General features: G+C 48.9%; 1 protein-coding gene across 1 annotated transcript; it reads right to left on the reverse strand.

The window, feature by feature from the left end:
* Window positions 1-29,829: 29,829 nt before the first annotated feature.
* col5a1 (procollagen, type V, alpha 1) lies at window positions 29,830-60,333 on the reverse strand. The gene is given in 51 exon segments (XM_062478152.1): window positions 29,830-32,342; window positions 32,610-32,843; window positions 35,693-35,761; window positions 37,728-37,840; window positions 38,254-38,425; window positions 38,427-38,522; window positions 38,657-38,710; window positions 38,810-38,845; window positions 38,962-39,015; window positions 39,174-39,206; window positions 39,208-39,282; window positions 40,128-40,181; window positions 40,381-40,434; window positions 40,673-40,708; window positions 40,710-40,781; window positions 41,052-41,105; window positions 41,257-41,310; window positions 41,516-41,569; window positions 41,681-41,734; window positions 42,076-42,190; window positions 42,327-42,373; window positions 44,161-44,211; window positions 44,213-44,269; window positions 44,703-44,763; window positions 44,829-44,838; window positions 44,883-44,973; window positions 45,125-45,178; window positions 45,736-45,789; window positions 47,025-47,132; window positions 47,433-47,540; window positions 47,837-47,845; window positions 47,848-47,892; window positions 48,606-48,695; window positions 48,860-48,967; window positions 50,633-50,686; window positions 50,787-50,840; window positions 51,011-51,064; window positions 51,174-51,218; window positions 51,399-51,452; window positions 51,673-51,717; window positions 52,808-52,861; window positions 53,311-53,364; window positions 53,871-53,978; window positions 55,885-55,938; window positions 56,464-56,508; window positions 57,777-57,830; window positions 58,237-58,281; window positions 59,350-59,403; window positions 59,564-59,608; window positions 59,943-59,968; window positions 60,294-60,333. Coding segments are annotated over 51 exon segments (3,408 nt in total). The 3' UTR covers window positions 29,830-32,195.
* Between the last annotated feature and the right edge of the window lie 1,022 nt (window positions 60,334-61,355).

A 61,355-nucleotide genomic window follows, 5' to 3' on the forward strand; every position in this document is an offset into this window, starting at 1 on the left:
CCCACCCCCCACCCAAAGTAATCTGTCTGTCAATTGGAAGGCCACAAAGCTTTAAAGAGACTCCATGGCTGCCGGGCCTGGATCTCGTCCGACTTGTATCGCAGACTAATAGCTCGGAGTCATGCAGCCTCAGTATCCACACACCTCTCTTCGTGCCCTGCTTACAGACGAGGCTCGGAACCCCCCCCCCCAACCCCCCCCCCCCAACCCCCCCCCCCCACTGTCATTTATACACTCTCATTTATTCCCAGACATAGAGACGGCTATTGTAAAGCATTTGGGTCTAAAACTTGTTCTGGTCGGGGTGACGAAGGCAGGTCACCGTTCTGTTTAAGCCCCCCGCTCCCGCGGTCAGGGGGGTTTCGCGGAGGAGGGAAGACAACGCCATGTGGACACACACTCACACACACACACTCACGCCGTTAGTGGGGGTTAGGGTGATACGTAGACTGGGTGTTTTCGAGGTGCCTTAGCTGCTTCATTAAAGGGCTCTCAGTGCAACACTCTGGTTATTCGATACTTCTATAGACTGAGGATGTGTGGCAGCTTCAGTGGTGCTTGGGCATTATAAAACAGAAACCACAAGCGTTGTGTCTATTGTCTGTGTGTGTGTGTCCATAGACTCTTACCTTTGTTGCTAACTGAGTTTCCATGCACTTGACGATAATTTGATCATGAGACAGGGAAACTGACCTGTGAGTAATGGAGGCTAAATGAGTCTGTTTTTCAGAGCTCTGCCATTCTCTGAGGCCACCCCTGAACTGAGGTCTGTCTTTCTGCTATGTAGGCCAACGTTAAAAACAGTGTGGGTCTACATTAATAATAGCCACGGTTCCCTACATCGTTTAAGGTGCTTTTCTGCTGTCTGGTGATGGATTCATTATGGACTAGTAAAGCCACAGTGAAGAGAAGACGTACAGTGCAAGTTTTTGTGTCTGTGTGTGTTTGTGTGTGAGTGTGTGTTTGTGTGACATGGTAAATATTAAGAGCACAGCAGCAGGTCTAGAGAGACTAATTAGGACACAGTGGTGTGGATCCTGTTTTATATTGAGCCTCCGGTTCAAAAACAACTGTTCTGACTGTGGTGATGATTATCAATGACCTAAATGACAGTACTAACCTGAGACCTGCTAGTCTGGTCAGTTTGCATGGCATTGGCAGCGATGAAGATGGGACGAAGATAACAGAACAAGATGATTGTGATGATGATGATAACGATGGTGATGGTGATGATGGTGACGAGGATAATGACAATGGTGATGAATCTGAAAGGGGACACAGTCAAATGTCCATTTAAACAACGCCAAATACCTAGGGAGTATTACTTTATGAAGATAAGGTCGGAGGCTGTTCACATTATAGGTTGTATAAACCATTCCGGAAAAAGTTCAGTATGTGTAGTGAATGTTAATACTGTTTTGGTTCTGTCTGCCGAGCTCTATGAACAGCAGGACGTTTCCTGTCCTCGGTTGACTCACAGAGTTTATGTTCTTGACCTTTGAACTATGACTATTAGAGCTGTTTTTCATCTCACAAATGAACTGCCACGGTGGACACGCATGTTAGTTATCTCTTTCTGTCTCTATTTGTCTCTCGCCCAAACACTCGCACTAGGTCTCTCTCTGTAACACAGACACACACAGTGTACGGTATAATTTACTTTACTTCTGTAAAGGTGAATGAGGTGAGTCTGTACTCTCTCTTATTCATGCTGTTTCTCAGTTTAACTCTAGCGGGATGAATATTAGAACGTTGGGAACTTGTAAACAAATGTTCATATTATTTATTTAGTAAACATATTTTTTGGCCTTGTCCAGCTTTATTTACAGACATTTGGAGTGAGACAGGAAAGTAGAAAGAGGGCATGAGACATGCATGGAATGATCTGAGCCGTTATGAAACCCGGGCGCCTGCATCAAGGCCTCAGCCTTAGTGGTATGTGCTCTGCATGCGGAACCGCTCCATGCAAACTTTTCTTAAAGAGTAGATTTGCTCAAACTTACAAATATTCAATAGCTGATACTTGGCCTGATACATCAATTAAAATCGCCCTCTGGTACTTTATTGGGACAATGTATCATCTCCAATCGAGTTGCTTGGGAGAATGTCTGGGAGAAAGAACTTACATTTACATTACATTTAGTCATTTAGCAGACGCTCTTATCCAGAGCGACTTACAGTAAGTACAGGGACATTCCCCCGAGGCAAGTAGGGTGAAGTGCCTTGCCCAAGGACACAACGTCAGTTGGCATGACCGGGAATCGAACTGGCAACCTTCGGATTACTAGCCCGATTCCCTCACCGCTCAGCCACCTGACTCCACTTGAGAAAGAGCTAGAACAAGAGGAGGGAGAAGGATATGGTGAGAGGGAGAGATAGCAGATAGAGAGAGAGAGAGGGATGGAAAGGCAGAAAAAAGAGAGAGAGACACAGAGAGCAGAGAGAAAGAAAGTGAAGAATGATGGCAAGGCAACGAGAGAGAGGACAGAGAGAGAGAAAGGAGAGAGAGAGAGCGAGCGAGCGAAAGAAAGAAGTAGAGAAAGCGAGAGAACGAAATACTTTACATGTGGGACCTAATTGAATTTACATCTCTCCTTTCCAGCGGTCCCCCATTACCAAGTCCATCCATCATCCTCTTCTTCCACAGCTCCCGGCAGAGGCAGCACACGCACACGCTTCGAAAATATGAGCCTCACCTCTCTTTCACGTGCCGGCAGGTGTCCCCATCTGTTGAGCCATGGGGCTCTTCACCACCATGGCCCCGGGTTCCAGGGGGGGCGGTCCGTGGATTGGAGTCGTGATCAATCTAGTCCTGGCAGAGCGAGGTCCATAAAAGGCTGATTTAGCGGGCCTGTTTGGCCCGGAGAGTGGAGCAGCATCTCCTGAGTCAGTGCTAATGGCCTGGCTAATCACTCTCGCTGTGTCTGGGCCTCAAGACTGCAGGGAAAGAGAGAGAGAGAGAGAGAGAGAGAGGGATGAAGTTGGGTAGGGAGGGGGGAATGAACAAAGGGAGAAATGGAGGGCTGAGGTAAGGGAGGGACGGACAGAGGGATGTGAAGGGAGGGAGGAGAGGCAGAGGGGGGGAAGGGAGGGAGGGAGGGAGGGAGGAGAGGAGGAATGAAGTGGCAAAGGGCTGAACGGAGGGAACAGAGGAAGGAAAGGGGGGATGGGAAGGAGGAGAGGAGGGTGCACAGGAGGGAAGAGAAGGGGACAAACTACTGATGAGACTGAATACATATTTGTAGGGCTTTTCCTACAGTTGTGGTATTAGGAGGATGAGAATATGGCTGTGCCGCTGTCAGACAAAGCACATCAAGTTCAGAGCAACATGAATTTCATTTCTCTCATCATCACAAGATGCTCATCTAATGCTCTGTGCTTTAGGCTGAATCCTTCTGTTCCAACGGAGGAAACCAAATGTGCGAGCTACTGATTGGTGGTTTCATCTCTCTCCATTTCTCCTTCAACTTCTATTTTTCTCTCTATCTCTCCCCAGTCGCACAGACACACCAAGAAACACACACCAACACACAACACAAGCTGCAACTTCAGGTGTGTACAAGCATGTTGACGGCGGTGCTGTTTTGTGTGAGACCGAGGAGGAGGAGGTGTGAAGCCGACTAGCGCTGGGTCCTTCCTTGAGTATCCCATCATCCAAACCTGCCCTCAGGCTAAGTCGTTAATTCACTAACCACTCTGATTTTACATAGTGTCCACACATTTGCTCTTGCAAGCACCCACACAAACACACCACACACAAATGCTGCTCCGCCCCCCCCCCACCCTCACCCACCCCCACACACACACACAAACACACACATAAAAAGTCACGGAAGAGGGCTCATGAGTGAAGACGATCATACCCTTGGCAACCATACGCCGAAGGTGTATGGTTGCCACTGTGATAAGTAAACACACAAATACACAGGCACGCAGAAAGCCTTGCACAGATGGGCTCATAAATACAATCATCGCTCACGCACACACCTACGCACGCACACGCACGCACACACTGTTAAGGAAAAAACTCACTCAGATCTCTCCACAGACGCCATCCGAATGCTGTTATCCGTCTCCAAGATGCTTAACGGGTTTCTTAGTTGTATTTCCGCTCATGCCACTTGAGACCCTACTTCCATCCATAAACATCCATCCAACCAAATTGGCCCCTTTCCCCACCCCCACCCCCCCCCAAGTCTGTATCGGATCTAAGTGGCCCGTGTTTGTGTGTACAGTCTGTCAGCCCAGCTTTGTCTACACGGCTGCTCTATTTGTGTTCACAGGCTGTCTGTGTGTGCCTCTGAATAGGCTGGATGTGCATGTAAGATTTAGCTGGAGGGCCTGTGTCAATAAGGAAAGGACTTGTGTGTGTAGGCACAGCTTGCGAGTGTGCGGATGTACGTGCGCGCGCGTTCGCGTGTGTGGAAGCGTGTGTTTGAGGGCGAACGCCCAACTTGTGTGTGTGTGTGTGTGTGATTGTGAGCGTGTACGTCTGTGTGTGATGGCACAGCTCGCGTGCGTATGCATGCGCGCGTGTGTGTGTTTACCAGCAGGATGAGTGGTCAGAGGAGATCCCTCCCATACAGATCAGATGCATTATCATTGACTACATGCAATATTGATGAGCAGGGGGGTATGTAGGTCATCCGGGGAAGGTTCTGGAAACACAGAGTCTGACGGAGAGAAACACACAACGAGAGAAACACGGGGGTAGGGGAGCGGGAGAAACAAAGACCCAAACACGGCGAGGAGAAAGAGAAAGTGAGTGACAGACAGAAAGAGGGAGAGACTGACAGCGAGAAACGGAGACGGACAGAACACAGAGACCGCGAAAGAGACTGACAGGAAGAGAGGAGTGTGGATGGGATTGGCGGGAGCGAGGGGGACGGGGGAAGGAAGCTGACATGAGATAACAGACAGAAGACATGCAAAGACAGAGAGACAGACGGATGAAGACGGAGAGAAACAAAGGGGGAAGCGCTGGTTGCAACAAACATGTCTAATACATGAATCAAAGAAAACACACATATTTGGAACGATGGAAACAGCACCCAGCAAACCGAAGCTGCTTCGATTACTATCAGTTCCCAAGACAAAGGATGTAAACTGTCCGACTACCTCTTCTCTGTCACATGATAAACTGACAGATCAGAGCTAACCAATTGACAACATACATTTTTACTGTGAGGAGTGTGTGCACGTGTTTGTCATTAAAGTACATGTCGAGATGGGGCGTTGACACGGAGACCCCTTCCGCCTTTATTTTGAAAGGTATTCCTTTCCAAATGACACCAACAGTTAATGAAGTAATTTAATGGCTTTCAAGAGTGTAGAAATATTATGAATAGAAGGAAGGAGGGGAACACCCTCTTTAATAGACCCATATATCATTGCTGGACAGAATCGTAGAGATGCCAGGTTTTTACAGTGAGTAATTATAATTACACACCAGAGTGGAATATCTTAGTCTTGTTCTGTGTTAGGTTTATCTATCAAGTCATTTATTTTATTAAAGGTTAATTGTAATGTTCTCCTTGTTTGATTGGTTTCAAAATGCTTATTCAATAGAATTTGTCTCATTTTGAAATGTTACTGGTAATACGTACAAAAGTCATGCCAAAAAAGCTGTTTGAATTTAGAGAGACATCGAGAGAGAAAGAGAGAGAGAGATTTTCAGGAATAACCCTTTGCTCAGCAATTCTCTCACTGTAGGTTTGACTTGAGGTTTGTAATTGTTTTGTGTATTCAATGTGTTTTTGTGTGTGTGCATGTGTTCCTTTCATTTGTACATAATGTGTGTGTGTGTGTGTGTGTGTTTGAAAGATATCCAGAGCCTTCACCAGAGAAAGAGAGGCAGCTGCCAAGTGGCCTCAGCCCCTGCTGAGTTGCCAGGTTGGCACATTTTTTAATTACGCCCCAGAAGCTCAGAGCACAGCCCCTCTCACCGCATTCCCCGAACCCAACGGGTTGCCAGATCTCAGATCTCTTAATTGTTTACTTCTTAAAGGGGTAGCACCTTCCTAAACACAAGTATGCTTTTGTTTTCTTCACAAACCTCAGTGGCCACTACTGGTTAAATCCTGATCATATTCTGCATTATGTACCACAGCTGGCTGAAAACCTTTGTTTTTAGTTAACAGCAAAGCCATTACATGAGCAATCACAAAACACTCCCAATAACAGTGTGTTCTCTGTGCAGTCGGGTTGCCAGGTTCTGACAGAGAGCCCATATGGGCCCTCCAGAGGAGTGGCTGTTCTGGGCAAGACTTGACGCCTCTCTGGCTCCTTCAGTATGCAAAACCCCCAACACAACAAGAAACACGAGCGAAACAACCTCGTCTACAAATCACTCGACGTTTCAATGCTCATCTGTGTGTGTAGGTGTGTGTGGTAAAATTGGCCTTGTTAGGCTAGTATTTCTCCACAGTCGCGTGCATACATCACACAATGACATATAACGATTTGAAAAGGCGCACTTAGGAAAGGAAGGGGGGGGGGGGGGGCGCATGTCGATGCCATCAGACACCCAGCTTAGTATTCAAACTTGGTGGCGTGAAACTTTCAGCTGCTTTCCGATGATTTATGAGGGCGAATGTGTGTGATAGGTTCCTCCGGGGTAAAATTGCCTCCCCGGTTAGGCAGTGATTTGAATGCAGCTTGTGATTCCGGCGCCAGCATTACACCCGCTCTTTGGAGTTCAGTTCAGCAGTAATTCAAAGCACATCAAAGTGAGTACTCAGTTTATCCTGATTTATACCCGTACCCAAAGATGGCAGAGAGGGAGAGTGTTTGTGTGTGTGTGTATATGAATGTGTATGTGGTGTGTGTGTGTGTGTGTGTGTGTGTGCACCCAGGCATCAAGCTACTGTAATGATCATGCGCTATAGCATCACACTGCACAAAAGAGGCTCCCATTCAGCATGTTTAAGCTGTATATGAGTTTTAATATATTCATTGTAGAATATTTTGAAATATTCTACCGCTATTCCCAAACGAAATTGCAGTCTAATGTCTTCTAGTTACAGTATGTTAAAACAAACACAACAGTCTATCCTCTACAGTAGCTCATGGCTGTCTTGCTTTTGAGTGTTATGCATGTGTACAGTAATTAGACATTTCCTCAATGTACTGTACATTCACCATCTTTCCCCCTAAACCCCACTCGCTTTCTGTCTCTTTGCCACGTCTCTCTCTCTCTCTCATTAGCTCTCTCTCCCCCCTCCCCACCCTTTCTCTCCATCTCTCTCTCTCTCTCTCTCTCTCTCTCTCTCTCTCTCTCTCTCTCCATCTCTCTCTCTCTCTCTCTCCATCTCTCTCTCTCTCTCTCTCTCCATCTCTCTCTCTCTCTCCTCTCTCTCTCTCTCTCTCTCTCTCTCTCTCTCTCTCTCTCTCTCTCTCTCTCTCTCTCTCTCTCTCTCTCTGTCTCTCTCTCTGCCAGCCTGTGTCATGGTTCTGCTGTGTCTGGAGGGAAGCCAGATGGATGAATTCATCACCCTAATACACCGTGTAGGCTCTCTTGTTAGAGCCGCTGTTCAGCAGCTTCATTATGATTAGAATATCACCACTGCTTTTGCCACAGGCAGCGTGCGCAGCCAGTCAAAAGAGCATGTCGGAGAAGCATGAAATCAAGGCTGGTGGACATCTAAGGGTGAGAAGGTAGGAGACAGGAAGTGGGAGGCAGGAAGTGAGGAGTTTCGAAGGCGGGAGAACGGTGGTAAGCAGCAGGAAGACTGACTTGCAGGTCCATGAGAGTGCCCGGGACTGGATGCTTAAGGCCCTTGCACACTGAGTGCGAAATTTTTGAATGCGTTTTTTGCAATCGTCAGCCTCAAAATTCGGTGGCTCATCAAAATGCTGGCTATGGATGCAAAAAACGCAATTTGAATCCGATCCAAACTTTTTTGGGACGGACGAAAGTTTCGGAGGCAGTGTGTAAGCGCGATTGACATAACGGGAGGTCGTATTTATATTTTAACGTGCAAACATTTCAGACACAAATTTCGGACTCAGTGTGCAAGGGCCTTTGATGTTCAGTAAACACAAACACATACAAATTGACTATACAGTACATGTGCACACATAGTGTTTATGTACTGCATAGCCAAACCAGGTCTGAAGGCAATTCATTAAGGGGCATTTTCCATCTTGCAAAACATGTAAAGAAAATCATGCACACAAGCAACGAAAATGATTGAAAGAAAATTGCTCCCGATCGCGACAGCACTCCACACACACACACAGCCACACACACACATATTTTTTCAAGCATCATACACACTTGGGAGCAATAGGTCTCTCCAGAGAGACAAACACCTACATATGCATGCGGAACTGGACCAACTGAGTAAAACTGTTGTACCTCATTCCATCTATCTTTCTGGTGGCCCCTTTAAATGCACACAAACACACATTGGCTGAAGCCCCGATTCTACAACTCTGTCTGTGTAGCTCTTCATCTTCAGACGCGAGCACACTGAGATCCACACGTTCAAACACGGTTGATTTTGCCAGCCGGACGAGCGTGTAGATGAGAACTACACAGCATAGTTCTGGCCATTTGTTGTAAGGGACACCCCGGGCTATGCTCTCCCCCTGGCCTGCGAGAGAGACCGTCACCATAGCTCTCTTTGCCGAGGGCACAGTAAATGTCACAAAGGCGAGGACGCGACCCACTTCCAACCCCCGCCATGTGGCAGTCTGACAATCCCCTCAACGCCTTGATGACTATAATCACACCAGGCGCACATCAGGAGCGCACACGGCGACCTTTCCTTTGAACTTTGAACGATGACCCCCACCCCCCTCCCCCTCCCCAACCGCCGTTGGCAGTTCTCCTCTGATTGAGTCATATTTCTTCCAAGGCCGCTGTGGGTGGAATGTTTTTTTTACTGTCATCAGTGTTTCACGCCCTGAGGAGAGATCATTTATCCAGCACTGTGGTGATTAATTCTGTATTGGCCCTACATCACCAACCTATAAAAGAAGATATACCCAGCGCAGTGGGGTTACATGTGTTGGTTATGGGACTAAAAACAAATGTGCAATATACTCAGGATAAGGTACAGAAGCACTCTACGATACTGGTCTGTGTTCATGTGTGCGTGTGTGTACTCCATTCAGTCCATTATGAAGGAGCTGAGGGATCAGAGTTGATCACGTGTCCAAACCCTCCTGATGACTGTAAAGGTAAAATCGATAATCCCCCCCCCCCCCCGCTCCCCCTCATCTCTGCTCTGTCGCGCCGGCCTCCCAGCTGGTGGCCTCCTGCGGCGGGGAGATCAATGGCCATGCCGGAGGCGACGGCAGGATCCAATTACACCTGTGGCTGCGGACAGCATCCATCTCTGGCGGCACACACACACACACACACACACATGCATACACACATACACACAAGTGGATGCACACATGGATGCACACGCACGCACCCGCATGCACGACGACAAGCGCACAGCGTCTTGCACAGCACAGGGGAAGGGACAGTGAAGGGCGAGAGAGAGGCCGAGAGAGAGAGAGAGAGAGAGAGAGAGAGAGAGAGAGAGAGAGAGAGAGAGCGGGCGGGCGAGAGAGACAGAAAAAAAATTGTGAGATTGTTGGAGTAGGACACTGAAAGCCACCCACACACTCCCACAATGTGTCCAATCACACAGTCCCATCGCACAGTCGGTACATCGGGGTGATATGTCCCAGGACCACAGCGGCCTGTGACATCACTGTCTTTGAATTCTTTCAGACGGTTGACGAAAGCACATTGACACCAGGCCGGCGAGTCTCATTTGAACGTCAACAGAACAGAACAACAGAACGTCACGAAGCGATGACTCGGCCATCCTCAGGTGACGGGACACAGGCGGAGACGTGGACACACTCTGGCCGTGGGGCGGCGGGCGCATCATGGCGCTGCACGCCAAGAAGACGTATTCGACTCGAAATCCTCTCAGGGGTCAGGTCTGATCGACAGCACGTGAGTGCATCGGAATGGGTTTGTCCTGCAATTCGAAAGATCTTCCTGAGCTAGTCGACCAGGAAACCTAGACGTCCTCCACATGTTTTGCGGTGGGGAAGGGTGTGGTGTTGGAAGAAGTGGAGGAGGCCTGGGGGGGAGGGCCGAGAATGGATTCTCGGAGGAGGAGGCCAAGATGGCACGCAGGAACCCAAGCATGATGCCTAAACCCTGTCAAGTATTCAAATCCTCTCAGCAGCTCCTCTGGAGGTTCCGTCACGGCAGACGCAGCCAAACTGCCCAAGGAACCCCTCAGGAGGCAAATACGCCGACGTGGCGGGCAAGCAGGGGAAGCATCTCCCCCTCGGTTTCGGGTGGAATCGGAATGTGAGATGTGAAATGCCGTTCCTTTCTTCCCCGCTTACGCTTTCGAGGCGATGGTCTCGGCAAAGACATTTGGTATTTGTGGATGAATTGGGTGCCTAATGTAGGATTGGAAATCCAATTCAAACAGCATTAGGTCTGAAACCTCCGATCCACATTTCCCGAAGGGGGCTGTTGTGTGTGAGGTGAATGACTCATTTGCATGACTTTGGCGGTCATCAGCTGTGCTCGCAAATCTTCTTCTGGTTCGACCGATGCTTAAGCCTCAGACTGTGGAGGATTGCGCCAAAAATAACTGTGGCCGGTCGTAGGAAGGAGAAAGTCACAATGACGTCAATGCCCAATCAGAGCGCTTTTTGTCCTCTCCAAAGCTATAATTAGGCTCTGACTGTTTCATCACAATCTTGTCTCCGAGTGTCACTCCAGACAATGACTCACATGCAGGCACAATCATAATACACACACACGCCCCCCCCCCCCCCCCCCCCCCCCCCGGGTATTGTTACACCATCGCAGGCCACACACATCAAGATAACTATACATATGGTTGATTGAACTATACATACACAGTTGATAGTTTATGAACACTGACAAGGGCACCTATTTGTATGCACATATTTTTACAAACACATGCACACACAGCTGTGGTTCCTCTCCTCTCCTCTTCCCCTACCCTCACCTCTCCTATCCCAGGTTGTTCAACTATACGGTCAGTGTAGCAGCGAGTGTTCTTCTAGCTAGGTACGTTACAGGTGAGCGGGAGAGAGAGAAGGACAGAGAAGATGAAAGAAAAAATATATATATATATACGAATGAGATATGACAGTAAAAATACAAACATCAGCCTAGCATGTCTACACACACCCCAGAGTAATTCACAGATTGATCTGTCAGCAGAGTCGTTTGTTTCCTCAACCATCCTGCTAACTCCAGCTGTCGAAGACGGGGACGCCCCCTCTCTCTCCCTGCTTTCTCACATCCTGTCTCTCTCTCCCTCTCTCCCTCTCTCTCTCCCTCTCTCTCTCTCTCTCTCTCTCTCTCTCTCTCTCTCTCTCTCTCTCTCTCTCTCTCTCTCTCTCTCTCTCTCTCTCTCTCTCTCTCTCTCTCTCTCCCTCTTTCTTTCTTTCTTTCTCTCTCTCTCTCTCTCTCTCTCTCTCTCTCTCTCTCTCTCTCTTTCTCTCTCTCTCCCTCTCTCCCTTTGTCTCTCTCTCTCTCCGAGGCGTGAGGACAGATTGAGCTACGACAACTGCCGCATGGAGGAGAGGAGAGCCTACTGTGCCCATGGTGCCTATACCTTGCTGCCTGGGTGCTATCTGGCTCAACAGCTGTTTCAACAACATCATCCACAACATCAACAGAAAACCCACCTGTCCTCTCAACTTGTATGAATAGTGTTCTGATGACTGAATACATCTCCATGAATCTGAATGACACTCGACAAAATAGATTCAATTGCAATAGAAAAACACTGATGTACATAAATACACAATACTCATACATTGCAATATCAACATCAGGTGCATCAGATGCAAGTGAAATTGTCGTTGATTTTCTTCACACTGGTAAGGTGATACTGAAATGGTACACCTGCCAGACAATCTGTCCCACTTGTTTAGTTAGACCTGGAATCACAGTTATCCAGGAAGTCTTGATGGTATTGAGTTTGATCGTGACACATGGGTGTCGAAGAGGGGGTTGGAGAAGACGTCGGAGAGAGGCCCCGACGGAGGGCAGGAACAAAGCCAAACCCCACCACATCTGAGACCTGCGCTCTCCAACAGAGCATGCGTGAAAGTCCAACAAAAGGCCAACCTTTTTAGACTTTGCAGTGACCGCGAGTGGATCGTTACTCAGTCACACCCGGCTATTTATGTTCCCCTGTCGTCCATTTCGATGCTCAGTGGTCAAGTCTGTTTTGAAAACAGTGGTAGGCAATCAAACTCACATCGAAACCTGCGTGGTGTATGTAGAGCGTGGGTCGGCGTGTTCGCACGGATCAGTGGGTGTGCGAAACTAGACACCGGTGTCTAGTTTGTGCGAATGTATGGACATGTGCGTGTGTTGGTGTGTGTGAGAGCATGCTCTTATGTGGATGTGTGTGGGTGCTTGTGTGTGTCTGTCCTGGCTCTCTCCCCCTGATGTTCCTGATGTGCCGCCCTCTTCTGCTCTGACACCACAGGCAGGCAGCTCGTTACAGCATCGTTAGCGAGTGACTGCCCCGACCCGGCTGTGCGAGCAGGGATGCAGGGACTTCCTGCCTTCTCATTTACCCAGAATGCCAAGGGAGGACGACGACGACCCCGATCGGGGGGGGGGGGGGGGTTGAGGCGGAACGAGGCGGAGGGAACGAAGGACAGAGCGGAGGAGGGACGGAGAGCAGGTGACGAGTGGAGCGACGTGAAGAGAAGGGGGGGGGACAGACACTAATTGAGTGCAGTGAGAGGAGGCCAAGTGGAGACAAGTAGCAGGCGAGAACCACGGGGACAGAGTGTGGGCGGACAGGGGGGGACGGGACGCGTGTGTGAGAGAGGGGGGGGTGTTCGGGCGGTGGGGCAAACAGAGCGAGGGAGCTAGTGGGAGAGGAGAAAAAAAGAGGTGGAGAGAAGAGTCAGAGGGAAATGAGGGAGAAAGAGGCGGGGGGGAAGGGGGTCGAGCGGGGGTGACGAGCGGGGGAGGTGTGAATGACGGGAGGTGACGACGACGGCGGGGGGGAGCGGAAGCGCGGGCGGCATGCCTGACGCTCCTTCTCCCCTTCGCTCTTCTTCTCTTTCTCCCACCTTTCTCTCTCTTTCCCCCTCACCTCGGTGGAATAGCCTGTGTCACCATGAGGAACCCGGAGGAGGAGGGGGAGGGAAGAGGAGACGTAGTTCGTCTGTCGTCGTGGATGTAAAGCAAATGACAGACGAACTAATCAAATGTGTGTCCCCTCTCCAGTTCAACTGCTGTTTGGGCGACGGTATGCACACACATACACACACACACACACAGACAGCACACACTTGAACGGGAACACGGCCCACAGAATTCCCCTTCCAAACAACAAACAATCCTCCACACACCAACGTGTCTGGAGCAGCAGCGTTCTCCCTCCCTCGCAGTTTCTTTCTGCTCGTCTCGACAGAAACTTTAATTAGACAGGGGACTAGATCGGAAGAATTAATGTGTGTCATCACTGCTGTCTGGCTGGCTTTTATTAGCCCTGCTGCGGGACTCGGCACTGAGCACTGACCGATTAAGCCTCTAGGCTGGGATATGGAGGTTGATGGTGTTTGTGGACCTTGATTGCTTTTAATGAGACTTTTGTAAAGCTACGTGGAGACACACCAGTGGAACCGGAGAAGGCTGAGCTGCATGGGAATATTGGTTGGCGGGGTGAGAGCTCCGAGCCCAAATCAATCAACCAGCCAACCAGCCAGTCAGCTAGGCAGTCAACAAGCCAGACAGACAATCGACCCACCAGCATGCAAGTCAGTTAACCAGTCAGCCAGCCAGTTAACCAGCCAGGAAGGTATCCAGCCAGTAAACCAGTCAGCCAGCCTGCCAATTATCCAGTCTGCGAGCCAGTCAGTCAGCCAGCTGCTCATTGGAGATGTTGTCTGGAGACAGCAGCCATGATGCTTAAGGGAGTCAGCTCAGGCTCCCTGGCAGCTGCTCACGCACACTTCCTGTCTCATATAAGGATGCTTGCTGCTGTTCCCCCACAAGTGCTGGAGGAAGACTTTAATCCTGGAGGAACAATCTGTCTAATACTGGCGTCAAATAACACTGGGGTGGCTGTGCGTATGTGTGTGTGCTTGTGTGAATGCCGTCGTGTTCCAGAAATGCGGAAGACCTGCCATTTGTGTGTTTGGGCATCAGGTGTAGAATGTCGTGTTATGTAATTCCCTCCCCAATCACAGTTCGGTAGACAGAGAGGCCAGATAATGACACACCTAGCCAAATCAATTGACAAGGCCATGCTTGGTGAATCTGGAGGTTCAATATGTTGACAGAGAACAGAGAAGGTGTGGATGTTGCCTTGGCTGCGTGTTCTAATACAGTATAAGAAATATGGAGAGAGGGAGAGTAGGATGATGAATGGATCGAAAAAAAGAAGGAAGGATATAGATAGACAGACAGAGATAGATAGACAGAAGAAGTATGTGTAGGTATGTGAAGTATGAGGTGGGTAGGTAGGTAGGTAGGTAGGTAGGTAGGTAGGTAGGTAGGAAGGAGAGGTAGGTAGGTAGGAGAGGTAGGTAGGTAGGTAGGTAGGAGAGGTAGGTTGGTAGGTAGGAGAGGTAGGTAGGTAGGTAGGTAGGAGAGGTAGGTTGGTAGGTAGGAGAGGTAGGTAGGTAGGTAGGTAGGTAGGAGAGGTAGGTAGGTAGGAGAGGTAGGTAGGAGAGGTAGGTTGGTAGGTAGGAGAGGTAGGTAGGTAGGTAGGTAGGAGAGGTAGGTTGGTAGGAGAGGTAGGTAGGTAGGTAGGAGAGGTAGGTTGGTAGGTAGGAGAGGTATGTTGGTAGGTAGGAGAGGTAGGTTGGTAGGTAGGAGAGGTATGTTGGTAGGTAGGAGAGGTAGGTAGGTAGGTAGGAGAGGTAGGTTGGTAGGTAGGAGAGGTAGGTAGGTAGGTAGGTAGGTAGGAGAGGTAGGTAGGTAGGTATGTAGGAGAGGTAGGTTGGTAGGTAGGTAGGTAGGTAGGAGAGGTAGGTTGGTAGGTAGGAGAGGTAGGTAGGTAGGTAGGTAGGTAGGAGAGGTAGGTAGGTAGGTAGGTAGGAGAGGTAGGTAGGTAGGTAGGTAGGAGAGGTAGGTAGGTAGGGGAGGTAGGTAGGTAGGGGAGGTAGGTAGGTAGGTAGGTAGGAGAGGTAGGTACGAGAGGTAGGTAGGTAGGTAGGTAGGTAGGTAGGAGAGGTAGGTACGAGAGGTAGGTAGGTAGGAGAGGTAGGTAGGAGAGGTAAGTAGGTAGGGGAGGTAGGTAGGTAGGTAGGTAGGAGAGGTAGGTAGAAGAGGTAGGTAGAAGAGGTAGGTAGGTAGGTAGGAGAGGTAGGGGAGGTAGGTAGGTAGGTAGGTAGGAGAGGTAGGTAGGAGAGGTAGGTAGGTAGGTAGGAGAGGTAGGTACGAGAGGTAGGTAGGTAGGTAGGAGAGGTAGGTAGGTAGGGGAGGTAGGTAGGTAGGTAGGAGAGGTAGGGGAGGTAGGTAGGTGGAGAGGTAGGTAGGTAGGTAGGTAGGACTGTATGGTGGTAGATACCATGTAGATACCCATGTAGACGGGCTGGCAATTTAGATCCTACATGTTTAAACAACTCATGACATAATTCATGAGCAGCTCTCAGAATAAACATTAGAGCTATTAGCACAGCTCCAAAAGTAATGGATTTTCATCTAATGAAGGGACTTGTGGGGGGATGTGTAGGGATGTGAGCAGAATAGCAGTCATCAGACTGAAAGCTACACTACAGGGACCCAAACACCCGTTTACTCACCAAATTATTGAGGATGCTATCACATTTGGCACAGCGATGAGAGTGAAAGGTTGTTGTGTAATGAAAAGATAATGAGAAGCTCAGAGCCAAATGGGATTATGTCCATTTTTGACTTCCTCCTTCTTCTCTCCCTGTGGTAGATACTCCAGAGTGCTTCTCCCCATCGCTGCTCTTGCCTTGATAGTTATCAATAATGCACACATCCAGGACTGAGCTGGGAAAGGCCACACTCGTAATTTCTACATTTGTTTTGTTTTTCAGAGCGGAGCGACGAGCATGAGAAGCAAGGCGTCTCAGACGACTCGAACCAAGCAAGATGGAGCAACAGAAGTAGGAAGGTTTCAAACCATCACTACCCGAGATTCAAAACTCACAGTTGTACTCGTGAGTAGAGAGTCATTCTGAATGACTTTGTCAACCCTAATGCCAACATGTTAGCTAAGTTAGCGGATGGCCGTGGAATGCTAATCTCCCTTAACACCTAAAGGATATTGCTAGATGGCCATTGTGCTTGTCATGCGTTGTTATGTAACCAACAACACTAAACCAATCAACATTCAAACCCCTCCGTGTGCCATTTAGCTCTTTCTCTTACAAACATTTGGTGAGTTACGGCTGTGGAATCCCCTATGTAACAGAGGGTGCTGTGCTAATGGTGGCTATCTTCCATTAACAACCCTGTCAGGTTTTTATAGCTGTGCTTCCCAGAGCTTCATTCAGAGATATTTGGCAAGGCCACAGCACACAGATAAACAGCATCAGGTAGCCTAGACATACCAGGGCTCTCAAGTTTGATCAAAAGTTTGGCGTGAGATTACCATACCTGTCAACCAGGGCTATGAAATTTGATCAAAAGTTTGGCGTGAGATTACCCTGTCAACGTTTGTGTACTAGGGGGTGGGGGGTTCTGATTGGCTGGTAGGTGGCACACATTCACACATCTACAGCTAGACAACTACAGAGCTATTAGATGGCCAGCTTCAAAGCTAAATATCTAATTACTGCTGCATAGCTAATTAGCTGAACAGTCAAACACAGCTAAGCCTAGGTACAAAACTACAGCTACACAGGTAAGTTGGTGAACAGCTACACAGCTAAGTTGGTGAACAGCTACATAGCTAAGCTGGTGAACAGCTACATAGCTAAGTTGGTGAACAGCTACATAGCTAAGTTGGTGAACAGCTACACAGCTAAGTTGGTGAACAGCTACATAGCTATAAGGATACTATCTTTCTTCCCACACAATCTTTGCTGTCAGATTAAATCTAAGCATGCATTATGTGTCACTCTCTGAGATATCTCTGCCTCTCTCTGTATGTTCTCTGTTGTAGATCTTTCTGTCAGTCTCTCACCCCCCCCCCCCCTCTCTCTCCTTCCCCACACACCATATTACTTTCTCTCTCTCTTTCTCCTCCCTCCATTCTCTGTGTGGTAGCCCCCGCCCCCGGTGTCTGACTGTAGTGAAGACTAATTCCCACAGTCTTGTGCAAATCACCTCACCCCTCCGTCCTCGCGTTGACTTTGGAGTTAATGCCTCTGTGCCTCAGCAGGGACTGCGGGAGCCGCCTGGTGTACGGGGAGAATGAGAGATGGTTAGAGAAGGGAAGAGGTGTAAGAAGAGAGCAAATGAGGCTTATGAAAAGAAATGGGAGGGGAAATGAAATAAAAGAGGGGTGAGCGAGAAAAGGCCGGGGAAGGTCAGCTGAAATAAATACACAGAGAGAGAGAGAGAGAGAGTTGGGGGTGAGGGGAATGAAACCGTTCTCATGCCTGTCTATGTTCAGCTTGCCAGTCTCTGCATCAGCTCCATTATGTAGTCAAGTAGCAAGGAGCTGTCAGTCGGTAATAGCCTAAAACACTATTTAATTATGTGAGTCACAACTATTGGCTAACTGTGACCTTCACTCATGGATTTGGATGTGTTTTAGGGAAGGACGACGTCACACACGCTTTCTATCTCTGTCTCATTCACGCCCGTTTTCGGTCATGCTAGTGTGAAGCGAGTAACATCCTATCAAAGCCTCTGGAAATCTTCTGTCCTCTGCACCTTTGGTGTGTCTCAGTAGTTGAAATCCCGCGGGGTGACCTGAGAGCGGGTGGTGAGAGCGGGTGGTGAGAGCGGGTGCGCGTTCAACGTGACGCACCTCGGGGGGGTATAGCGTGAGAGCCTGGCTGCAGATTCCCATGGTCAGAACCATCGCTCTGTCAGCACAGCGCCCGTTATGAGGATCACACACGGTCAGCACTTTCTCGTCTTGCGGGGAGCGTGTGGGAGGGATGTCTGCTGTACGAGACTAGCATAACACAACGGTACCGGCAAGGAAGCGGTCTCTGGTTGGCTCGCCGCGCCTGGCTGCCGTCATGCGATCTACATCAGGAGACTTCTGTTGTTTGTAAACAAGCCATGCAACAATCATGCTTACTGGACACCAATCCAGTTTTCTGATGTCTGCAACAAACAAAAAAAGCATGTTGTTTCAATATTCATATATGGACTGTAATGGTGTCTCATAACACTGTAGATGTTCCCTCTACTGAACCAGTGTGAGATTAGTATTAATTTTAGACCAGTCATGTCTTATTGGTCCCTTCGAGACTGGCTGTCTCCTTCTACGGCACTGTACCTCCATAATTTTCTCGTTCACTCAATGATTTTCTTATATAATTGCCTTTTGGAATCGTTTTCTGGTAATCAGCACTCTAATTGCACCAAGGACCTTTCCTCTCCTTCACTGTGGTGTGGGTGTCGGTGTGTGTGTGTGTGTGTGCGTGGGGGGCGTACTGTGGGTGTGTATGAAATATCCAAAGATCTCCCTCCCTGTGCATGATAAAAGGTACAAGAAGTCCACCTGTGACTGGATGAGGTGGCCCACCTCTCTCTACATTGCTAGAACAGAACCGGCGAGATCCGAACCAAAGGCGCCTGGCTTGTGTCGACAGCCCACCGGTTTGTGACAAATGACTGACTGAATGGATTTGTAATTGCATGTTCCGAACCTGTAATTAGGTAAAGATGAGCACATGGTGTGGAGGTCTTTAGGCTGTTCTGCATCTGGGGGGAAAGAGGGGGATGGATAAGGTGAGAGAGGAAGAGAGACTGGATGAGTGAACGGGAGAGAGACTGAGAAAGAGAGAGAGACATGTTTTTTTAACATGAACTCTCACGTCGAACTGCAATTAAACGCAGAAGATGGCCTTGCTGTGTAAACGTAGGGTGTGTGAGTGTATGTGTGTGTGTGAGAGAAAGAGAGAGAGAGAGAGAGAGAGAGAGAGAGAGAGAGAGAGAGAGAGAGAGAGAGAGAGAGAGAGAGAAAGCGAGAGAGGGCGAACGAGAGGGGGAATGAGAGGCGAAGAAAACCATTCAGTGGAAAAGGAGACAGACCTTAATTAATTGGCTTAAAATTAAAAGCTTAGTACTTAGATTAATTCAAGTTCAAGGAATGGGCTGAAAGAGAAAGGACATTTTTTATCCCTGATCAATAGACTGTGGAGGAGGCAATTACAATTGCCTGCTGAGGGGGTCACTCTCTCTTTCTCCGTCTATCTCTGTCTGTCTCTCACTAGACACTATTCACACAAGACAGTACTCTCCCTATCTCTCTTTCGCTCTCTCTAACGTCCAGCCAGGAGCTACTGGTCGACCTCCAACAATCCAAGCCCGATTGGAGGTTAATGTGCGTCCGACTGTCCTTTGGTCAGGGTCACCCAGGTGTTACACTTGGAGTCAGGTGAAAACTCAGGGCGTGAGAGGTGGATTTGGACCCTGACTGATCTTCTGGCTTTTGATGATGAAACGCCATCTTTGTAAATGTAATCATGGGCGCGCGCCCGAGTCTCTCGTTTTGCGCCCGCGTCCACCAGCCACGCTAACCGTGATTGGCACCTTTGCCCGCGGCGGACGGCGAGACAAGGCGGGTCATTATGGAGAAGCAGCTTTGATGGGATGACGAGAGATCAGAGCAGCGCCATGGAGGGACCTCTCCTCCAGGAGCCTCCCCGAGGAAGGGACCTCTCCTCCAGGAGCCTCCCCGAGGAAGGGACCTCTCCTCCAGGAGCCTCCCCGAGGAAGGGACCTCTCCTCCAGCAGCCTCCCCGAGGAAGGGACCTCTCCTCCAGGAGCCTCCCCGAGGAAGGGACCTCTCCTCCAGGAGCCTCCCCGAGGAAGGGACCTCTCCTCCAGGAGCCTCCCCGAGGAAGGGACCTCTCCTCCAGGAGCCTCCCCGAGGAAGGGACCTCTCCTCCAGGAGCCTCCCCGAGGAAGGGACCTCTCCTCCAGCAGCCTCCCCGAGGAAGGGACCTCTCCTCCAGCAGCCTCCCCGAGGAAGGGACCTCTCCTCCAGGAGCCTCCCCGAGGAAGGGACCCCCACCCCTCTCCGTGTCTCGATCTCTTTTCGTTTACAGTTCCTCTGTGTGTACGGACGTCCTTTTCTCACTCCTCTTTTTCTCCACATCTCTGTCACAGTACAACATTCAAAACGACCCTCTTTTACTCGATACCGTGTCTTTTTTTTGTTGATGTTGTCTTGTTGTAATGTAATGACAACTGCTCAACCCATCATGAAAAAAATCGATGTTGAATCTCAATGAGCCCTTCCTGGTTAAATAAAGGTCAAATTCAATAAACGAATCTCTGTATCTGTCTCTACTCTCCGTCTCTTTCTCTCTCTTGACACATTCACACAGACAGAGCCTGTGACAGATAATGACATGGAGACCCGCTCACCACGTCGGGAGAACAGACAGGGCTAGGATTGCATCGTGCAGGGAGAGGAGGAGAGGGAGGGGGGTCTTGCGGTGAGAGCCGATCCTCCTCCTTGTCTTTGCAGCGGAGGCTGCTACTCACTCCTGGAGGGGCTGGAGGACATGAAGAGAAAGAGGGAGGGAGGGAGAGGAGGGGCCGAGAGAGAGAGAGAGAGAGAGAGAGAGAGAGAGAGAGAGAGAGAGAGAGAGAGAGAGAGAGAGAGAGAGAGAGAGAGAGAGAGAGAGAGAGAGAGGATGAAAGAGAAAGAGTAGTGATGACAGGAGTGAGTGGTGTCAGCTCACTGTTATTATATGAATTATTCTCCTGTCACTCCTGCAGCCAACCGGAACTGACGTCTATGAGAGGCCGTATAGGCCATAATTCATACTTGGTCTCACATACATGCCATGACCTCACATATATACCATTATACTCTCACATATATACCATTATACTCTCACGTATATACCATTATACTCTCACATATACACCATTATACTCTCACATACACGCCATGACCTCACATACATACCATTATACTTTCACATATATACCATTATTCTCTCACATATACACCATTATACTCTCACATATATACCATTATACTCTCACATATATACCATTATACTCTCACATACATACCATTATACTCTCACATATACACTATTATACACTCACATATACACCATTATACTCTCACATATACACCATTATACTCTCACATATACACCATTATACTCTCACATATACACCATTATACTCTCACATATACACCATTATACTCTTGCACATAAACTGGCATACTCTCTTACACACACAAAAATACCGTCTTATATGCACCATCATAATAAAGTATGACCATATATGTAAGAGACAAATAGTATGTGTGAAACAGAAAGTTATTATATGTAAGAGAGTAACAGGATGTGTAAGAGAGACTACTTATCTATGTGAGAGAGAATACTTGTCTATGTGAGAGAGAATACTTGTGTATGTGAGAGAGAATACTTGTCTATGTGAGAGAGAATACTTGTCTATATAAGAGAGAATACTTGTCTATGTGAGAGAGAATACTTGTCTATATGAGAGAGAATACTTGTCTATGTGAGAGAGTTTGATTGAAACGGAAGGCAGTTTGATTGAAAAGGAAGTAGTACTGAATTCTCAGTTCCTGATTGGCTTACACATGAAGAAGGATTTGGGGTAGATGTAGCTAACGCCCACCTTCCCTATCAAGACGAGACTGAGTGACATGATAAGATGGCAGAGAGTGGGCGGCTTAATGAAGCCATTGGACTCATTAATAACATTTTATTAACATTTTATTAACATTTTATACTCCAAATGCTGCGGCGTTATTGTAGGGAGGACGTTCCTGAATTACGTTTTTACAGTTATTCCTGGGGAAATTATGGAATTAAATTACATATTAACTATACTAAAATACTTGTGCACAATAATATTTGCTAAATGTAGACGTTTTTAAAGGTTTTTAATTTGACCTCGAAGCCTTTTGTGAAAATGAGGCTAGTTTCACGACAGCGACTTTGGATGTATACTAGGCTACTTTAACATGTTAGCTGATTAGCCAGTACGAGTGAGATATGTATACAGTCACATTAACAAACCTCTTCTTTGTAAACTTAAATACGATGGGAACACATCACATTAACAATTCCAAAACGCACCACACGCCAAACAATTTTTTTTGTCAAGCGTCTCTAAACTCAGATTCCGAGTCGGATCCATGAAGCTTTCGTTGCAGTGAATGGGTGCGGGCACTCATCGGGCATAGGGGCCTACACTCAAATAGGATCTTAAAAGTCCCAACTGGAAAATGTTGTGAACAGATTGACATCAAGTTCAGTTTGTGGCATTGACGTTTAGGTTAATAGCCAAGGGTGTAAAGACCACTCGGCTAATTAAAGACGTCAACGGTTAAAACCCCAGTGCCACGGGACGGTATTCACACAGGCATTGGCTTTAATTTAAATGATAGTTTGTTTCATCAATTGAAAAACTGATCTAGGACTTTTGACTCAAGTAGTGGGGGTCGGTATAGCTTCCTAAACAACTATGGAATTCTACATTTGAGTTTTTTGTGGATTTGCTTGAATCGTTGTCAGAAATGTTGGAATCAAAGACGACAGCCATCCACAGTGGCTATTTCTAACGCTAACGATGAAATGCGCCGGCTCTTCAGACCTGGATCAGGTGCATCAAGGAGCGGCAGCAGCACTCCGCTCCGTGATGCACCTGATCCAGGTCTGAAGAGCCGGCGCATTTCATTGTCAACGTTAGTGTTAGAAACAGCCCCCGCGTATGGCTGTCGTCCTTGATACAACATTTCTGACAATGACGCCTTAGGATTTGGAGTATGCAAAATGTTATTGATGAATCCATCTTGTCATGTCACTCAGTCTCGTCTTGATAGGGAAGGTGGGCGTTAGCTACATCTACCCCAAATCCTTCTTCATGTGTAAGCCAATCAGGAACTGATAATTCAGTACTACTTCCTTTTCAATCAAACTGCCTTCCGTTTCAATCAAACTCTCTCACATAGACAAGTATTCTCTCTCATATAGACAAGTATTCTCTCTCACATAGACAAGTATTCTCTCTCACATAGACAAGTATTCTCTCTCACATAGACAAGTATTCTCTCTCACATAAACAAGTATTCTCTCTCACATAGACAAGTATTCTCTCTCACATAGACAAGTATTCTCTCTCACATAGACAAGTATTCTCTCTCACATAGACAAGTATTCTCTCTCACATAGACAAGTATTCTCTCTCACATAGACAAGTATTCTCTCTCACATAGACAAGTATTCTCTCTCACATAAACAAGTATTCTCTCTCACATAGACAAGTATTCTCTCTCACATAGATAAGTATTCTCTCTTACACATCCTGTTATTCTCTTGCATATAGTAACATTCTGTTTCACACATACTATTTGTCTCTTACATATATTGTCATACTTTAGTATGATGGTGCATATAAGACGGTATTTTTGTGTGTGTAAGAGAGTATGCCAGTTTATGTGCAAGAGTATAATGGTGTATATGTGAGAGTATAATGATGTATATGTGAGAGTATAATGGTGTATATGTGAGAGTATAATGGTGTATATGTGAGAGTATAATGGTATATATGTGAGAGTATAATGGTATATATGTGAGAGTATAATGGTATATATGTGAGAGTATAATGGTGTATATGTGAGAGTATAATGGTATATATGTGAAAGTATAATGGTATATACGTGAGAGTATAATGGTATATATGTGAGAGTATAATGGTATATATGTGAGGTCATGGCGTGTATGTGAGAGTATAATGGTGTATATGTGAGAGTATAATGGTATATACGTGAGAGTATAATGGTATATATGTGAGAGTATGATGGTATATATGTGAGGTCATGGCGTGTATGTGAGATCAAGTATGAATTAAGGCCTATACGGCCTCTCATAGACGTCCTTACACACACGCACACACACACTTTCACCCACACACACCCATACACAAACCCATACATACACACACCCTGCAGCCCTGCCAGGTCTGATCACAAGAAGTACAGGACTGCGCACAGAAGCGCAGACCACAAACCAGAGTTCGAACTGAAGGATTCTAAGGGCCATTCGAGGACTTTGTGGATCAGCCTTTGCGACCGGCAGGGGAGTGTGCCCTATCCTTGGCATCTCCCAGTGCCATCGAAACTGTCCCTTTAATCAGACCAAGCTTTTGACCCACCGCTGGGAGCGTTGACGTTCAGGTGACAGTGATGAATTACGGCAACAGACTCCGACCCTCAGCCGTGCCATAAACACGCTTGTAATTACATTTGTTTCTTTTTTTCTTTCTTTTTTTTTTTTGGACAGGATGCAACGGATTGGGAAAGGTGTCTTAGATCAATAGTGAAGCAAGGGCAGGTTTGGCCTTCTCTCTCTCTCTCTCTCTCTCTCTCTCTCTCTCTCTCTCTCTCTCTCTCTCTCTCTCTCTCTCTCTCTCTCTCTCTCTCTCTCTCTCTCTCTCACTCTCTTTCTCTCTCTCTCTCTCTCTCTCTCTCTCTCTCTCTCTCTCTGTGTCTCTGACTCTCCGTCAAATGCAAGAATGCTGCATCCAAACAAAGTGCAAGTCTTCAAAGTGGGACTCCTCCCTTCCAAAGTGTCAAGGTTTCGACTAAAAATAGCCCAAGTGAGAAGTTATTTTAGCGCGGGTGTGAAAGGAGAGAATAATACCAAGCATGAACATTCCCAAACTGTCAATCCACACAGGCAGACTGGCACCGGGAGGAAGAAAACAAATCAGTTAAATGTCTCTCAGGAGGAGGTTCAAGGTACGAGGGGTGACAGACAGGTGCATTGTGGTCCATGAAAGTCAAGGCCTCCTTCTGGAAAGAGCCCAACCTTGAGCATGAATGGCTCTCATCCCGATAAATGGGACCTTACCCTCTCTCTGTGAGATTTATGTGCGTGCGTGCGAATTGAAACAAAAGTTCTTGTTCTCTGGAAGTTTCTCTATGTCCTATAGTGTGTATGATGCCGGGGGGAGTGTATAAATGTAATTTAAAGCTCGCATGCCAGTTTATTTATCAGCTACAGCTCTCTAATAGCAAATAAAAGCAAAGTTGGGGAAGTAAAATGCCCTGGCAGGCAGCTAAGCCAACATCATGAAATATTCAGTTAAGTGCGCAAACACTGAAATGGTTTTATCACCTGGTGTGGCTGATTTGCCCTGAGCCAGAGAGCTGTGAGCTCTGGTATTGCACGAATGCCCGAAAGGAAGAAATCGATTACAGATTCATAGTTTCATTCGTGTGTTCATTTCTCAGATTACTGTCATGCCCCTGACAGAGTTGAAAAGAAATATAATTAAATTTGATCAAAGTAATGATATCTGTGCTAGGACTTGGACTTGGTGGTGTTCAGTTCACATCGTGCTTTGTACCTTTAATCTGTCAATTTCTGTTTTGGACCTGTTCTGGTCTAGATGTATGAATTACTACATTTATAGTAAAAACCAAGCTGTTTCATGGCCTCATGATGTGGGATTCAATAAGGAACTGAAATATTGAATACAAAATATGAGTTCAATAATTCCGCACACATTTCCTGGCTCTGCTTGACAAACAAAATCAATATTCTTTCATTTCATATTCAAAACAACCGAACAGTAGTTCATGGCAATCAGTGGTACAGTACAGTAACGTTGCGTTCGTACCTAAGGTTCCTAATACTATCCGGGTTGTGTGTGTGTGTGTGTGGACTTGTGCATGTTAACCGGACTGACAGTGTTATGGCATCTGCAGCAAACACGGACCCCGCTGCTCTCTGCCTCATTAAATGCTTCCCCTCTCTCCGCCACCTTGGGTGAGTTAATTTATGCAGAACAGTCCAGCCAGATGGACAACTACCATCTGCCGTGGAGAGGCGACGAGAGGAAAGGGGACAGGAAGGGAAGGGCAAAGAGGAGAGATGAGAGGAGTCGAGGAGAGCATTTGCTCCGAAGCGATACACACGTACGCTCGTTCACTTGGACAATATTGGTCTTTGTCAGCTTATCGACATGGGAGGCTCACTGCGTGAAGTTAGTTGTTATTCCAGCCTCGCTAACACGGAGCGAGACAGTTGGAGGGAGAGAGAGAGAAAACAAGGAAGAGTTGGAAAGGAAAGAGATGGTCAAAAGGGTAATCTGACACTATCCCTTTAGTCAGAGCTGCGGTCTGTACTTGTTATCGTGGAACTCGGCCAAGTGAAAGAGTGCTTGTGTTTGAAAGGTTAATCTTCTCTGGCCAGTGCCTGGCCGTTAAGTGGTTAATGATAGCTGCACTGTGGTTTTATAGGGCAGCAGCACTTAAACTTTAAGACCACTCTGTTGATGGATAGATTTCTGCTCTGACTGACACGGGAGGGAGGGACCAAAAGAGATTGAGACAAATTGAGAGCGATAAAGTGAGGAGGACATGAAACAAAGAGAGAGAAATGGAGATATGACTTCAGTTTGTACCCAGTTTAATGGAGAAAAAAGGATAGAGAGATGAGGGGAGGATAAAACAGATGGAAGTAAGATAAGTGTTTGCAGGTTTTGCTTTGAAAACAAAAAACAACTCTTCAAAGCTAAGTCAATGATATTTGGAGCCGGGGTGAATTATTTGCCGTCAAAACCAACGATTTATTGGTCAGGGCATCTTTGGGGCAGATTAAACCAATCAGGGAGCTTAAGTGCTCAAGAAAAAAACAATTTAAAGTCCCTTTGGTCAATGTTAAAAGGTTGGCCAATGACGGTCGAAGAGCCCATCACTAACAGCTGTGGATGAACCGTCGCTTCTGTCCGTGAACCAACTCCGAGCTCCCAAACCTGTCTTTCTGTCACAACAACTGCGGAGCATATCTGCAGAGGAGAGGAGATCCTTGGGAGAAGGTAGGACGGCAGAGGGCGTGGCAGGAGAGCGGAGAAGGACGAGGGGAGGAGGGGGAGGAGAGGAGCCGCAAAGAGGAGAGGATGAGGGAAGGAGGTGGACGGGAGCGCCGAGGGAAGAGAGGAGGCTCAAGGGAGGAAGGAGAAGGGTGGGAACGGAGAGAGGGGATGGAGTTGAGGGAGGGAGGGAGGGAGGGAGGGAGGGAGGAGAGTATGGGCAGACGAGTAAGAGGAATGAGAGGACGCATGTCTGAGCAGGTGTGGTTGGTAGTTCCAGCGGTTCGACTGTGAATAAAGAGCGGAGCAGGTTGGAGAGGCAGAAGAACGAAAGGAAAAAAAAGGGAAGGGAAAAAAAAGCTCGACCCATATGCTCATCCTTCTGGATGTGAAACAAGATCATTGAATTAAATCAGCGGCTCAGGTCTGAATGCAGAGAAGGGAGGAGCGGACCGTGAGAGATGCAGAAGGAGAGTGGGGAGCCAAACGGGATGGATCATTGATCTTTATCTTCCTGAAATGTGTTTCACAAACGGGCGCAGTATTACAGAATAGGTACATCGATGTGGGCAAACCTTTTCTTGCCTTCACTTCTTAAGAACTGTTTTTCCATCGCCACGTCCCGCTGGATGTGGCGGTTTGAGGACATGGACATTAACAAACACAAAGGTAGCAGAGAGGAGGTTGACAGAAACATGCCAACTCCTTCCTCGAAAATGCTAACAGCACCTGCTGCCATCATTTGAATAACGTTCTAAAAATGACCCAACCTCATGTGTAATTCACCTGCTTTTCTATAGGGAAAAGATCACAGGCGACAGGGCACATTTACACATCAAACACACACCCTCGCTTCGCCCCCCCCCCCAGTTCCCCTTCCTCTCCGCTTCTCTCCTTTCCTCTCCTTTCTGATCTTATCTCTTCCTCTCTCCTAACCTCCACTCTAATCTCATGTCCTCTCCTTTATTCTCCTCTCCCCTTACCCCTCTCTGTTGGGAGATACTGTCACTCTCAGTGCACTCAGAGAGACAGATGGTTACGATGATAATCACAGGCCATATCGTAAACAATGCACCATGGAACTGTAAACACGTCCTGCCCCCCCTCAATGGGACTCCTCTCTTGACAGAGTGCAGGTTTGAAACGAACGTGTTTTATATGAATATGATGCCTTCTTGGCACAATAATCCTTTCTATGGGCATTACCGTCCAACTCCTAGCACACACGTACACACACTTTGGGCATTTTTGCTGAGCTCACTTTAAAGCTTTAGTGTATAGCCATCGACAACACACCTTAGAAGACAAACACTCACCCTTCAACACTCCTAATATGAATATCCTAATACTAGCACGTTGAACTTCCCTGTATAACTGCCTTCCCCCCCTTCCACCCCCCCCACCCCCCCCCCCCCCTCTCCCTCTCTTATCTGATTCATATGGAAGTAGGTCGGTAACATCGGGGGCTCGGGAACGAACGCACCGAAGATCCTCTGGCTCAGAGCAATTACATGTCTTCACAGGCCACTTCCGCCTTCATTTCCTGCCTTCGTCTGGCACACTTGACCCTCCAGGACCTCTTCAACTCGGCCCACGAGAGCCCCTCCACCCTCCCTCCCTCCCACCCACCCACACACCCACCCCCAACCCCATCACTACACACCACCCCTATAATTAAGCTAATGCCTCTCCCTTGGCAGTTTCCATCCAAAAATAGCATTTCCACAAAATGGTAGCACCTCCATGAAATTAGAGAAGCCGTTCCTAGACCTCGGAGAGGATACTGTAGGGGTGGGGCAGCACAGAGATGTGAGCTGTGAGGAGATGGATTTATGGCTGACATTGATGGGCCCCAAAATGAACAGTGTACAACAAGCCCTGGATTCTCAGTAACGATAATTGCAAGAATGGGCTGCACAGAGATGAGAGGCTGCGTGTTAACCTGCTGTTTCGATTCACACCCACACACCCACTCATAAACATGCACACGCACAAAAACATGGGTACATTACCACTGTAAAGATGACAGGAAATATTCATTCAGCAACACATTTTCACATGATTTACCAGGCTGTCAGTGCTAACTCTGTGTGAATGTGTATACTGCACACATTCATTTTAATGAGGGGTTGTTTTGGTCCAGCCAACAACACGGATTCTTCTTCTTGGGGGAGGCTGGTGAAGAGTTTTAATTTCCAGGACAATCAAAGGTTGAAATTGAATTATTTTCCATTTCCAACAGACGTAAAAGGTATGTCCCTATCCACTATAATAGAGAAAATATGAAATGCACTCACCATGTTGCTACTTCCTTTATCCCCGAAGACAAACCTTAAGTGAGTCACAGTACGTAACACCTCCTCACAAGGACATTTCCGACGACCAAATTGGCGACCATCCACACCTTATTCTGAGATACACAGCAAACGTGTTTTTGCGAGGCGGAGCCTTGTACCAGAGTGGGTATGATCTTTGACCCTCGAGAGATGTTCCAGTATTGGTGAGGAGAATTGAAAATAGTTTGTTCTATATTATTCCAGTGGAGTTTCATGAACATGAGATTAATTCATTTAAGAGTTTGGTGTGACCATCCCAGACCATTTGCAGGATGAGCTATTCTTATAAAAAGTGTCATACTGTATTGACTGACTATGGTATCAATTAATATTTATTTTTAAATAATACAATAAATATTCTTAAAACGAACATTTTGGCAGAGAGTTACAATATCACCATTCTCTCTCCATTTCACAATTATGGACATGACCGTTTGTATCATTCTTAGCAATCAAAAATGTATTGTTTTTTTGTAATAGAAACGTGGATTGTAGATCATGTCATTTTTAAGTATAACAAGAGAAAAAACTTTACAATTTCATGCATACAGATAGGTTTTAATGCTTCAAAAGACATACAAGAGTGGGTGGCCACAGTAAACTTGAATTTATTGACATAAAAACCAAATATATCTTCTATCCTCTCTTACACAGGTTTGACAAGACAACAAACAACAGACAAACGTAAAACAACAAAACAAAAACGAAACAAAAACTTTATTGGCAGCGTCACTGCTGGTTCTGAAAATTTACAATAATGTGTTGTCCTTTTATTGAGAGTGAAGTGTTAAATTTGGCGTGCTGCATCACAACTGAACATAAAAACCAAAGATCTACAAGTGTTTTTGGAGTCACCTTAACAGAAATGGTTCAAGTCACATATCTATATGTAAAAAAAAGAAACGTATATCAAGCTACTTAAAGAGGACAGTAAAGATCTGTGGTAGATGCTGTAGTGGTCAAAAGCATAAAGAGTGCATAGTTTGTACAAAGGGAATAACAAGGCGCAAAAAGAGAATAAACTAACAGATAAATCAGAAGACCCAAACAATTACAAAAAGCTTTTAATCTGGCTTCTCTTCCAGCGGGTGAACAATCTATCATTAAAATATATATTTAACTTTTTACTATTTTACCTAAGAACACAGAATGTCTCAATAGTGGATTTAACCAATACAATTCATCAGGGTTTTCAGTTTCTTTCAAGGGATAAAGAACATTTCTATGAGGAAATAAACTTTGGTTGAAGGAGAGTTAAGTGTCCAAGAACTTTGGATAAGCAGAAAGGGGCCTATTGCCTCTTGTGAACAAACTCCATAAAGATGACCATGGCACAAAAATACCACAAAAGATCCATTCACACGATGTATTGTGTTAAACGCTATGATATGCAAACACAATGCAGTACCATTCCTTTGTGTGTTTTTTTTACAGACATCTACAGTTCGAGTGGATTGATAAGCATCACATTCAACAACCGACTACAATCTCATATCTCCATCAGCACATGCTGGGAATTGCTGTAAGTTCAGACACGTGTTGGGCCTTGCTGGAAGGAATATAAAGAAACAATGTACTGGGCTATAAACGGGACACGGCATGCATTAAAAGACCCCTGAACATAAATAAGGATGTAGCAAAGATCTTCCAGGGTCAAAGGTCATGGCTACAGGGGAGTTGGGGCAGGGGTAACCATGGTGATGGATGAAGATGGAAATCATACTACTGTCATAGAAATAACAAACACTAGAAAAACACATAGCACCACGGAGGAGAGAAGAAAAAAAAATAGCACCTTAGTTTAAATTTCTTTGTTTTTCACGTTGTGATGTCGACTCCCGTTGCATATATAGTTTGAAAGAGGAAAAATAGGAAAGTACTAGTAAAACAAATATGATAGAAGCTGTTTATTAAGTTACTAAATCTCCAACTGCCACCAAAACAGGCATTTTATAAGATAAAAAAAGGAGGAATGTTTTGTTTTTTTATGCAAATCAACTCTCACATAGAACAGAGCTTGTTTCTGTCTTTTATTGTTATTTCATTCTTTTGTTCTTAAATTACAACAAGGTGTGCTCCACACCTGCAACAAGACAGCTCTCCCCATCAAATGTGTTCCTTTTTGTTTTTTGTTCAATTTACAAGTCAAACGTCTTCTTCTTGTGGGTGTGTGTAATTTGACTGATTTCCAATGCCCGTCGTCTCCTGCCTCACAGTTGAGAAGGTCACATGCACGTTTTGAAGCCAGAATCAATAAAACATTACCAGGAAAAATATACAGAACATACTTACAAACATACAAAAAATATTTATATATATTTATATATATAAGCTCCATTCAAGAGAATGGGGAGACAATTATGCACAAAACAAAGTGATTCCAAAATGAACGGGCGAACCAATGAATAAAGTGAAGAAAGGAGGGAGAGGAGAAAAAACAGAGATCCAAACGTAAAGAAAACCAAGAGCCAAATCAGATGGTGCTCCACTGCAAATATTCCGACCCACTGAAACGAGTCCAGTTTCAGAGAAGGCCTTGGGTGTGTGGGACAGCAGACCTGTGTCTGCGTCAAGTGCGCTGGAGATTGGCAGAGGTCACGGATTAGGATTAGAGGGCAGAGTCAAAGGGGCTTGATAGTATCTGATCTATCCAGTTTCAAAACTTGCATGTGATGGAGAAGGCACATTGAGGTTACAAGGTTGCTGTTTTTGTATTATTCTTATCAATTCCTGTTGAATTATATTGTATTCTTGTTTAGAAAGTGTTTTACTCATACTTGTTGCTTTTTGGAAACAGAATGATTTTACAAATAGAAAGTGTCCGATTCATTGCATGTATTTTGTTTCTGAGAAAACAAAAACATATTTTTTTTTTTTGCTCTCCAAAAGTTCACTTAACAGTCTTAGCCGAGGAAACAAACAGGGCCCACTTCGAATCCAAACTTCTGTGCGGCTCCACCGAAATCGTTGAACATAATGTCAACAACTGGCACCTGCTCCACCTTGGGTGTGTTGATCTCAAGAACTGTCTTTTCATAACCCTTTTTCAACTGTAGAGGGGGGAGAGCGAGAGAGAGAGAGAGGGGAACCGTGTAAGCCATGAGGGCCATTGAATAATGGCTAAGATCTCATCTTCCTTTACGCCGTGCCGTGTACAAAACATACACCAGGACCTCAGACGAAAGGCTCAAATCAATGTTACAAGGATGCCGGTTTTCAAAAACGCACACAATTCTAGTCTCCAACGTTCCTCCGTCTCTGTATAGGCACACACACACACACACACAACACCTCGCTCCCCTCACGGTTGTACTCACCGCACAGCCATCCACCACGGCTCGGATGAAGGGATTGTTGTCGTATGACATCTCCTCATCGTTGGAGCCCAGGAAGCGGATCGCTTTGTCGTACGAGTCCTGGTCCTGGTCGTGCCAGGCCACGGACTGGTAGCAGTTATAGGTCACGTTCTGTCGGGCCGCCGCACTCAGCAACCTGAGGAAGGTCATCTGGACCACTCCGATAGGGTTGCCCTCTGCATCCACATACGACAGCTAAACGCACGCACACACGTAGGGAACAAAAAGGGGAGGGTGTCTAGGACTGGAGACGATTCAGCACGTACAGCTCCCGCCGCAGCACAAACATAGACCAACTTTTCAACGTCCTCCTCGCACCTGCCTGTGTTTGTGTGTCTCTGGGGAGTGTGAGGAAGCCTTCCTTTCTCGAGTGTGTGGTTGAGATAACAGCTACCGCGTGCGCACGCACACACAGCAGTCTTTAACGACTTGTGCTGCCAAGTGAAGATGCTTCGGAATAAGTTATGGGATATTGTTCACAAGTGCGTTTGCAGCCCTGCGTGCTGTTGTCGTGTCGTTCATCGCGATTCCTGTGTGCGTGTGCTTTGTGTGTGTGCGCTGTGTGTCTACGTGGGCACTGTGTGTGTGACGGTCTCCAGGGGGAGCATGTCGCACTTCATTACCCATAATTCTTAGCAGGGCTATGTAAGTGGGACACCACTCCCCGCTGGTCTGGCCACAAATAAGACAGATATACCAGAGAGGGCTTCAAGTAGACCCTCTTCCCCCAGAATGGCGTCCTGTATCTGGGCTGACAGCCTCCTAGCCCTAGGCTCTGAGCTCCAGTGAGGTGGAAAGGCTTCTATGAGGGCTCAGTCTGTCTGGATCTGTGACTTGTAACTCCTCTAGACCTCGGGAGCAGCTAGCGTAGCTCTACTGCAGATCTCCAGGAGACTGAGGTAGCAGTGTGGGCTCTAACCCTCAGCCCGGGAACTCCACAAGCAGGGGCCTTTAGACAGGCCTTAAAGATGGGTTTACAGTGCTTGAGAGTTGCTAGTCCCTTGAAATTGTATTGCACATTGGGTGACAGATCAAAAAACGACAAAAGTTCAGGGTTTTCCTAAAGGGCTATGGGATCTCAGACACTGGGAAAAATAAGGATGGTGGTATAATCTGATTTGAGGCTCTGGGGGTAATACACATGCAGTGTAGAAATGTGGGATTGGTCTTGTGACGATTAACTCTTGAAGGGAATGCTCAGTGTAATAGAATGACTAGGCATCTATTATTAAGACATCAAAAGTTGTGCAATGTGATTTAATCATGAGGAAAAAATCTTGCAAAATCAAATTATTCGTCCGGTCGTTTGTCATTGCTAATCGGCTTGGCAACGAGCAGACATAGAGCCTGATCCGCTTCACTGGAGTTCAAAACCAAGATGTGTTCTGTTCCACTGTGCTGACTCTCCTCGTTACTAACGGTGATGGATGGCCAGGCCGGCAGCCCGCTGACATTTGAGAACATCCGTCTTTGGTGTGATGTCACCGTTTCCATACCAACCGGCGGTGTTCCGTCGCCAGGCCCCGCCGTGATCTCTTCTTCTTCTCTCAGACACACACGACTGACCGGAGCAAAGCACATGCCACGCCCATGCCATGCAAGGGGAGCAGGGAGCCACCCCGACTGATGGTGAATGTGCGTGTGCGTGTGTGGTTGTCCACACCTCGTAAATCATCCTCTCTGTCACGCACAAACACACGCGTGCGGATATTGACACGCAATAACTACGTGTAGACAAGGTACCTATACACACGGATACACACACATACACACACACAACACACACTTCTGCAAACTCTCAAACGAGACCATGATGGACAGGTCCAATAATCTATTCGGAATCAGCGACCTAAAGGTCTATTTGAATTAGTGATAACTTGAGTGTGGGAGTGGCTTAACCTCAGTCCATCATGTCCTATCTGAGAGTCTGGTCTCAACAGGTGGCTCTACATGGGAGACAGCTCTCCTCCAGTCCCACAAGATCTGGAGCAGCCCCCCTCTCCTGCTCCCCCCCCCCCACCTCCCCCCCCCCCCCCCCCGAGCCCCGCCCCACCCCAGTGTGTGGAACCAGCCCCACATAGCCATGGAAACGTTACCTCTTTATCACAGCCGCATGTCAACAGTGGCTGACTACCCAGAAGCCCCTGGGAGGTGACTGAGTGACTTTAGGCTGGTAAGCTCGGGGTGACTACAAAGCAGCAGTTCCATCTGTCAACGCCACACCTGAGAGCACAGAGGGTGATTGAGAGACAGCGGAGTCGAGAGGAACAGGCAGGATGGAAGTGTCGAGTTCGACAACAGCGCCTGCTCATCGTCCCCTGAGGAAAGCGGTCGGTGGCAGCTTCCTGGGATGACGGCATCCAGTGCTCTCGTCCTTCCCCTTTCGTCTTTTGTTTGCGTTTGTCAACGCGTTGTTTGATAGAGCTTCCGAATTTCGGAGGTTATTTCCTGCTTGCCAGCGTAACGCAGCACTCAGTCACTTCTAGGTGATGCTCCTCAACTGAACAGGCAGGAAGGTAAGTGGAGCAGGTGTGTCTACAGTCACTGTTTCCCATGGTAACACTTTCCTTCTTTCTTTCTTGTCTTGTTTGGACTCATTTCTCATTCCAAATTACGATGTTGTTTTGCAAGCTGACGTTCACCATGGTAAATACCGTGCCTGTGTACCCTACTGCTCCCCCCCCCCCCCACCTCCCCTCAGTGTAAGAGCCCCTCACCTGCTGCTGCCGTCGTTCTGAGGGATGAGCCGAGCTCAGGCTAGACCATGCAACGCACACAACCACAAGCCAGGTGCCAGAGATACGGGAGGACCCCGTACCAGAGACCAGAGACCATGCAGAGCCTCAGGCCCCAGAGGTGACCCAGCCTGAGCTGGGCCTCTGGAACCTGGGGCCAGGGGGCCACTTACCAGAGAACCTCGCTTGTAGCGACTATACCAAGTGCCCGGGCTGTCTTTGGGCCATTTTGCCATTTTGCTCTGTAAAATATGAACATGGCGTTCAGGGAAGGGAAAGGGATGAGGGGAAGAGGGGAGTGAGGCTTACCAGTTTACCACGTTTGAATTCACTGAACCAGGAGCCGGGAATCTCCTTGCCCCAAGACGTGAGCCTAGCCTGGGGTACGGAGCCCCACGGGAGACAGCAGGAGGACGGAGGACAGAGAATGAGTGTTAAAGGAACAGCCCTGTAAAATAAATAGAGTGTTTTATCCCTCCCTCCCTCCCTCCCACCCGCCCCCTCCCTCTCACTATTCCTCCCATCATCCCTCCATCGCTGTCTGTGTTGCAGAGTCTGCTGCCAAACCTGTGAAAGCACACACCGCACAGAGCGGGAATGCAGAACGCTGAAAGACCCCGGCGAGACAAATATGGCAGTTTGTACAAACACTGTCTGGTGGCTAATTACCAATCGAATATGAGTAAACAATCCTTAAGTAGGCCAGCCCCCCCCCCCCCCCCCCCTCTGTTACTACGAGCAACAGCCGTTTCGATCCCTGACAGGATGTCTCTCTTTTAGGGATGTGTTGGTGCTCCGCGGGGCAGCGGGGCATGGCTGTAATGGACTTATGACTGAGAGGACGGCCCTTTCATCTGGTAGATGAGTCCCAACGAGGGCCTGTCGTCAGGGCCCTCGCACGTTAATGAATGTTCGGCAGGCGACGAGAGGGCGGTGTGTGTGAGAAGGCATACATTAGACACACGCTGCCTTGAAAGTCACCTTCGGATGCTCCGGCACAGAGGGAGCGAGATAGAAGGAGAGGGAGTGTGTGTGTGAGAGAGAGAGAGAGAGAGAGAGAGAGAGAGAGAGAGAGAGAGAGAGAGAGAGAGAGAGAGAGAGAGAGAGAGAGAGAGAGAGAGAGAGAGAGAGAGCAGCAGGGTGCTCCAGTGGGGTAGAGTGAAGGAAAGTGTGAAAAGAATTGAGAAAAGCAAAGAGAGGCCGAGAGAAACAGAGCAAAGGGAGAGAGGGAGACTGAGAACGACCGCGAGAAGGAGAGAGAGAGTCTGAGCCTGTCACTGTACAGAAAAGGGAAAGAGAATAAATCGTGTTCACCTCCATTTTTACCCACAAATGAGAGCAGACCGCACGAAGCGGTCAAGTCCCAGGCTATGTAAAGGCGGCTTCATTATTCCAGGCTTAAGCAAACGTCCGCTCCTCTGGGCTAGAGAGTGGATCGTTAAAACCTTTGTAGCACTGTGGCATTACAGAACTCCCCACCTAACACAGACAAGCTGTCTGCTGTTCTACCCACCCCTGGCCCCCCCTCTGCTCTGCTCTCCTCTCATCTCCATCCCTATCTCCCCTCCTCTCCTTTACGCTCTCCTCTGCTCTCCTCTCATCTCCATCCCTCTCCCCTCCTCTCCTTTACGCTCTCCTCTCCTCTGCTCTGCTCTCATCTCCATCCCTCTCCCCTCCTCTCCTTTTCCGCTGTCCTCTCGAACTTAGCTGATGGTCAGCTGTGTGTCTATGCAAGAGGAAGACCGTTATCTCTACACACTGACTGTGACAGCCACAGACACGAACACTGTTGACACTGTTAGTGAATCTGGACGTGTCTCTGATGGGGCCTGCTGCCCTCTAGGGGACTGGCAGATCCCCTGGATGTCTGCCTCAATCCCCCAAATCCCACTGGCGTGGTGGGGGCTACGCTTCCCGCCAGACCTGCGCGAGGAGTGGACGAGACCCCCAGGGGGTCTGCCGGGAGAGGTGCTGTTGTGGTTTGCACGCCTGACAGTCGAGGAGGAGACGCAATTCCAATCACTTTATCAGCAGCACGCAGTCTGGGCTACTCTGCTGTCGGTCGAGTTCAGAGGACCAAGTACAGTACTGACGACTCTCCTCCCCCCTCCCCCCCCCCTCCCCCCCTCACCGGCCAGAAATGCTCTATTCCACTAACTATAAATATATCCCCTTCTCCCAAACAACCAGAGTGAGAGAAAGAGAGAGAGAGAGAGAGAGAGAGAGAGAGAGAGAGAGAGAGAGAGAGAGAGAGAGAGAGAGAGAGAGAGAGAGAGAGAGAGAGAGAGAGAGAGAGAGAGAGAGAGAGAGAGAGAGAGAGAGCATAAAGGAGGCTAAGACTCACCCCTTCTGACTTCTTATCAGGGTAGATACAGCTCTCTCCTCCCGCTGTGAAGTTGCAGTGGACCTTGAAGGAGTCCCTGGAGCATCCCTGGTTAGGATCAATCCAGTACTCACCTGGATTGAGAGAAAGAGAGAGAGAGAGAGAGAGAGAGAGAGAGAGAGAGAGAGAGAGAGAGAGAGTGAGAGAGAGGGGGGGGGGAGAGAGAAACGGAGGAGAGCGGGAATGAGAGAAAGAGAGGGAGAGCGAGAGGGGACAGAGATATAGACAAGGAGAGTGAACGAGAGGGAAAGAGAGAGGGAGAGCGAAGGAGAGGGAGGGATAGAACGAGCGAGGGTGAAAGATTGGGGGAGGGGAAACGGGACAGCGGGGGAGACGGAGAGAGAAAGGGGGACCAATTAGACACATTCCGTCGGCCTTCTTCCCTCAGGGGGCAGGAAGGCAAACACAGTTCGAAAGTGGCATGCTGCGCTCCATCCATCCAGTCAGGCTGTCATCGACACTGCGCGTGCCCAGACAGGACGCCCACCATCGGGGAAGTCGGGGTGGCAGAGCTGCAGGTCCTTGCAGGTGCGGGCCGGGTTGGCCTGGGTGCCCAGCGGGTGCTTCATCTGCTCGATCTCCAGCTTGAGGGAGTTGAGCGAGCCGAAGATCTCCTCCATGCCGTCGTCGTAGTCCTTGTAGTTGGCGTCCGCCGCCGCCCGCCTCGTCCATCACCTGGCTGGCGTCGATGTTCCTGCGGCTCCTCTTGGGGTTGGCCTGCATGGGCAGCGGGTGGATGACGTCGCCGGGGGGACCCTGGATTGGGGGGGAGAGGGGAGGAGGCGGGAGGGGGAGGCATGGAGGAATTGAACAGAGGTGTCGCATCGCGGTATGGAGGGAAATCGGACAAGTCGGACGAAGACGGAGCAGGATTGAAGGAGCGAGCTTACAGGAAGGCCAGGAGGCCCGGGAACACCAGTCTCTCCCTTAGGACCGGTCTGACCCTGGAGACGGAACACGGGACAGTGTTATACACACACACACACACACAGAGCACAGAGCACACACAAACACACACAGGTTGGTTTTTGAGGAGCACCTACCGATGATCCTTTAGCACCTTTGGGACCAGGGGGGCCCTGGAAACAGAGAGACAGATAGCACAACATCAGGGGGGGGATGGGGCTGGTGGGGGAGGGGGGATGTAAGAGGTAGGGTGGTGGGTTGGGGACAGTTGGTGGGACACTTGTCTTACCGGTAAACCTGGAGGCCCGAGGGGACCGATGGGTCCTGAGGGACCCGCAATACCCTGGGGAGGAGAGGACAGAGAGATGGAGACATGTCCGAATGAGGGAGTTTAGCATTTGGAACGAGACTAATGGCTAGACTAGCAACTGATATCAGCTAGTTACAGGGAGTACATGGCGGTGGAGGAGGTGGTGGTGGGGATGGGGTGACTGGACTCACATTGTCTCCCTTGAGACCCCCTGTTCCCTGGGGGGCCAGGCAGGCCCCTGTCTCCCTTCTCTCCCTGCTCGCCTGGGGGGCCGATGAGACCGATGAGACCAGGATGACCCTGGGGAGAGGAGAGAGAGAGAGAGAGAGAGAGAGAGAGAGAGAGAGAGGAGAGAGAGAGAGAGGAGAGAGAGAGAGAGAGAGAGAGAGAGAGAAATAAGGATAAGGATAAGGAGGGAAGAGAGAGAGAGACAGAGAGAGAGAGAGAGAGAGAGAGAGAGAGAGAGAGAGAGAGAGAGAGAGAGAGGAGAGAGAGAGAGAGAGAGAGGGTGAAATAAGGATAAGGATAAGGAGGAGGGAAGAGAGAGAGAGAGAGAGGAGAGAGAGAGAGAGAGAGAGAGAGAGAGAGAAGAGAGGAGAGAGAGAGAGAGAGAGAGGAGAGAGAGAGAGAGAGAGAGAGGAGAGAGAGAGAGAGAGAGAGAGATGGATAGTATATTAACAGTAGTCGCAGGAGGAAGGAAGAGAGACAGAGAAACCACCGCAAATATGTTCAATACCTTTTATCACACATTCATTTGTATCATTAGAGTAAAGATTTGGTGCTCCCTGGTCCATTCCGCTCATATGATTAATTGGTTGGCGACAGAGCAGTTAGTCATAGTTATTGACTGGAACAAGTGCAGTGTTGTGCACCACTGCTTGAGTTGTAATATGAGTGTTGTGTGTGTGTTGTGCGTTTGTGTACAGTATGCGAGTGTATGAATGAGTGTAAATAGGCCACAAGTTCTCCTTGGGGACTAATAAAGTACCTGCTACAACATGTGTGTGTGTGAGTGTGTGTGTGTGGGGTTGTGTACGTGAGCGTGTACAAATGCAATTGAGTATGCATGACTAGACGGACATGCATACCTACAGCACGGAGATTCCGATCGACAGGTTGGCGTGGCTGAGAAAGTGCTTACTCACCTTTTCCCCCTTGATTCCAGAGTCTCCCTTGAGACCAGGTAAACCTGGAGGACCCTGCGAGGGGGAAGTCGAGAGGGGAGAAGGGGAGAGGTTGAAAGAAGGGCAAAGGAGGACAGAGACAAAGGGGGTAGAGGGGAGCATTGATAGAGGCATAAAGAAGGTTAGAGACATGTTTTCCGTGCATGACCTGAGATGTCATGTGCAGCCCTTGAACTTCAGCCGGGGTCAGGGATTAAGGGTAATCTCTATTTACCATAGGTCCTGGAGGTCCGTCTGGGCCAGGGGAACCAGGCAGTCCTTGTTCTCCCTGGACAAAACAGCACAGACACAGTCAGACACTGGGAACATGTCTAGAGTCGCGTAGCCAGTTACAGTATTAGCCATTGCGGTTTCTCAAATCTCTCTGGAGTTGTGTAATCCATAAATATGGCAGTGACCCCACTGAACACTGCAATGCTTGCATGCTCCCGTTTTCAGTGGACTGTTTTATTGGAAAACGGTTCAAGCCAGAACCAAACAGAACTTCAAAGTTGTTTAGTACTCACCACTGGACCAGGGATCCCTCTCAGGCCTTCAGTGCCCAGGCTTCCCAGGAGCCCCCTGGGGGCCAACTGGACCTGTCTTTCCAGGTGGACCTTCCAGTCCAGATTCTCCCTGCAGAGCAGAACCAGACAGTCGGATTAGAGATATTCACCACAGTATTTTGTGATCAAAGGGGTTTTAAAGCCATGACTAATCTGACTATCTGCCAGATTTAGAAAACTGTATTTGGAGCTTTGAATGGAAATTACATTTTAATCAAATCAATTATACCACATAATTATACCGCGTAATCACACCCTATTGAAGACAGTCTGATAAGATGGCTATCTCGAGTGATTTCCGCCGGTGATGGCGTTAAGGTGGCTTGTGATTGGCTAGTACCTTTGTGCCTTTCTCTCCCTGCCTGCCCTCGGGTCCAGTGACTCCGGGAGGTCCCTGGTCAGGAGAAAGAGGAAAAAATCATTAGACGAATAAAAATGACACAAAAAAAACTGAGAGGAAGAAAAAGAGAACGAAAGAACTGGTGGGTTTCTCAGTAGGGGACCCAGAACAGGAAGAGAAGGATGAGGAGAGGAGAGACACCTACTCTCTTTCCAGGTGGGCCTGAAGGTCCAGACTCCCCGGTGGGCCCAGGTGAACCCTGGATGAGGAGAAACACAGGATTCAGTGACAGCAGCACACCGCCGAAACATATCACCACAGTCAACGTGCTAACGCGCCCTAGCGTCGGCATACGTGCGCGCGAATGCCCGTGCGAGTGGAGAGTGTGCCAGGGTGCCTGTGTGTGTGTGTGCGCGTGCGTCTGTGTGTGTGTGTCGGTGTGACATCCGCGTGGTGACACTCACAGCTTGACCAGCCTCTCCGTCGTCTCCCTTGTCACCGGGGGGCCCATCCAAACCCTGTTGGGGACAAGGACAAACGTACTGTAAGCTCTGACACTTCATGTATATTCCCTTCATCGATTTGTACCAGCGCACTACATCAAAGCACCGTTAAGTCGGAATACTTACAGCCTGACCGGTCTCACCAGGGGGGCCGGGATCACCAGGGAAACCACTAGGTCCCTGCGAATCAATACAAAGACTTATTATGGGATGTCTTGTCGAATACAGATGGTTAGTTACTCCATAAAGAGACCCTACTATCCTGTATGTGCTCACTGACACGAGCCATTAATTATTTACTCCAGTGAAATGTGAAATGATTTTGTCCTCGGTTTCCACGGTGTGTGAACATAATTAGACCCAGTCTCGCAGAAAAAAGGTTTAGGTGAGACAGGGTTTACGGACAACAAGCCATGATTGAGGCACTGTTGCAGAGACGTAGTCAATTACTGTAAAGTCTCAGCCGGAGATAGCATTGACTGTTCTTTGTTTTCCCTTCACGGAACCGCGTCCGAACTTACAGGGCTTCCTTTGGGTCCATCGTCTCCAGGTGGGCCTTTAGGACCGGGAGGTCCAGCAGAACCTGCGGGACCGCCCTCTCCCTTCTCGCCTCGCTCTCCTCTTGGACCTGAAGAAAAGATGGATGTTTATTAGTGAGTGTGGGTGTGTGCGTGCGTGGGTGCGTGTGTGTGTGGATAGAGTGCTAGACATAGAGGTGATAGAAAGAGTGATGGGATGTTTGGTGCTGATGTTGTTGCTGACTCACTGGTGTCCGAGTTCTCCCTGCAGACCTGGCTCTCCTGCCTCACCTGAGTCACCCTGGGGGAAGAGAGAGAGGGAGGGAGAGAGAGAGAGAGAGAGAGAGAGAGAGAGAGAGAGAGAGGAGAGAGAGAGAGAGAGAGAGAGAGAGAGAGAGAGAGTGAGAAAAATGGTTAGACGGAGAACAGGCAGGCAGTGAACCATAACATCTCTCAAATCCTATTCACACTTCCTCCACCTCCTGGCCCCTGTCCCGCCCCCCCCGGCAAACCAGTAGGGGACAGGTGAGAGAGGACACCCGAGATCCTCATCCATCAGAGCCGGACGATTCTGGTTCCGAGTCGCCCCGAGGTCCACTGACCCTCGGGCTCTCTCTGAACCCTGCCCCTCCCCTCTCTCTCCTCCAGTCTGATTGGACAGTGGTCTCATGGGCCTGGCCCGGTCGCAGGCCCTGTCGTTGCTCACTGTCACACGAGCCTGGGACTGTCCACACAGGGAAATAAATGATGGTCCCTACCAGCTCCACCTGCAGAGACTGTTAGCCTAACCTTTATCTGGATGATGGAGGAGAGAGAAAGAGAAAGAGAGAGCGAGAGAGAGTGAGAGAGAGAGAGAGAGAGAGACAGAGAGAGAGAGAGAGAGAGAGAGAGAGAGAGAGAGAGAGAGAGAGAGAGAGAGAGAGAGAGAGAGAGAGGAGAGAGAGAGAGAGAGAGAGAGAGAAGGTTCCCTTCCTCTTTCGTCACCCTCCACCATGTCATTTAGATCACCATGCCAGGCTATGTTGTGCCCTGCTGGGGATAAGTGTTAATCTGATCTCAATGTAATAAGGGGCTAGATATGGCTGTGTCTACTCGTGTACTGTAGCGTAGCGTTAAAGGTGATTGTACTCGGTGTGAGAAAACATTGGGGCAGAAATCTGCTCCGTTGAAGGGAGTCGAGATCCAGCCGGCCAGCATCTCATCCTCACAGCGGGGCAAAGCAGTGCGTAAGCCAAACCTCACCCCAGCCAGCCAGCCAGCCAGCCAATAAAAGCTGCAGGATCAGCCGCTGTCAGATTAGCATGGCGAAAGTGGGGGTCGAGGTAAGCTTCTCTTTGAAGAGGAGATGGACGCTTGCTCTGATGTGAGTGTGCGGGGGGGGGGGGGGGGGGAGGGGTGTGGCAGTCTTGGAAGGCTCATCGACCGGACCAGATAAAACAAAATCATGCTGTGGCGGGCCGAGAAAGTGCTGAGACCGTGCGCTGGCCGAGGCGCCAGGAGCTGCCAGCAGTCAGGCTGTTCATTAGGAAACAGGCGGGGGGGGCGGCCGCAGCGCCCGTGTTGATTTGCGGAGAGACACGCTTTTAAAATAATGCATCCAGCGTCTTAGCATCTTAAGCCCGGTTAACCTAAGTACACACTGTACATTCGCACACTCTCTCCTGCCAAAACTGAGCTGAGGGAGCCTTCCTGTTATATTAGCCGCGTGTGTGTGTCTTTTTGTGTGTGTGTTTGAATGTGTGTGTGTCCCCCGCCAAAGAGAAAGAATCCGTCACTCCAGTTTCACGCGTCTTCTGAATAGCCGGCATCAAATATTGATGACAACAAAAGCTTTGCGGCGACTTTCGCAGAACTTCTCAAACTCATGATGACAACGGAGCCTCTTGCTTTTGCTCAGAAAAGACATTCATACTGATAAACAAGACATTGCCGACTGTGCATAAGCTCTAGTGTTTTGTCCCCATTTTCAAAAACCCAACACGCCCGCCTGTTAGCAGAAAACACTCCTTTCGGAAAGCACATTTCTGGCCTTTCATTCCGAGACGCGCTTGCTGTGTCCTCTTTCAGGTGAGACTGACAGGGACTTACCTTCTCTCCCACAGAGCCGGGTTTCCATTGCCTCCTGGGGGGGCCCTGGGGGGCCGTCAGCTCCTGGGGGTCCGGAGGGGCCTCTGGGGCCAGGGGGACCAGGTGGGCCCTAGGTGGGTGGGTGGGTGGTGGAAGGAGAGGATAAGGAGAGAGGGATGGAGGAGTGGAGAGAGAGGCAGAAGGGGTGGTGGCAAGGGAGGGAGAAAGAGAGGAGAACGAGGAGAGAGGAAGTGGCGAGGGAAGAGCAGAGGATGGGGATAGATGGATGGGGGGGGGGGGAACGAAAGGGGATGAGGAGGGAGACAGGGATCGGGGAAAGATAGATGAAGGGACGATGGTCGGATCAGTACATTGTACACAACAATGCTCCCATGTACAGTAACGTATCCAGTACGAGCTCGATAAATTATGTGGATGAGGTTCTAGTTAGTGGCTATTACATGCACCTGCACACAAGGGTCCTTCACATTGTCTTATGCTATTTCATTTGAGAGTTCATGTCTCCAGTAATCCAGACACATTTTGAGCGAAGGAATTCTTACCATCTGACCGACGTCTCCTGTTTCTCCTTTCTCACCGGGGGGTCCAGGCAAGCCCTGCAGAGGCAACACAGGTCAGTCCTGGCAGCACTATGGAACTCTATACAGTACCTTCAGGGGTCAGAGGGTCCAACAGGGCCTGTCAGGAGAGTCAGAAGGGGGCTCGAGGCCTAAGGGTTCTACCGGAAGGTCCGGGGAACCCTCTGGATCCTTCGTCTCCCTTCTGTCCGAACAGGCCCTGTTGGCCTCTGGGCCCGGGCTCCCCATCAGCACCCTGGGAGGGGGGGGGGGGGGGGGGGAAGGGAGGGGGAGAAATGTTCGAGTTATATGGAGTAGGTCCACAACTGAAACTGACCAGTAGAAGGAAGTGACGTCATCATAACAGGAAGGCCTCAAGGTCTAGATTAGCCGGACAGGATGCTCACAGTGAGACCGGGGGCTCCAACCGGGCCTTGTGGGCCAGTAGGACCAGGGGGACCCTGGGGAAGAGGATGAGAGCAAAGGGTGAATATGAGTACACATCACCCTTAGGAATGTTCTGTACAAGCATGGTTAGGTTATCCAAGAAGTCACTTAGTAATGGGTTAGGTTTATAAATGAAGATACTTGAAAATCCTATAAATTCACATGGCAAGTGGGCTGTGTGGATGCAATACATTTTGCATACATAAATATAATCTTAGAGAGTAGCGCAGAGCACTGCACAGACACGATAAGTAGAGTACATTACAGTAGAGTGGAAACTAATGGAGTAGAGTAGGGTAGACTAATGTGGAGTAATTAGAGTAACAGTACAGTAGAGCAGAGTAGGGTAGACTAATGTGGAGTAATTAGAGTAACAGTACAGTAGAGCAGAGTAGAGTAGGGTAGACTAATGTGGAGTAATTAGAGTAACAGTACAGTAGAGCAGAGTAGAGTAGGGTAGACTAATGTGGAGTAATTAGAGTAACAGTCCAGTAGAGCAGAGTAGAATAGAGTAGAGTAGACTAGAGTAGAGTTGAGCAGAGTAGACAATACAAGGCACGGTTGAACTCACATGTTCTCCTTTATCTCCTTTGCCTCCCTTCTGACCAGGCTCTCCAATCTCTCCCTGCAGAGGTTAGAACCACAGACGGGACAAACAATGACATGGCGATCTTCGACGTGACTTCACTCGTACCTCACCAACCTGGCACCTCGCTCTCCTAAAAGTCACGCCCGAGAGTCTTAGCGTCTCAGCGATCCCCCTTGCCGCCCCCCTCAACCCCCCAGGTCTGGCCTCCCACCCATTAGCAGCTCCGAGAGGCGCTGGGCAGAGGATCGCACCTCGACGCGTTACCCTGCGTCTTTCGCAAGACTCGGGATGTGTGAACGAGAATAGGAACAGTGACTCACTCGACACAGTCCCTACACACCCCCACACCCCCCTTCGCACGTCCCCCCGTCCCTCTCTTTCTCTCACCCACCTCTTCCTCCTCCTCCTCTGCCTCTCCAGGAACGTTAGGCTCTTAGACAAAGACACTTGGAGTGGATGTGTCCCAGCTGTAGCGAGCCTACCCTGGGAGATAACTGTTTAAATGCTAGAGGTGGAGATCATTTTTTATCGGTGTGGCAAAAACTGCCTTGTTCCCATGCCCCTGTCACCGTGAAGCCAGGGAAAAGAATAAAGCCCATTTCCGAAGAGAACTGAGGGATTCCTCCACGGCAAAGAGATTCAAGTACTGCTGATCTCTGCGCAAATGTTTCTGTGAGTGTGCGTGTGTGTGTGTGTGTGTGTGGGGGGGGGGTAGGGGTGGGGGGGAGGGCCGTGTGTGTCTGCATCTGTTTCTATGCGTGTCTCGGCATACTAATATCCCCCCCCCCCCCCGCCCCCCCGCCCTCCTCCTCTGCCACTTCCTCCAGCTCTCGCTGCGTCCTCCATCTTGGAACGAAACGTACGAATGAGCGAGGATCTGCCCCTCCGCCAGCCCCGACGACTTAAAGACCTGTCGATCCCAGCTAACGCTGCCTGTCAGGCAGAGAGAGAGAGAGAGAGAGAGAGAGAGAGAGAGAGAGAGAGAGAGAGAGAGAGAGAGACGGCCCGGCCTTGATCTGTCCACCGTGACGTTTGTGTGTTGTTCGTGTGCGTGCGTTCCATTCCTCGTGTCGAGGTTTCTATATTGTTCATGATGCTGCATTGCCTGCCATGCCATCGCGCATCTTGCAAAGATATGACGGAATATCTCTGGCACCTCACATCTTACGCCTCTTACGGCCAGCCCTAGGAGCTGGAAGCCCGGTACCCGACACCCCCCCCTGCCCCTCTTCCTCTCCCTCCCCCTCTGCTTCCCTCCCTGCCTGCCTCACCTTGTCTCCGTCCTCCCCTGGGGGTCCCAGAGGGCCAGCAGGTCCGGGCAGACCCACAGGTCCCTGGACACCATCTCTTCCGGCTGGGCCTTGCGGTCCTTTCTCTCCCTGCAAATCGTCATCACATCATCTCAATGTCATTCGGGTGGCTTTCATGGATTTAAGCAGTGGATCGTAATGACAGCATTTAAATAATAGAGCTGAAACCAACGCAAAGACACATAGCACCACGACACTACACAACCTCACTAGTATGCTGTGATATATCACAATGGTGCTGTACACTCCCGCAATGTTGCTGTAAAATGTCACAATGACCCTCGACAATCCAACAGTGATGCTTTACATTAGTGACATTTCCAGAAGCTTAAGTAGCTGAGTTCACAGCCATGCAGAACTGGTTCTTACTGGTCCGCCCTTCTCTCCTGAGGGGCCTGGGGGTCCCTGAGGTCCAGGGCGGCCGGGGAGTCCAGTGGGTCCAGCGGGGCCGGCGGGTCCACGCTCACCAGGAGAACCCTGCAGAACACGAGAAAACCAGGTCAGTTAGAACTGCAAACCTTACATTAGAACTATAGAAACCCCTTCAAGCATCTTGGGAGAACATCTTCATGTCAGGCAAATGTGCAAAGTAAGAATTGCAGCTACATGATGAACAGGCTTAAATGATGTTATGTAATGCATAGGATGGGAAGTTGGTGCTAACGCTACTATAGTGAGAAACTAAGAGTGAGAAAGAGAGAGAGAGAGAGAGAGAGGGCGAGAGACACATTGTGTGTGTGTGTGTGTGCGAGTACGTCTTCATGTTTACTCACAGCAGGTCCAGAGGTGGGCCGTTGGGGCCTTCACTTCCTTTCAAGCCATGAGCCCCCTGTGGAGAGACAGAAGGAAGGACTTTGAAAAGCAACCAATCCTCCAGCTCTTCTCAGGAGAGAGAGGGGGGCGTAAAGCCCACACCTCTCCCTCACCGTGGACTCTGAATCCCAGCATCCCCCGTTGGGAGTCGGGGAATATCCTTCGACCCCCACCGAGGACCCTAAAGTCGTGCGAGGGTGTGTGTGTGCAGACGTGTGTGTGTGTATGTGTGTGTGTGTGTGCTTGAGTGAAAGGAAAAGAGACGAGCGTGAGACTCACTGAGAGACGTCACCTTGTCCCAAGTCAACTCTCTAGTTGCGCTCAACAGACAGAGTCGATCGCGAGAAGATCCCACATACTTAATGGAGCGATGACGGAAATCGCCGCATTCTAATGAGGCTATAATTAGATGCTGATGCATGGTAGTTACATAACAATCAGATGTCTGTTCAGTTCCATTTTTTTATGAGGGTAGAATGGAAGAGGGCCCCTCAGGATGGGATTTGATCCGTGAGATTACCAAATTGAATAAAACCCATGTCGAAAAGACTAGGAGGATTCTGCTTAAGTTTCAGCTCCTGAAATGAATTAATATCAGAAAAAAACTCACTTTTGAAAGTTAGACATTTCTGTCTATGCCATGTAAGTCGTAAAGTGAGCCAAAGGCAGTGCAGTTGACACTGTTGCCTGCTGGGAAGTGTAGTTTGGTTTCCAGGCAGCATCACTCACCACTGGGCCGGGCAGACCTCTCTCTCCAGGGAAGCCTCTCAGACCGGGGGGACCATCTTTACCAGCTGGGCCTGCGGGACCTGGATCACCCTGCAGGGCAACACAGAGAGGCTCCAGGTGAAGGAAGTGTATATGTCTACGCTGTAGGCTGGTGGTGACCAGTGAGAGGAAGAAAAGTTGTAGGAGAGAAGAGAAGAGGAGAGGAGCGGAGAGGTGAGGGCTGGAAAGGAGAGGACTAGAGGAGAGGCGCTTACCTTGGCTCCCTCCTTCCCTGCAGCTCCAGGTAGACCCTGCTCACCAGGGGGTCCTGGGGGGCCTGGGTGGCCCCGATCCCCCATGGGTCCTGTCTCACCGGTGGGTCCCTGTGGATAGATGGAGGAGTACAGTTAGGGAGGGCAAACAAATGAAGTGAGATCATTCGTGATTTTGGAAACAATCTCAATGCATGTTTTGAGCTCTTTACACTCAGGCAAATCCACTGGAAGTTACTTTGCATGAGTATTATAAGTCTAGCTACTATAAATGTCACTGAATCTCAAATGCCATGCAACCTTTGATAGTAACATCGAACAGTGAACATAAAGCCTGTCTATCAAAGTGTAAACGCGGCTGTCTCAACGAAATGTCTACCCAAAATCACAGGGGAACCTGAGCACGAACGGTTTGTTTATTTGTCTGCGTGTCTCCGTGGCGACAGAGCAATACCACTTGTTCAGTGAGCATAATTGGAAAGAAATGAAGGCAAATACAATGTTTTGTCTGTGTACTACCTAGTCCGAGTTTGTGCCAGCCAATACTCGGAAACTGTGCGGATGTAGTGAGAGGGATGAGAGAGGTGAGGGAGGGAGAGAGGTGAGATAAAAGGGAGCAGGATTAACAAGGAACACAGGAGCAAGAGAGAGAGAGAGGGAAACAGCAATAGAATGACAGAGAGAGAGAAAGAGCGAGAGAGAGAGACAGAGAGAGAGAGAGAGAGAGAGAGAGAGAGAGAGAGAGAGAGAGAGGAGAGAGAGAGAGACAGACAGAGAGACAGACAGAGAGAGAGAGAGAGAGAGAGAGAGAGAGAGAGAGAGAGAGAGAGAGAGAGAGAGAGAGAGAGAGAGAGAGAGAGAGACAGATGAGGTAGAGGGAAGTGAAGGAGTGCAAGCGTGTGGGAAAGGCAGCCAGCTAGTTAAGAGAGCTGCGGTGTGCCTGGTGATCGAGAGGGAGGTGTCACAGAGTGCGTGGTTGTGTGCTGAGTGGGAGGCCACGCTAGTCACAAAGCCATCATCGCCTTTCATCTGAATATCATTACGACGCGTAATGTGCCTAATTACCATTAGCAGAGAAGCCACACACAGGAAATGACTGTTGACTGTCTATGCATAATGTATGAAGCCCCAGCCGCTAATATCTAAGAGGATAAACAACACTTTGGCAGGGAGCGTTCCTGAGATATAGGAGCAAGCATTGCTAAACACCCAATGTCTGCCTTGTGAGATGCTAACGACAGACTTAATAACCTAACAACACCTTCAGTCCACGCTCACGACCATCACAGAACAAAACCAATTAGACCGTCGATGGAGAAGAAGCCCTTCCCTCATTGCTATTCACATCTAGCGAGCGAGTAAACAAACACGCGTTCATATATTATCCGCGTTTTGATGAGTCCGAACATTTCTCCCAAAACTGCAAGCTGTGATCATCTAAACGAGACGCAGCCTGAGAAGGAGCAGCTGTGCCAGCGGGTTGTCTGAATTCACAACCATGTGACCTCCCATCACCCGACATCCACTACGCTACATCCACAACATGCACCATCACTGCAGCTGTAACACCCTGCAGATTAGTTTGAGGATTCTTAACAGGCCGCGCCGTGGCATTAACCACTGCCATATTGTTAGAGCTGTGCCCTTCCAGTCCCTTTGTCGCCTGCCGTCCTCATTCGGTGCACATTTGCACATCGCTTTGGATGAAACCCTCTGCTAATGTTCATTTGTACAGGTACGATCGCTAGCGGTTGTCTAAGAGGCCAAAAGGCTCACCTGAGGTCCCACCACACCTGGAGGTCCGGGGGGGCCAGTCTTGCCTTGGAAACCCTGGGGAGGAAGAAGAAGAAGGTTTGGGGTTAGGCAACGTCGTTGCGACGTTACATCGCCAGCTTGTAACGTTCCTGTGGTGACTGGTGCGTTTGCTCACAGTTTCTCCTCGCTGTCCTGGGTGTCCGGGCAGACCATCCTTTCCGGCGGGGCCCTGGAATACACACACACATACACACACGAGCACACACACTTCAGAGCTGGTAATACACGCACACACCACACAACTTAGGCTAGCACTTAATGGATCTGCGTTAAAGGATTGTAGGATAGAAGACATGACAGGCATTGATTAATACACAGTGGTTAGAGTAACAGACTTACTGGTGGGCCCTTTGGCCCCGGGAATCCTGTTGGTCCCTGGGGACCTGGAAGACCCTGAACACAAAACAACAAGCGATCAATGAACCGATGACCCACTAATTAGTGAATCAATGACCAGTACTGTAAATGGATCAGGATGATAGTGCCAGATAAGCTTACTTACCCTCTCACCAGGAGGCCCTGGGGGGCCGTCACTTCCTGAGTTCCCCTGGAAGCAAGAAGAGAGAGGCAGGAAGTTGTCACAGGCAAAGTTGAAAATGCCATGGTCAAAGACTCAAAGAACTTTCCCGTGCTCGATTTCGGAGTATAACCTTTTAAGTAGTTTCTTTGCATGTGATGAAAAAACGTATCTTAAGATAAAACTTAACAAAGGGGACCTGTGTCATACCTTTGGTCCAGCTTTTCCTGTGGGTCCCCTCGGGCCCCTCTCTCCACGAGGCCCCTGAAAGGAGGAAGAAAAAGAAGCGAGAGAAAGAGGGAGATGGACAGGAAGAAGGAAGAAGAGATGACCTGTGAAGATTTCCTTCGCCGTTCAATGTGCCTCCGCTCAAACCATCTTTCATGTCAAAATGGAGGTAATTAGCAACTGCCACCTGGCATCAGCGGTTGTCATGGTTACTCTACTCAGTAGCAACAGGTCAAGGTGTAGTGTGTGGTCTCACCGTTGGTCCTCTCTGTCCCCTTGGGCCAGGCTTTCCAGCTGTGCCCTAAACATAGGACAATACACACACACACACACACAAGCACACATTGTCAGCATCAGAGGTCACATTCTAGCTGATGTCGATGGGTGACATGAGCTTCTGATATTCAGCCAAGTGAATCAGCCTAATTCCAACCCCACCATGCAGTTAGAGACCATGGGATGAGAGAGTGGTTGGAGGCGTCAACTGACTTGGAGACCTAGAGCATGTGGATAGTTCAAAACTCAAATGACACTACAAGACCTAAAGAAAGTTATCTAGGAAAGTCGCGACCATACAAAGAGCAAACTGCAGACAATGTTTCATAATAAAGAAGAGATTAATGCCTCAACGCACAACAGATTACTTTTAGTTGGTGGCAAAAGAACGTTGTGATGAATCATAAAACAAAGTATGTCATTTGTAATAATCTCACGTAATATCAGTGTCTTCCATTTATGTATGCAAAAAAATATAATGTATGAACTGATTACAGCTTTATTTGGGTTTAAGATTTACAGAGAACAGCCCCAGTGCAACTCATGTTAATATGCTATCCATCTATCTCTCTCTCTCTCTCTCTCTCTCTCTCTCTCTCTCTCTCTCTCTCTCTCTCTCTCTCTCTCTCTCTCTCTCTCTCGATCTGGGGTTTTAGCCTCGTGAAGCTTCGCGGTGTGAGAAGATTAACAGCTTTGTGTATACCGTTCTGTTGTGCACATGACAACAAACCATCACTCTTCAGTCTGAACTAATGGTCCGTTCCTTCTATAGGAGAATGAAACATTGCACGGGTTCCACAAACAAGTGATGAACAACTTGGGGGCCGGATTTCAAAGCGTATAACAAAACGGGCTGTGGAAGTGAACGGGAAGCTGCAATGGAGTCGTTGTTTCGTCCTTGATCCTCTCCTCCTGTCCTTTTACATTGCTCTCCACTTTACTGGTAAACATAAGACGGTGGGACTGTTACTGCTACACCGAGAGGGAGAGGGGAGGAGAGGGAGGAAGAGAGAGAGAGAGACCGGTGGAGAGAGAGTGTGTGTGTTCCGTGTCAAACTCGGTATTGATCTCGGGAGTTCTCAGGGACGAGAGGAATACTAAAACCTCCGACTCACCCTGGTTCCTTTCTCTCCGTTGGCTCCGGGGAAACCTTGGAATCCCTGAGAGCCCTGTGCGTGGAAATAAGACAAACAAGAGGAAGAGGAGAGAGGGGAAGAGGGGAGAGTTAGAGAGAGAGGTGGAGAGAGATAGTGGAAGAGATATAAAGAGAGAAAGAGGGAGAATTAGAGAGAGAGAGGAAGAGAAAGATATTATATGCAGCACATTCATTAAAGACTATGCAGAAGTTTTTAAATGCTGGGCCAGCGAAACGGCATTGTGGGCAGAGGTCGGCATGACTACAATTTGATGAGTAAAACCCCCGTTCTTTGATCAGCAAGGTTCAAACATGTCTGCCACTAGCTAACGTCAAAGACATGTCCTAAGAGAGGTGTATGGGGTGGTGGGGGGGGGTGGGTCATCATAAATGTCATGTTTTATTAAGAAACAGGAGCATCTACTGCACAGTCTCAGATACATACTGTACATCAGACACACACACGCAAAGAGGGATAATTACCTTTGGTCCTTGCCTTCCTGGGTAACCTGGCAACCCAGGAACACCAAGTTTGCCCTGCGAGACAAGCAAAGCAAAAACAATCAACAACAGTCTCATTCGTCATACAATCGAGAGTTCCTGAAGTGGCTTTCGTAAGAAATAGAGCTAGGACTTATCCCTTAGAAACGTACTAGTTTGCCTGTGGCTGGGTATTTGAGAGTACAATGTGCCAAAGAGCTTTGCGATCAGTTGTGATCTGTCGGATTAGTAGAGCTAGTCGTGTTTTGCCTTCTGGGGTTTAGAAGTCACCGAATAATGAAGACTGCTTTCCTTCCTTGTTCTTCTCCCTGTTCTGGGTCAAGCCCAACCTATTTTGTGGACACACATCCTTTACTAAACGTGGGTGGGATGCAAACATGGAAAACTGTTCCTCCGCTTGTCCCAGATCTGATCCATGGAATCCCAGGAGGTGAAGAGGCATGGTGAGAAAGGACTGCACTTCCTCGTGTCTGTGATGAAGCCACTCAGGAGGAGAAATGAGGGACGGTGGAGGAGGGAGAGGAAGGGGAGGGACGTCTCACCTTTTCACCATTAGGTCCCAGAGGTCCAGAGTCTCCAGGGAGACCAGAGCGACCCTTGGGGCCCTCAGGGCCATCCTCTCCTCTTGGTCCTGCAGATCCCAGTTCACCCTGAGCACACACACACACAAACAGGTAAAACAGGTTGGGGTTAGGGTTCCTTTAGCCTTTTATTTATATACAATCATGTCATCATGCCAAACCTACGGACCCAGTTCCACTGCTTATCATGTTTACTAACCTCAGTATGGTACATGCAAGCTCACATTTGAATATCGCAGTATCGTTTATACTGTACTTAAAGAGCAGGCATCACTGCTCCAGTGTACTTTTCAGACTGCTCCACGCCTGAGTTGGTGGACTGTATGTGTGTGTGTGTGTGTGCGAAAGAGAGAGTGAATGTGTATGCGAGAGAGAGAGAGACGGAGAGAGACAGAGAGGGAGAGAGAGAGGATGTACGTGTGTCAGTGTGTGTGTGTGTGTGTGTGTGTAGCAGTAGTGATGCTCAGTAATTGGCTGTAGAATCAAATGAGGCTATCTCCCCTGCTGTCAGCTCAGAGGACGTGAGAGGCAGTCATAGCTGCTCTGTCCCAGCATGCACCTCCATTCGGGGGTCACAGAGACACCATGGAAACGACGCCACGCTTCAAACTTTCCGAGACAAGCTCCAGAGACCCGACGGACCGTGAACAGTCCCTATTTACAGTCACACACACACTCGCTCTGTCTCTCTCTGAACACACGCACACTCACGCACACGTACACACAGGTTGAGAAAACGGCTTCTGCTGGACACACGCGGATACTGTACAGACAGCTCATGAAAATACTCCTCAATACAAAACACACACACTCCATGTAGAGTGCGGAATAATAAGCCATTCCGGTCGGGGAGGCTTCTCTTACACACAGACTCTTCTTAAATCCTCTCGTTCTTTCATGTGAATTCTCTCCATCTCTTGAGGAAGACAGGAGGGAGCCCCTCGTCTCTCTATCTCCGTCCGGCAAGACGTGATCCTTCCATCGATTGCTGCTTTTTCTTCCTCCACGCATGTGAAGATGGGCTGGCCAGGGATTTCTGCGTTTGAAGTGGAGGCCAGGCCCAGTGCCAGTGCTTTCTCACTTTAAAAGGTCTTTTTTTTCTTCTTCATCAATTCAACAAAGAGAGCCAAACACCGACGCAGGTGGAGGGTGGAGAGCTATTTCTGGCTTCGAATCGAAAAGTTTTCGCCGTCACGGGTAATTGGAGCGAGGGCGCAACGGGGATGCAGAGCAAAGTGGATGGGTGTTCCATTTCTCTCCTACAAGCGCACGCACCGATACTGTACACTGAGCCCAAGGAACATTTCCCCAAGGGGACAAAAAAGTATATCTCATCATATGGTTTTGTACACCCACAGATTGGCACATTCATACATGGGAGACAAATGTACGCACACTTGGACACACACACACACGATCAAACACGCACGCACGTGATCAAACACGCACGCACGCGTTCAAACACGCACGCACGCGATCAAACACGCACGCACACGATCAAACACGCACGCGATCAAACACACACACGATCAAACACGCACGCACACGATCAAACACGCACGCACACGATCAAACACGCACGCACACGATCAAACACGGACGCAAACACTTGCCAGGGCTGGCAACGAGGTCAGTCGCTGTTTGCTCATTACCCACAATTCCACAGTGACTCAGCAGTCAAAGTGACTCAGGGCTACAAAGGGCCAAGGTGACAAAGAGGATCGATGCGCTCAATCAGTTCAAGTAAAGTCTGCATCCCTTCAGACCGGCGAGATTAAACTCAATCCCTCTTTTGTGGAGTTTTAAGCACCTCAAGTTCTTTTCAATTAAAACCCAGAGAGGTAGAAGAACCGTGAACAGACACGTGACGTCATGGCGACCACTCGGACAGGGGAGCAAAGCCTAGTCGCAAAACTCAAGATACCAGTCAAACATCTCTCCCAAAACAACAATCTCCAAAAGGCGAAACACTTACTCTGTCTCCCTTGATGCCCATGTCTCCCTTGAAGCCAGGGAATCCATCTTCTCCCTGAAAAAGGGGGGTGGGGGGTGGGGGTGGGGGGGGAGGGAGGGAGTCATGTGTAGAGGGGAAGCTCAGATTGAGTTTTGAGAAAACACAAAGGCATACAGTAGATCTGTCTCTGACAGTTAGTCATTGGAGAGCAGCATAACTTCATATCAACTATGTATGTGTACACATACACACACACACACACACACAGACACACACACACATGCACGCACTCACTCAGATGTATCAATGCATTTGGCAGTCACTGTTTCCATAGAAACCGATTCTCATTTTCAACTGGTCGAGGTAGGATGGCCTGACTTTGTGGGATCTACAATCTACATTTTAATATCCCATAAACATCATTATCCTCATCTTCTCATCATACTTCTCGAATACTGGTAGTTGATTTATGTGTTCAAAGGAGTCAGATCATCCCTTTGCATCTCATAGCTTTTGTTCAACACAGACACACCACTGACAAACACACACAAACACACAGACACGCACACACAAACTACACACAGTACTCAGTGCCCATACCTTTTCTCCCTTGTGTCCTTTCAGACCCCGTACACCATCAGCTCCCTGTCAGCGAGAGAGAGAGACAGAGAGAGAGAGAGAGAGAGAGAGAGAGAGAGAGAGGAGAGAGAGAGATAGAGAGAGAGAGAGAGAGAGAGAGAGAGAGAGAGAGAGAGAGAGAGAGAGAGAGAGAGAGAGAGAGAGGGTTACCAAGGGTTCCTGGGTTACCAAGCTGGGCCAGACCAGAATCAGTAGTCCTGGAGTGTCTATCCAGGCCAGTTATGTTATGCAGCTATGCCACCGTCTCCACATTACTAGGACAACTAAAGATGCACCTTAGACTGGAGCTCATTGATAAATAGTCAGGCAGACAGATGGATCATAAGTGTGCAGTAGAGTGGATCAGGTGGCTTTTCATGCGCCTTTCTCTGCTCGGCCCTGCTCTCGTCTGCTCTCGTCTGCTCTCTTCCGGTCTCTTCTGGTCTGGTCTGCTGTGCGTTCGTCTGCTCTGCCCTGTAGTAATGAGTTTGGCCTCTAAGCCCTCTCCCCGTGTGGATCATTTGATGGGCTTCTAGCTCTCCCCGCAACCTATTGTGTGTCGGCGAGGCTGGGTGGAGGGGGCTGGGTGGAGGGGGCTGGGTGGAGGGGGCTGGGTGGAGGGGGCTGGGTGGAGGGGGGGGGGTGGAGGGGGCTGGGTGGAGGGGGGCTGGGTGGAGGGGGGGGGGAAGTGGTCCTGGCTGACACTGAGGCAAAGGCAATGAGGGGAGGTGGGGGCCTGTTATCAAGGCCAGGGCGGATCGTTGAAAGAGGGACGGGGGGAGGGATGGGGAGATGAAGGGCGTGATGGAGGGAGTGATGGATGGAAGGATAGGTGACACTCGGGGCTGTTAAGGACAAGAGCTACGGCCGTGTCTGGCCATAAAAAGCGTCGCCCCGCCACCTCTGCCACGAGCTACGAGCTCCGCAGAGATTAACCTCTGCTCGTAATCCCCCCTCGGCCCAGTCCCCCTCCCCCCCCCGTCCCCCCGTCCCCCTCTAACTCCTCTACAAAGACAGGCCCTGCACCATCAGCAGAACCACAGCCAGCATGGCTGATCACTCAACAAAAGACGTTCGAGATCGGCCGTGACGCCAGAGCTCAGTGGAGACGTTTAATCATCAGGTACATCATGGAACACAAATAACAACCTCAGGTTTCTCTTGGGATAACTTCCTCTGACCAATAGGAAAGGCCCTTACTGCCGTCATGTGACCCATCGAGGAAGTGAATGTCTTGTGGAGGGAGTTATTCCGAGCTGGGGTGGTGCAGTGAGGCAGGGCCGCATGAAACTCACCTTCACGCCTCGAGGACCAGGGTATCCGATTGGTCCTTGAGGGCCGGCGGGGCCCTGAAGAGAGACAGATGAGTGGAAGAGAGGGATTTTCACACGTGGTCTTTTGCGATGTAAATGTGAAGAGAATGCAAATACGTCTCCAGAGGGAACAGGGCAGAAACAGACTGCGTGAGTCTGAGAGGGCTTGGAGGGAGGGAAGCAGAGAGGAGGGGCAAAGAGAGAGAGAGAGAGAGAGAGAGAGGTAGATAGATAGATAGACAGAAGAAATAGGTGGAGAGAAGTAGATAGGAGTGAAAGAGGACGAAGGAAAGACAAGAAGGGCGGAATACGAGACACCAAGAACTGAAGCAGAGCGAGAGCACCAACAGCAGAGAGGGGGACGCAGAGGAGGAGAGGAGGAGGATCTAGGAGGACATAAAGCTGAGCGGAAAGACGGGGGGGTAAAATAAGAGGATCTTACCAAATGTCCTTTCTCTCCGGAAGGTCCCTCCTTTCCTGGGTGACCCTGAGAGTTATTGAGAACAGCATTAATGGCAGGTTCATGCAGGATAATTACATCCATAAATGCCCCTACGACAGCCGGTTACGAGGGGATTATGCTGTAAAGGCACCTGAGGATGAGGGGTTTTGGAAAAGGCCATTTGGAATAAAAGCCTGCAGAGTTCAATCTCATTTGGGATTTCTTCCTTAATGCGCAGTATAATACAAGCCATGGGCTATTACAAGGCTCTTAAATTGGGCCTGCACAGTTATCGGAGACACCGTATTGCACACACAATGGCACGCATACACACACACACACACACAGACACACACAGCTACACATAAACAGAAATGCAATGCCCAAATGCAAACACACACACACGCACACAACTGAGGGAAATTGATTATATTCCCTTGAGACGGAGAAGCTTTGAGCTGTCCATTGATGAGATAGATTAGAAAGAAGGGAGTGAGGGAGAGCGAGAGTGAAAGAGAAAGAGAGCAAGACATGCACAGAGAGAGGCAGAGGCAGAAAGACAGAGAACATGAGAAAGAGAGAGGCAATAAGGTAGCAAGAGCATGGGAAAGAGAGCGAGGGAGATGGAGAGAAATAACGACATAAAGGAGAGAGAGAGACAGAGAGAAAAAGGGAGAGAGACAACGACACAGAGAGAGAGAGAGAGAGAGAGAGAGAGAGAGAGAGAGAGAGAGAGAGGAGAGAGAGATGAGAGAGAGAGAGAGAGAGAGAGAGAGACAGACAGACAGACAGAGAGATAGGTATGGAGAGATTTCAGGAGATTACAGGCATCCCTCCAGGCTGGGAGAGACAGATGTTGCTCACACGTAGCTCTCTTTTCTTGTTCACACATACATTCACTCTCCCTCCCACTTTCGTTCCATCTATGTACCCCCCCCCCTCCCCCCCCCTCCCCCCCTCCCCCCCCCCTCTCCCACATCCCATCTGACACCTTCCGAGGCCCACCTGTTGATGACACGTTCTCATCTGGTTGGAGGCTGTGACTGTATGTTTGTGTAAGTGTGTGTGTGTGTGTGTGTGGCGGGTGTGTGTGTGTGGCGGGTGTGTGCTCACCGGGGGGCCGTCAGCTCCGGGCATCCCTGGAAGTCCTGGTTTACCGGTTGGACCCTGAGGAAGACAGGAGGAGAGAAGAGGAGACAGGAGGACAGAGGAGCGGAGGAGAGGAAGAACGTTAGACCAATCCAGATCTCAGACGAGGGCTCCTGTAGTGATCTGGACAGTCTGTCAAGGAGGTGTCTCAGGGACAGTGGCTGTGGGGGGCCCTCACCTTCTCTCCTGGGGGGCCGATGGCTCCCTGTGGCCCTGGAAGACCCTGGAAGGAGGGACAGAAAACTCATCATCCTCTCATGGAGGACAAGACAAGAACATTCATGACTGACACGTGGATCATCCAAGGACCTTAAACATACTCCACAATAGACAATCAAATACGTGGGTGTTCTTGAGTTGTCTCAACCACTGCAATGAAAACAATAGACCTGGTGGATACCGTAAGCGATCGACCACGAGTGCGGCAAATCAAGCACACTTGAAATACTGTTCTTTTAAACAACGACGTCGTAGCTGGTGTCGACCAATGACAGCCCACAAGAAGGGCGTGGTCCCGGACCCGCGGTGGAGGTGACATCACCTGGCGTCATACTGACCTGAGTACCGGGGTTGCCTTGCTGCCCTGGCAAAGAACAAATACAAAACAACCTTCAAATACACCCCTACTATAGCATCCTCCAGCTGTCCCATACACGTGGAGTGTGTGTGTGTGTGTGTGCTCCCTCTTCCTCACGCTGGACCTTATATAATAGGTTATTGTTCTTGTTCTGCATAGGCTGAGTGAGATTGAACTCACACTCACAAACACACACACACACACACACTCTCACACGTAATGTATACCCACACACTAGGACTCGCTTACACACACACACACTCTTTCCTGATGAAAGAAACCGCTGAAGCTCAAACACAAACGCCTAGCCTCCCAGTTAATTGACAATCACTTATGTTCCGGTGTCCATGAGGAGAGTAGGAGGCGTACATCTTCTATCTCCCCCTAATTCGGAGGATTCCCAACGGAGAGGGATTCTGGAGCAGGAGCTCTCCTGTTCCAGGCTGGTAGGCCTCAATATGACCAGTCTAGCGTCATATCTAGTGTTTGAGCATGTGGGTATGTGTGTGTGAGAGGGGTGTTTGTGTGTGTGTGTGTGTGTGTGTGCATAGGTGAATCAGGATACTTACAATGTTTCCTTTGGGTCCAGGATGACCATCCATTCCAGTCACACCCTGGAATAGAGCAAATAAACCCAGTGTCAGCAACACACACACACACACACTCTCTCACACTCACACACACCATATGCACACAGTCTTCTGGGTACACTTTATCTTATCTATGAACTGTATGGAAACAACAAGCTGTCAGAGCAATGAGAAATGTGCTCTTATGCCAAACATTCTAGGGAGATAACATACTGTGGGATAGAGAGGTATATCATTGTATACACCCTATCGTAGACAGTACTGTCTGTGAGTGTGTGTGTGTGTGTGTGTGATAAGGTGTGTCGTGGGGAGGAATAATGATTTTCTCCATGGGTGTCTGTGTTAGGTTAGTCAGAGAGTCCCTGTATCAAAACACCTGTGTCTGTCTGTGTGTGTGTGTGTGTGTGTGTGGGGGGGGGGGTGAGGGGGGATGGGGGGGGATGGGGGGCTTGTAAACTCACAGGGGGTCCAGGGGGGCCCTGAGGTCCTTTGGGTCCCAGTAAACCACGAGGTCCCTGGAATGAAGAGAACAGCCATGACACAGTCTGCCAACAATCAACCAATCAAAGCTGTTTCTGTTTTTCACTAGTGGCAAGATACCTACACAGAAAACACATTGGAGTTACAGTATATTGATATACGGGATAGGTCATAGGTCATACCTCTCAATAGACTCAATTTAACAGGTTAACCTTGAATCAAGTTCCAAACTCAATAGTGTGTTTTTCCTCTTGTAAAGCCTGATAGACACAGAGAGTGCAGTCTCTAACATTTTGTCACACAGCACTGCGAGGGAGACTCCT

This window comes from Osmerus eperlanus, chromosome 14 (genome assembly GCF_963692335.1).
Source record: "Osmerus eperlanus chromosome 14, fOsmEpe2.1, whole genome shotgun sequence".
NCBI classification, from domain to species: Eukaryota; Metazoa; Chordata; class Actinopteri; order Osmeriformes; family Osmeridae; genus Osmerus; species Osmerus eperlanus.